At 47.7% G+C, this 71,747-nt stretch overlaps 3 protein-coding genes across 3 annotated transcripts; all 3 read right to left on the bottom strand.

The window, feature by feature from the left end:
- Positions 1-23,564: 23,564 nt before the first annotated feature.
- Positions 23,565-24,411, bottom strand: LOC119922606 (olfactory receptor 14K1-like). The gene is made up of 3 exons (XM_038742336.1): positions 24,242-24,411; positions 23,977-24,067; positions 23,565-23,891 (listed from the first exon to the last, which is right to left on the bottom strand). Exons 1-3 carry the CDS (start codon positions 24,409-24,411, stop codon positions 23,565-23,567), a joined length of 588 nt encoding a protein of 195 aa, XP_038598264.1.
- A 5,826-nt stretch (positions 24,412-30,237) lies between these two features.
- On the bottom strand, positions 30,238-31,158 carry LOC119922593 (olfactory receptor 14A2-like). The gene has a single exon (XM_038742326.1). It carries the CDS (start codon positions 31,156-31,158, stop codon positions 30,238-30,240), a length of 921 nt encoding a protein of 306 aa, XP_038598254.1.
- A 19,344-nt stretch (positions 31,159-50,502) lies between these two features.
- On the bottom strand, positions 50,503-57,350 carry LOC119922605 (olfactory receptor 2G3-like). The gene is made up of 3 exons (XM_038742335.1): positions 56,668-57,350; positions 56,467-56,566; positions 50,503-50,769 (listed from the first exon to the last, which is right to left on the bottom strand). Exons 1-3 carry the CDS (start codon positions 57,348-57,350, stop codon positions 50,503-50,505), a joined length of 1,050 nt encoding a protein of 349 aa, XP_038598263.1.
- Positions 57,351-71,747: the final 14,397 nt, after the last annotated feature.

Genomic DNA, 71,747 nt, shown 5'->3' with positions numbered 1-71,747 from the left:
AGAAACGCTCTGGGAATGTTACTCCCCTCCTCAAAGATCTCCAGTGGCTACCAATCAACCTACGCATCAGGCCCAAACTCCTCACTCTTTTGTCTAATTCACAACCTGTGACATTCAATCCGTCAGTCAATCAGCCAACTGTAGATTTTTTTTACGGCCTTTCTGAAGCATTTACTATGTATCAGGCATGATACTAAATGCTGGAGCAGATACAAGCTAATCAGATTGGACAGAGCCCATGTCCCCCGTAGGGTTCACATCTCAGTCACCATTTTACAGACGAGGGAACTGAAGCATGGAGAATTTAAGCGACCCTGCCCAAGGTCATACAGCAGACAAGTGGTGGAACCGATATCAGAACCCATTTCCATTTAAATCCCAGGCCCACGCTCTACCCACTAGGAAACGTTGATTCTTCTGACTTGTCCTGGTTGCAAATCCGTTGAAGTTCTGTTCATATTAAATATATAACCTGTACACTTGAATCAAGCGTCCATCCACTTTCACGTCTTTCCCTTCTCTCCTTCCTTCTCTACATAATTTATTCTGTGTCTACCTCCCCATTAGATCATAATCTCCTGGAGAGAAGTAACAGTGCAATTTTATCTCTCTTCAACTCTCCTGGGAGCTTACTACAGTGCTTCGCACCCAGTCTGTGGTCAATAAATACCATTGAAAATAATAATAGTAATAATTATGGTCTTTATTAAGCGCTTACTATGTGCCAAGCACTGCTCCAAGTACTGGAATAGATAGAAAGGTATCAGGCTGGACACAGTCCCTGTCCCACATGGGGCTCACAGTCTCAATACCCATTTTACAGATGAGGGAACTGAGGCACAGAGAAGTGGAGTGACTTGCCCAAGGTCACATGGCAGACAAGTAGCAGAACCGGGGTTAGAACCTACGACCTCTGACTATCAAGCCCCTGCTCTGGATGGATGGATTGATGGATGGATGGATGGATGGATGGATGGATGGAAATATGAATGGTTGGAATGATGGATGGATGAAAGGAAGGAAAGATGGATTGATGGGAGAAGATGGATTTCACAAGAAAGATGGAGCTGCAGTCATTCTTTCGTCCTTTCTGCCATACCTCTTCCCATTTTCCAACTTTCATTCCCATCCCCAGAGTCATGCTAAAGACTGTATCACTATATTTTCATAGTCATTACTAATAATGATATCCTTATTGTATTTATTCAGAGGCTGTGTGCCCAAATTGTTCCATTTGCTGGAGTAGAAACAAAAGAATCAGTTCAGGCACAATTCCTGCCCTGCTGGGGCTCAGAGTGCAAGGGGAAGAGATATCCTAGGGATGTTAAGTCACTGCCCCTAGGTCAAGCAAGCCAATAGCAGAGCTGGCAACAGAACTCAAGTCTCAATCAATCAGTCAATCATATTTATTGAGTACTTACTCTGGGCCCAGCATTGTACTATGCACTTGGAAAACTTCAATATAACAGAGTTGGTAGACAGTTTCCCTGCACACAATGAGCTTGCAGTCTAGAGCGATTTTCATTCCTTTAGGCCATGATAATTTTTTTTAGAATATGGCATTTGTTAAACACTTGGTATGTGCCAAGCACTGTTCTAAGCACTGGGGTAGATACAAGATAATCGGGTTGTCCCACGTGGGGTTCACAGTCTTAATCCCCATTTTACAAATGAGGTAACTGAGGCACGGGGTAAGTGACTCGCCCAAGGTCACACAGAAGACAAGTGGCACAGCAGGGATTAGAACCACCCCAAAACTGGATTTACTGTACTAAGTACTTGGTAGACTTCAGTTTAACAGAGTTGCTAAGCATATTCCCTGCCCACAGAGAGTTTTCAGTCTACAGGGACTCCCCTTCCTTTAGGCCATGATGCCTCCCCATTACTGGATTGCCAGTCCTACTTCAGTCTTAGTCACCTCCCTCCTAGACTTTGACAATTTATCAGCGTCCAGATTTTTTCGTGAACTCTGTAGGTCAGCTAAGTATCTGGCTAGGTTAAAGGGCAATTCCTTGGTTAAGTGGTGATGTGAGATTATTTGCACAAGGAAGGGGACGTTTTGTCCCAGAGCAGAGGCTGGGTGAGTGACCCTTTTAGGATCTTGCCCATGGTGGCCTTCATGTCCTGGTTCCTCAGGCTGTAAATGAGGGAGTTCAGGGAGAGGGGAACCACCGTGTAGAACACAGGCAACAGCAGGTCCACGATCAAGGAGGAGTCTGAGGGCGGCTTGATGTAGATAATTACACCCGCAGAGAGGAAAACAGTGATGACGTCGAGGTGGGGCAGGCGGGTAGAGAAGGCTCTGGCCCGACTCTCGGCGGCCGGCATCTTCAGCATGGCGCAGAAGATGCGCACGTAAGAGACGATGATGAGAATGAAGCAGACGACGCCTATCGCTACCCGGGCAGCGACACTCTTGTCGACGGCGTCGTGGTCCTCGGACTAGGTGATCTTCATCAGGGAGGGGATGTCACTGAAAAACCTGCTGGATGACGTTGGACCCACAGAAGGACAGTGAGAAGGTCGAAGCTGAAAACGAGACTCCAAACAAGACCCCACCGAACCATGAGGCGGCCCCCATCTTCCCACAGAACCACAAGAGTTCGTGACGACCTCGTAGCACAGGGGGATGAAGATGGCGGAGTAGCGGTCATAGGACAGCTCCGTGAGGACAAAACATTCTGCAGCTACAAAGATAACCATCAAGAAGACTTGTATGACACAGCCCAGGAAGTAGATGGATCTACGGTCGGTCAGGGAGTTGTGGATGGATTTGGAGACTGTGACGGAGATGTAGCAAAGGTCGAGGATGGACAGGTACCTGAGGAAGAAGTCCATTGGTGTGTGGAGGCGCCAGTCGAGGGCGGTGACAGCAAAAATGAAGTGATTCTCCGTTAGGGCCGCCAAGTAGACCGGGGGAACAGCGTGGTGTGGACCAGCTGCAGCTCTCGGACCTCTGATAAGCCCAGCAGGAGGAATCCCATTACTGCCGTGAGATTGGCCATTTTCTTCCCAGGTATAAGATGTCTTAGCTGTATAGGAGAAGACCGTTTTCAACCATTACCAATGTGTCAAATCATCACACTGCAAGCTTTTTGTAAATACTTTTACTACTAGTCAAACTTTCTTCTAATGGGCAAGATCATGGTGACACATATTTGACTCTTCCAATTGCTTAGTACACTTTTCTGCACAGGGTCAGTGCTCAGTTCATGCCATTGATTGATGGCTTGACTAATCAATGGCTGATTCCCTTTCCAGACTTTAAACCCCTTATGGACAAGGAACTTGTCAACCAACTCTGTTGTACTATACTCTCCCTAGTGCTTAGTATAGTACTCATAGTGAGGGCTCAATAAATACAATTAATTGATAGTGATCAATAAATACCATTGATTGACCGGTTGATTGGTGACACACAGCCAGTTTGAGGTAACCCATTTTTTACTAGACTGTAAATACCATAATAATATGTTCGAGTTACAAGATTTGAATGCTACTTGTGGTATTTGTTTAACATATACTATTTTCCAAGCACTGGAATGGATGAAGTCCAATCAGATCAATCGTCTTAATAAATTCCAATAATAATAATATAATGAGTGCATAACAAATACCGTAATAATAATATTGTAAGTACTTAACAAATACTGTAGTAGTCATATAGTGCCTAGTAATAATTAATAATAATTAGTAATAATTAGTAAGCACTTAACAAATGCCATAATAGTAATATAGTGAGTGCTTAAAAATACCATAATAATAATATAGTAAGTGCTTAACATACTAACAAATAATATAGTGAGTGCTTAACAAATACCATAACAAGAATGTAGTAAGTGCTTAACAAATACCATAATAATAATACAGTGAGTGCTTAACAAATGCCATAATAATAACAATATATTGAGTACTTAACAAGTGCCATAACGATAATATAGTGAGTGCTTAATATGCACCATAATAATAGCAGCGTGAGTGCTAAACAAATGCCATAATAATGTAGTGAGTGCTTAACAAATACAACAGTAATGATGACAATTATAATTATTATAAACCTAGGCGGATAAATCTAAGTGGACCAATCTCTTCCATGAATTTTGCGATTTTTCTGCTTTTAGACGTTGAACAAAATGGCCCACTGGGAACACTAGCCTCTCTGAGCAGGCGGGATCCCCAGCGGGTGGGAGAAGATGAGGATCGTAAATTTTCCAGGAGTTCATAAAACCGCCTCCTCTGTTTCTGCAGCACTTTATTCTAAGAGTATTTGCCACCAGTTCTGGGCTAATATGGGAAGACCATCAGAGATCTAGAGCACTTTCTGGCTATCGTGACTGTGGCGTCTGAGACCCGGGTAATTGTGAGAGGTTAGGAGAGAATCCATCAATCAATGAGTGCTTACTGGGTGCAAGCACTGCACTAAGCGCTTGGGAGAGTACACTGGTATAGAGTGGGTAGATGCATTCGTTGTCCACTGCCTACTTGTTTTGTTTTTGCCTGTCTACTTGTTTTGTTTTGTTGTCTGTCTCCCCTTTCTAGACTGTGAGCACGTTGTTGGGTGGGGATTGTCTTTAGCTGCTGCCGAATTGTTCTTTCCAAGCGCTTAGTACAGTTCTCTGCACACATTAAGCGGTAGACAGGCAGTCTACTGCATCAGCCTCCTCTTACTACATCAGCCTCCTCTCCGATCTCCCATCCTCCTGTCTCTCCCCACTTTAATCAATACTTCACGCCGGTGCCCGGATCGTCTTTGCGCAGAAACGCTCTGGGCATGTTACTCCCGTCCTCAAAAATCTCCAGTGACTACCAATCAACTAAGGCATCAGGCAAAAACTCCTCACCCTCGGCTTCAAGGCTCTCCAGCACCTCGCCCCCTCCTACCTCACCTCCCATTTCTCCTTCTACAGCCCAGCCTGCACCCTCCGCTCCTCTGCCGCTAATCTCCTCACTGTGCCTCGTTCTCGTCTGTCCTGCTGTCGACCCCCGGCCCACATAATAATAATAATAATGGCATTTTATTAAGCGCTTACTATGTGCAAAGCACTTTTCTAAGCGCTGGAGAGGTTACAAGGTGATCAGGTTGTCCCACGGGGGCTCACAGTCTTAATCCCCATTTTACAGATGAGGGAACTGAGGCCCAGAGAAGTGAAGTGACTTGCCCAAAGTCACACAGCTGACAGCCGGGATTTGAACCCGTGACCTCTGACTCCAAAGCCCGAGCTCTTTCCACTGAGCCACACTGCTTCTCTGCACATCATCCCCCTGGCCTGGAATGACCTCCCTCCACACATCCGCCAAGCTAGCTCTCTTCCTCCCTTCAAAGCCCTACTGAGAGCTCACCTTCTCCAGGAGGTCATCCCAGACTGAGCCCCCTCCTTCCTCTCCCCCTCCCCATCTCCCTGCCTTACCTCCTTCCCCTCCTCACAGCACCTGTATATATGTTTGTACATATGTATTACTCTATTTATTTATTTATTTTATTTGTACATGTTTATTCTATTTATTTAATTTTGTTAGTATGTTTTGTTTTGTTCTGTGTCTCCCCCTTCTAGACTGTGAGCCCGCTGTTGGGTAGGGACCATCTCTATATGTTGCCAACTTGTACTTCCCAAGCACTTAGTACAGTGCTCTGCACACAGTAAGTACACAAAAAAATACGATTGAATGAAGGAATGAACGAGTTTACAGTCTAGAATTAGAGGCAGACGTTAGCCAAACAATCAATGGTATTATCCTGCGCTCACTCTGTGCAGAGCACTGAACGAGAGATTGGAAGAGTCCAATATAACAGAGTTGGTGGACATGATCCCTGCCTCAGCAAGTTTACACTGTAGTTGGATAGGCAGACATTAGTCAATGAATCGTGGTATTTATTGAGTGGTTGTGTGAAGACCACTGAATTAAGCAACTGGAAGAGTACGATATAACAGAGTTGGTAATAATAATAATGATAATTATAATAATAGTATTTGTTAAGCGCTATGTGCCAAGCAATGTTCTGTAAATACATGCTCTGTCCGCAATGAGGTGACCATCTAGATCGAGGAACCAAAGCTCTTTCATTTCATTCCAGACCCGATTCTCAAAAGACCTGTGAGGAACGTGAGCCTGATTTCCCTGATATTAATAATTGGGGTATTAAGCTGAGGAAATTAAGAGAAGCCAAGTGACTTGCCCAAGGTAACACAGCAGGCAAGTTGAAAAGCCGAGATTATGCTCTTTCGATTAGACCAAGATCAGGGTACTGTTTTCAGTAGAGGGGATGACTAGGTTGGAGAGAGATGTTTTGGTCTGAAGCAGGGACCGAGAATGGACAGGTTTTCTTTTTGATGATGATGGTATTTGTTAAACGCTTACTATGTGCCAAGCACTGTTCTAAGTGCTAGGATAGATACAAGATAATCAGTTTGTTCCACATGGGGCTCACAGTCTTCATCCCCATTTTACACATGAGAGAACTGAGGCATAGAGAAGTGGAGTGATTTGCCCAAAGTCACACAGTTGATAAATGGTGGAGCTGGGATTAGGACCCATGACCTCTGACTCCCAAGCCCGGGCTTTAGCCACTAAGCCAAGCTGCTTCTACTTGTTAAGTGGTATTTGTTAAGTGCTACCTATAGCATTATCATCACTTCTATATCATTAGTATGGTATAATATTACTATTATTATTCTAATTACTGTTCTATTCTACAGCTCTACATACTGTTCTGTTCCACTGTTCTATTACTACTCTTCTAAGAGCTGGAGTAGATTACAAGTTCATTAGTTTGGATGCAGTCCTTGTACTACATGGGGCTCACAGTCTAAGTGAGGGAGAGAAGAGGAGACCTGAGGCACAGAGAAGTTGAGTGACTCATCCAAGGTCACACGGCAAGCAGTTGGCAGATCCAGAATTAGAACCCAACTCCTCTGGCTTCCAGGCTCATGCTCTTTCCACTAGGCCATGCTGCATCTCCTAGGCTTGCTAGTTTGAGGGTTCCTTGGAGTTGCAGATTCCCTGCCCTGAGAAGTCTTAACCTGCTCTCCATCCTCCCATGGCCTGTGATACGGTGCCTCGTACCATATTTATTTATTTATATTAATGTCTGTCTCCCCGTCTAGACTGTAAGCTCATTGTGGGCAGGAAACATGTCTGCTAATTCTGTTGTATTGTACTCCCTCAAGAATTTAGTACAGTGCTCTGCAAATAGCCCGTAAATATCATCGATCAATTGACTGATTGATTGATTATGAGAAGCAGTGTAGATTAATGGAAAGAGCATGGGCTTCGAAGTCAGAGGTCGTGTGTTCTAATCGCGGTTCTGCCATTTATCAGCTGTGTGACTTTGGGCAAGTCACTTCACTTCTCTGTGCCTACGTTATGGGTATTAAGTGGGTATAAAATGGATATAAAGTGGATATTAAGACTGTGAGCCCCACGTGGGACAACCTGATTACTAGTATCTACTCCAGTGCTTAGAACAGTACTTGGCACATAGTAAGCACTTAACAGATACCATTAGTATTAGTATTATTATTGTATGCAGTGGTACTGAAAACTGGAGGTGCTTGGGTTCAGCTGTAGTTGCAGATTTCCTCGTTATGGTAAAAAATTAAAGGTGCTTGGATTTTTTTCAAACATTTACCTGCCAGGGCAGCATTTTCCAATCCATCAATCAATCAGCAGTATTGATTGAATGTCTTTCATGTGTAGCTGTCACACCCTGGGTAGAGGGAAGCAGAGGAGAAAATGCAAAGGAGGAAAGGGTAGGATTTACTCCCATTTAACAGTTGAGGTAACTGGGGCCCAGAGAAGTGATGTGACTTGCCCAAGGTCACACAGTAGACACACAGCATAACTGGGATTAAAGCCCAGGTCTTCTGACTCCCAGGCCTGTGATCTAACCACTAGAATACACTGTTCGGATAATGTAATATTTTCCCCGCCATCCATGCCACAGGACCCTATTTCCCCACAAGGAAGAAATGGCCAATCGCATGGCGGTGACAGAATTCCTCCTGCTTGGATTCTCGGAGATCCAGGAGCTACAGCTGGTCCAGGCTGCACAGTTCCTCCTGGTCTACCTGGCGACCCTTATGGGAACTCTCCTCATCGTCGCTGTCATTGCCCTCGACCGGCGCCTCCAAAACCTCATGTACTTCTTCCTCAGGAACCTGTCCGTCCTCGACCTCTGCTACGTCTCCATCACCGTCCCCAAATCCATCCACAACACCCTGACCAACCGCAGAGAAATCTTTGACCCAGTTTGCATCTCTCAAATATTCTTAGTAATCACCCTTGGAGCTGTCGAAGTGGCCCTGCTCACGGAGATGTCCTATGACCGCTACACCGACCATCAGCCACCCCCTGCGTTATGAGGTTATCATGGACCGAGGGGCCTATGGGATGATGGCCGCCGCCTCGTGGCTCAGTGGGGGCTAAACGGAGGCATTCACACCACCGTGACTTTCTCCCCTCTCTTCTGTGACACCAACGCCATCCGTCAGTTCTTCTACGACATCCCTTCCCTCACCCGGCTCTCCTGCTCCAGACGGTACAGTGATGAGATCACCGTTCTGGGCCTTAGCGTGTTTCTGTGCCTCGATTGTTTCACCTCCATCATCGTCTCATATGTGCATATCTTCCTGACCGTGTTGAGGATGCCGGCCACTAAAGGGCCGGGCCAAAACCTTCTCCACCTGCCTGCCTCACCTCGTTGTCATCATCTTGTTTCTCCCTACTGCCTTCTTTCCCCATCTAAAGCCTCCGTCAGACTCCTCCTCGACGCTGGACCTTCTGGTGTTCATGCTCTACGCCTTGGTGACCTCCACCCTGAAGCCCCTTATCTACAGCGTGAGGAACAGGGGCATGAAGACCGCCCTGGGGAGGATCATAAGGTGGATATTTTTCAAATAGAATGGAATGCCTCTAGTCTGTTCAAAAGTGGAAGATCAGCATTGGCTCTATCCACCAATCAGTCAGCGGTATTTATTGAGAGCTTACTGCAGGCAGAGCACTCTACTAAATGGAGATCCATTGGCGGACAGAGATATGTTCAATCTGAAGATTTTGGCACCTAGATATTCAATTAATCACATTTATTGAGTGCTTTCATTTTTTGATGATATTAGTTAAGCGCTTACTACGTGTCAGGCTTTGTTCTAAGCACCAGGGCAAATTAAACTCACAGTTCTAATCCCCATTTGACAGATGAGGTAACTGAGGTATGGAGAAGTTAGTGGCTTGACCAAAATCACACAGCAGACAAATTGCAGAGCTGGAATTAGAACGCTTGTCGTCTGCCATATTTATTGAGTGCTTACTTTGTGCCAAGCACTGTACTAAAAAAAACTCCTTCTGCTAGATTAGGGTAGATAGAGGTGGATGGAATGTTTATATCACCTTCAACTATCACCTTCAACTATCATCTCTACGCTGATGACACCCAGATCTACATCTCTGCCCCTGCTCTCTCCCCCTCTCTCCAGGCTCGCATCTCCTTCTGCCTTCAGGACATCTCAATCTGGATGTCTGCCCGCCACCTAAAGCTCAACATGTCGAAGACTGAACTCCTTGTCTTCCCTCCCAAACCTTGCCCTCTCGCTGATTTTCCCATCTCTTTTGACGGCACTACCATCCTTCCCGTCTCACAAGCCCGCAACCTTGGTGTAATCCTCGACTCCGCTCTCTCATTCACCCCTCACATCCAAGCCGTCACCAAAACCTGCCGGTCTCAGCTCCACAACATTACCAAGATCCGCCCTTTCCTCTCCATCCATACCGCTACCCTGCTCATTCAAGCTCTCATCCTATCCCGTCTGGACTACTGCATCAGACTTCTCTCTGATCTCCCATCCTCGTGTCTCTCCCCACTTCAATCCATGCTTCATGCTGCTGCCCGGATTATCTTTGTCCAGAAACGTTCTGGGCATACTACTCCCCTCCTCAAAAATCTCCAGTGGCTACCAATCAATCTGCGCATCAGGCAGAAACCCCTCACCCTGGGCTTCAAGGCTCTCCATCACCTCGCCCCCTCCTACCTCACCTCCCTTCTCTTGTTCTACAGCCCAGCCCGCACCCTCCGCTCCTCCGCCGCTAATCTCCTCACCGTACCTCGTTCTCGCCTGTCCCGCCATCGACCCCCGGTCCACGTCATCCCCCGGGCCTGGAATGCCCTCCCTCTGCCCAACCGCCAAGCTAGCTCTCTTCCTCCCTTCAAGGCCCTACTGAGAGCTCACGTCCTCCAGGAGGCATTCCCAGACTGAGCCCCTTCCTTCCTCTCCCCCTCGTCCCCTTCTCCATCCCCCCATCTTACCTCCTTCCCTTCCCCACAGCACCTGTATATATGTATATATGTTTGTACATATTTGTTACTCTATTTATTTATTTATTTATTTTACTTGTACATATCTATTCTATTTATTTTATTTTGTTACTATGTTTGGTTTTGTTCTCTGTCTCCCCCTTTTAGACTTTGAGCCCACTGTTGAGTAGGGACTTTCTCTATATGTTGCCAATTTGTACTTCCCAAGCGCTTAGTACAGTGCTCTGCACACAGTAAGCGCTCAATAAATACGATTGATGACGATGATGATGATCACCTGTATTGTAATGTCCTCTCCTAAGCGCTTAGTACAGTGCCCTGCACACTGTAAGCCCTTAATAAATACTACTGATTGACTGATAATACAATAATACAATTTGGCCTCGATCTTGTCTATCTCACTGCCAACCCCTTGCCCATATCCTGCCTCTGGCCTAGAACAACTTCCCCCTTCATATCCAAAAGACCACCACCCTCCCCACCTTCAAAGCCTTACTAAAATCCGATCTCCTCCAAGAGGCCTTTCCCGACAAAGCCCTCATTTCTCCTGCTCCTTCTCCCTTCTTTCTCATCTATGCTCTTGGATCTGTTACATTTGGACATTTGGACATCTGTGACTAAAACACAGCCCTCACATTTCACTCCTCTAACGCCAACCACCTCACTGTACTTCAATCTCGCCTATCGCTCCGACGACCTCTCACCCAAGTCCTGCCTCTCCACAGAGGAAGTGCTCAATATTGATGGATTTTCCACCCCACCCTCAACCCCTGAATACTTGCGTACATTTCCATAATTTATTGATTTATATTAACGTCAGTCTCCCCCACTATAAGTTTTAAGTCTGGAAGGGGAGGCAGACACTACTATAAATGAACAAATTTCAGATATGAATATAGGTGTAGCGGGGTGAGAGCGGGTTGAATAAAAGGTGCACACCCAAGTGCAACGCAGAAAGCAGTAGAAGAAGAGAAAATGGGGGCTTAATCGGAGAAGAGCTTCTGAGAAGAAGTGCTCTTAATAAATCTCTAAAAGTGGAGAGAATTACAGTTCAGAGGAGGGTCATATAACTAGTCAGCTTGTCAAAGTCTCGTTCGTTATCAAAATGTCTCTGCATTATAAATTAATTTTGAGCGGTGACTTTGTTTACTGTTGTATTCTATTTCCCCAAGCTCTTACTACAATGCTTTGCATGCACCAAAGACGATTGATTGAATATGTGACCGTGAAAGAACCTCTCGTGGGTGAGGGAGGTAATATTAGTGGGACAAACCGAGCCCTGCTGAACGTCGGGGATACAGTCACCTCTGGACTCCTGCGTCTTCCGGCTAACGAGTCTCTCAGGACGAGCCCGAGGCTGGTCCTCCTGGGGTAACCCCCTCCCCCCATCCCGCCGGGAACAGTGACTGCTGTCTCCTAGGAGCCCAGAGCACTGGTTTTATGCCAGACTCTTTCCCGTCACGGCCACAAACCCTCATGAGGAGACGAGGAGGAGGATGTCAGCGTTCCCAACCCTGTAACGTCCCAATAAGTCAAAGTCAATCGCTCAATCCATCCATAGTAGTTATTGAGCACTTACGGGTGCAGGGCACTGTACTGATGCAATTGAGTTGATAGACAGGATCTGTGTCTACACAGACCTTACAACTGACTGTGTTCAGAGCACTGTACTAAGTGCTTGGGAGTGTCCAGTACAACAAACTGTCAGTCCTCAAGAAGCTTACAGTCTACTGAGAAAAATAGATATTGAAATGAATTACAAATATAATCCACATCAGAGTATAAGAATATGTCCATGTGTGAGAAGCAGCTGAAAAGTAGCGTGGCCTAGGGGGAAGACCGCAGGCCTGGAAGCCAGAGGACACGGGTTCTAATCTCAGCTACACCAGTTATTTGCTTTGTGAACTTGAGCAAGCCACTTCATTTGTCTCTGCCTCAGTGACCTCATCTGTAACATGAGGATTAAGACTGTGACCCTCGTGTAGAACATGGACTGTGTCCAACCTGATTAGCTTGTATCTACCCCAGAATTAATGATAGTGTCAGGACCATAATAGCTGCTTAACAAATACCACCAAAAAAAAAGATAGGTGGTGGAGCTGGGATTAGAACGCAGGTCCTCCGCCTCCCATGCCTGTGCGATTTTCACTTCATTCACTCATTCAATCGTATTTATTGAGCGCTTACTGTGTGCAGAACACAGCACTAAGCGCTTGGAAAGTACAATATGGCAACATATAGAGACGGTCCCTACCCAACAACGGGCTCACAGTCTAGAAGGGGGAGACAGAGAGCAAAACGGAACAAGTAGACAGGTGTCAATGCCATCAAAATAAATAGAATTATATATATATATATATATGATTGATAATTAATATCATTAATAAAATAAATGAAGTAACAAATATGTACAAATTTACACAGGTGCTTTGGGGAGGGGATGGGGTAGGGCACAGGGAGGGAGGGGGGCAATGGGGTGGGGAGGAAGAGGAGGAGAGGAAAAAGATGGGGCTCAGTCTGGGATGGCCTCCTGGAGGAGGTGAGCTCTCAGTAAGGCTTTGAAGGGAGGAAGAGAGCTAGTTTGGCGGATGTGTGGAGGGAGGGCATTCCAGGAGAGAGGTAGGACGTAGGCCAGGGGTCGACGTCGGGACGGGCAAGAATGAAGCACAGTGAGGAGGATAGCGAAAGAGGAGCAGAGTGTGCCGGCTGGGCTGTAGAAGGAGAGAAGGGAGGTGAGGAAGGAGGGGGCGAGGTGTTGGAGAGCCTTGAAGCCGAAAGTGAGGAGTTTTTGCTTGACTTGAAGGTTGATAGGCAACCACTGGAGATTTTTGAGGAGGGGAGTGACATGCCCAGAGCGTTTCTATACGAAGATAATCCGGGCAGCAGAGTGACGTTTAGACTGAAGTAGGGAGAGACAGGAGGATAGGAGATCAGAAAGGAGGAGGATGCAGTAATCCAGTCAGGATAGGATGAGAGATTGAACCAGTAAGGTAGCGGTTTGGACTGAGCGGAAAGGGCGGATCTTGGCGATGTTGTGGAGGCTAGACCGGCAGGTTTTGGTGATGGATTGGATGTGTGGGGTGAAGGAGAGAGCGGAGTCAAGGATGATACCAAGATTGCGGGCTTGTAAAACGGGAAGGATGGTATTGCCGTCCCCAGTGACGGGAAAATAGGGAAAGGACAGAGTTCGGGAGGGAAATTAAGGAGCTCAGTCTTTGACAAGCTGAGTTTTAGATGGCAGGCAGACATCCAGACGGAGATATCCCGAAGGCAGGAGGAGAAAAGAGCCTGAAGGGAGGCAGAGCGAACAGGGATAGAAGTGTAGATTTGGGTGTCAACAGTGTAGAGATGATAGTTGAAGACGTGGGAGAAAATGAGTTCACCAAGGGAGTGAGTATAGATGGAGAAGAGAAGGGGACCAGGAACTGACCCTTAAGGAACTCCTACAGTAAGGGAATGAGAGGGGGAGGAGAAGCCCGTGTAGGAGACTGAGAATTAGCGGCCAGAGAGATAAGAGGAGAACGAGGAGAGGACCGGGTCTGTGAAGCCTAGGTTTGATAGTGGGTTGAGGAGAAGGGGAAAGTCCACAGGGAGGGTCAGGATGCTGCTTCCCAATCACAGACCGGAATGGAAGATATAGAATACAAGTCCAGGTTGTAAAGAAGAGCCAGATAAAAAGCCAGGAAGGCAGAGAAGATGGAACGGGAAGGCTAGGTGTGAGATGAGCGGCCTGACTGAAATGTGGGTGGCAAACCAGTCGCTGTGGTAACAATACTGACCGCCCGAAGAAGAAAAGTCTCTGGTTTGGAAGGCTTAGATTAGTAATAATTATGGTATTTCTTAAGCGCTTACTATGTGCCAAGCACTATTCTCAGAGCTAGGGTAGATACAAGGTAGTCAGGTTGTCCCACATGGGGCTCACAGTCTTTAACCCCACTTTACAGATGAGGTAATTGAGGCACAGAGAAGTTAAATGGCTTGCCCAAGGTCACACAGCATATAGGTGGGGGAGCTGGGATTAGAACCCATGACCTCCGACTCCCAAGCCTGGTCTCTTGCCACTAAGCCATGGTGTTAACCTCTAGCTAAAACTGCTTGAGACCAAGCTGACAGGATCCTAAGAGGAGGTCAAAGGACACTGAAGCAGAGGCTAGACTAGCCTGAAAATTAGCTGCTGTCAGGGATTGAGTCTACCAACTCTGTTCTACTTTACTCTCCCAAGCGCTTAGTACAGTGGTCTCCTCAGAGGAAGCGCTCAATATTGATGGATTTTCCACTCCACCCTCAACCCCTGAACACTTACGTACATTTCCATAATTTATTGATTTATATTAACGTCAGTCTCCCCCACTAGACTGTAAGCTCACTGTGGGCAGGGAATGAATCTACAACCTTGTCCTATGCACTCTTCCAAACTGTTAGAGCTATGCTCTGCACACAGTAAGTGCTTAATAAATGCAAGTGATTGATTGGCTACTAGACTGCCTTTTAGATTATGAATAACAAAATCAATTTTCTATGCCTCCAAAGGCAATTCACAGATTCTCCTTGAAAATGATCAATACCACCATGGTGACGGCTGGGATTCTAGGATGTCCGAGAGCTGCAGCTGGTCCACGCCGCGCCGTTCCTTCTGGTCTACCTGGTGGCCCTGATGGAGAATCTCCTCATCGTCGCCATCACCGCCCTCGACCATCTCCTCCACACTCCCATGTACTTCTTCCTCAAGAACCTGTCTGTCCTCGACCTTGGCCTCATCTCCATCACCATCCCCAAACCCATCCACGACTCCCTGATCAATGACAGAGCCGTCTCTCTATGGGGCTGTGTGGCTGAGGTCTTTATGTGATTTTGTTTGCTTTCTCAGAGTTGCCCCTCCTCATGGCGATGTCCTATGCCCGCTACACCGCCATCTGCCGCCCCCTGTGCTACGAGGTCATCACGGACCGAGGGGCCTGTGGGAAGATGGGGGCCTCCTCCTGGTTCAGCGGGGGCCTGTTCGGGCGATGTTCACAGCCTGGACATCTACCCCAGCACTTGGTATAGTGCCAGGCGTGCTTGTACAGTGCCTGGCACATAGTAAGCACTTAATAAATACAACAATTATTATTGTTATAGGAGGAAGAAGGAAAGTGAATATGTAAGAGTAGGGTTTAAAGAAATAGGGTGCGTGATCTCAGAGATTGAGATGAGACCACCATGGGGGACATGAACTCTGTCCAATCTGATTAGCTTGTGACTACTCCAGCACTTAGTATAGTGCCTGATATATAGTAAGTGCTTCACAAAGGCCATTAGAAAAAGTTACAGTTGGCTGATTGACTGACAGATTGAGTGGCTCAGGTTGTGAATTAGACAGAGGTGAAACCATTCACAGTGGCTAAAGACTGTCGGTGAAAAGAGGACCCTTTGGGACGCTGGGATACAGATTCCGCTGTTTCCACGGGAACCCCGAGGGCCGGCACGATCGCTGATGCTGTAGGGACCGGGCTCTTGTCTCCCAGGAGCCTCAGAAATCACGTGACCAGAGGGTGTTTGGCTTGTCCAGGCCACGAGGTCCTCGACAGGGCCCTCGAGCCATCCTTCAGGGATGCACCTCGGAGCAACTCCTGCTTTATTAACCGGGACAGGGACCGTTGGAGAGCTTCTCAGGGTCTGAGGGTGAGCGGAGGGGGACCGAGAGATCCTCTCTGTTCCTCCTGGCTGAATGAACCCGGGAGTCTGAGGGGAAAGAGGAGACCAGCCCAATCCAACGGGCTCACAGTCTAGAAGGGGATAGACAGGAATCAAAACAATTAAACAGGCAGTTAAATGTGGGGGACAGTTACCGTGATTGCGTCCCTTCTCCCTTGTCACCCTTCCATTTTCTGATTTTCAGAACCACCAAGAGTGATCTTAAAATTCATAGAATCACTGTTATTATCAGTAGTAGTATCAACATTGTCATTATTGAATTTATTAAGGATTTACTTGCAAAAGACTGCCAAGTTCTGGAGGAGAAACAAACTAATCATACTGGACACGTTTCCTGACCCTCAGGGGCTCAGATTGTAAAAGAAATAGACAACACGTATTGTATGCCGATTTTGCAGAGAGACCCAAATAGGTTACGTGGCTGGACCAAAGCCATAGAGCAGACCGGTGGCAGAACCAGGTAGGCTTTTCAAATATCATGACTCCCAGCCACAAGCTCATTCCAGCAAGCCAAGATGCCGCCCAAGCAATCACTTGTCATTCATTCATTTATTCATTCAATCATATGTATTCAGGGCTTATTGTGTGCAGAGCACTGTACTAAGCGCTTGTGGCTCAGTGGAAAGAGCCCGGGCTCTGGAGTCAGAGGTCACGGGATCAAATCCTGCCTCTGCCAATTGCCTGCTGTGTGACCTTGGGCAAGTCACTTAACTTCTCTCTGCTTCAGTTCCTTCTTATGTAAACTGGGGGTTAAGACTGTGAGCCCCCCCCCCGGGATAACCTGATCAATCAATCAATCAATCAATCAATCGTATTTATTGAGCGCTTACTGTGTGCAGATCACTGTACTAAGCGCTTGAGAAGTACAGGTTGGCAACATACAGATACAGTCCCTACCCAACAGTGGGCTCACAGTCTAGAAGGGAGAGACAGAGAACAAAACCAAACATATTAACAAAATAAAATAAATTGAATAGATATGTACAAGCAAAATAAATAAATAAATAGAGTAATAAATATGTACAAACATATATACATATATGCAGGTGCTGTGGGGAAGGGAAGGAGGTAAGATGGGGGTGATGGAGAGGGGGACGAGGGAGGGAGGAGGGAGGGGGCTCTGTCTGGCAAGGCCTCCTGGAGGAGGTGAGCTCTCAGTAGGGCCTTGAAGGGATGAAGAGAGCTTGCTTGGCGGATGTTGGGAGGGAGGGCATTCCAGGCCAGGGGGATGATGTGGGCCGAGGGTCGACGGCGGGACAGGCGAGAACGAGGCACGGTGAGGAGATTAGGGGCAGAGGAGCAGAGGGTGAGGGGTGGGCTGTAGAAGGAGAGACGGGAGGTGAGGTAGGAGGGGACGAGGTGACCACATCCTGGGAGCAATACACTGTCGTAAACTCTCAGGAGAGTTGAAAGGAGATATATGAAAGGAGAGGTTGAGTGCCTAAAAAGTTCCACTTGCTGGAGTAAAAACATAAAATTCATTCATTCATTCATTGTCACATTTATTGAGCGCTTATTGTGTGCAGAGCACTGCAAGAAGTACTTGGAAAGTACAAATCCACAAGATAACGAGATAGTCCCTACCCAACAACGGGTTCACAGTCTAGAACGGGCAGGCAGACAGCAAAACAGAACACGTAGACAGGTGACAATGCCATCAAAATAAATAGAATTATAGATCCCACCTACTCAGCCCTCCCATGCTATTTGGCTGTTCACTCCTCTCCCCAGGCATCTCCGCTCCCTGACACCCCTTAACAGTTCCACCCTGCTCCAGAGCTGCCGTCTATAGGACCCCATCCTCCTCGACCTCCGAGACAAGTTTGCCAAGAGCCCCGGGATTCTGCTTACCATTAACCTCTTTAACCTGATTTGATTGATGTATGGACAATTCATGGTCGCTTCTGCATGTTAATAGTGAATTGCTCTCTGCGATGTCATCGTCTGCTTATTTTATTATTCCCATTGAATGTTAATTGCTAACTTCTCTCAATGATGTCATCACCTGCTTATTTTACTGCCATCGTATGTTAATTGTTAATCGCTGTCTGCGATGTCATCATCTGCTTATTTTTTGCCATCACATAGTAGTTGTTATCTGCTCTCTGTGACATCATCTGCCCATAGTATTATTGCCGTAGCATGTTAATTGTTAACTACCCTCTGTGATGCCATCGCCTAATTATATCATTGCTAATGTGTTATTGCTTCTGCATTTCAATTGTTAACCTCTCGCTGTGCGGTCATTTACTCTGCTGCCCTCACCATTAACTATCTATTCCCTTGCTCCCAACTGCCATTCCCATTCCTCACCTTCCCCTTCCCCTCACCCACCCAGCTTTTTCCCTCCCTTTCCCCCCCGCACCTCTCCCCCTCACCCCCTACCCAGGATCCCTCTATACAAGCACCAACCCTCAACCACTCCCTCCCAGCCCCTTCCCTCCGCTCCTCCCCGCCACCACCTCATCCCAGTTCTCCTTTCCCATCGCCATCCCTCTTCCCACTCTCCCCGCCTAGACCCCCGCCGACACATCCCAATCCAAACCCTCCCCGCCCCTCGCACCCTTCCCCTTCCCTCCCCTCCCTCCACAGCTGCTGCCAAGTGTGGCCTCAGGAACCCCCGCTCCATTATAGGTAAGCTCCCTTTCATCCTGGACCTATTTCTTTCCAGGTCTCCGGAAGACACGGTCTCTTCTGCTGCTCTCTCCAGTGAAGGTCCCTTCTTCTCCCACTCCCCCAGACTCACCGGAAAAGGAGCAGGTGTCGGATTCCTTCTCGCCCCGCAATGTTGCTTTCTCACTATCCCCCCTCTCCCTTCCCTTTCCTTCCCTTCTTTTGAAGCCCACATTATTCGCCTCTACCATCCCCTCCAGATTCTTGTAGCCGTCATCTACAGCGCCCCCCGGCCCCACCTCCAACTTCTTTAACGATTTTGACCCATTCCTCACCTTACGTCTCTCCTTTTCCATGCCCACTCTGATCCTCGGAGACTTCAACAACCACATGGTTATCCCTGGTGACTCCTCTGCCGCCTGCCTTCTATCTCTCCTTGACGCTGCCAAACTCTCGCTCCACCCCTCCTCGCCCACTCACCAACTTGGTCACAGCTGAAATATCTCCACCCTCACCAACTCTGAAATCCCTCTCTCTGATCATAACCTTCTCACCTGCCTTCTCACTCACACTCCTCTCCCCTGTAAATCTATATTACTGCCTCAAAGAGACCTCCGCTCTCTAGACCCCATCTTTCTTTCTGAGCGCCTCACACCCCACCTCGCCTCCCTTTCCTCTCTACACAATCTTGATGATCAGATTACTGCTCTCAACTCTACCCTCTCTACTCAGCTAGAATCGCTCGCTCCCCTTTCCCTTTACCGCTGTCGTACCACTAACCCACAGCCCGGGATCACTGCCACTGACTGCCTCCTTCGCTCTTTTGCGCGAGCTGCAGAACGCTGCTGCCGAAATTCTAAACACCATGCCAACCTCGTACACTTCAAGTTGATCCTTTCCTGCCTTAATTCTTCCCTCTCCTCTACCAGACAAAACTATTTCTCCTTCCTTATTGACACCCATGTGCATCATCCCCGCCAGCTCTTCCGTACATTTAACTCCCTTCTCAGGCCCCCTGTTCCTCCCCCTCCTCCTTCCCTCACCCCAAACTATATCACCTGCTACTTCATTAATACAATTAAATCCATCAGGTCTGAGCTCCACAAAGTCAGTCCTCCCCCTTCTCCAATCCCCCGGCTCTCAACTCTCTCCACTACTCTCCCATCCTTCCCAGTAGTATCCTCAGATGAGATCTCCCTCCTCTCATGTGCTACTCCGGCCACCTGTGCTTCTGACCCCATTCCCTCTCATCTTATGAAATCTCTCGCTCCGTCCCTTCTCCCCTACTTAATTTCCATCTTCAACCGCTCACTCTCCCCTGGTTCCTTCCCCTCTGCCTTCAAACATACCCACGTCTCTCCCATCCTAAAAACCCTCTCTTGACCCCACCTCACCGTCTAGTTATTGCCCTATCTCCCTCCTACCATTGCTTTCCAAACTCCTTGAACGAATCATCTACACAAGCTGCCTCGAATTCCTCAACGCAAAATCTCTCCTCGGTCCCCTCCAATCTGGCTTCCGTCCCCTGTATTCCACAGAAACTGCCCTCTCAATGGTCACCAATGACCTCCTGCTTGCAAAATCCAACGGCCCTTACTCTATCCTAATCCTTCTCGACCTCTCAGCTGCCTTCGACACTGTGGACCACACCCTTCTCCTCAACACACTATCCAACCTTGGCTTCACAGACTCTGTTCTCCCCTGGTTCTCCTCTTATCTCTCCGGCCATTCATTCTCAGTCTCTTTGGCGGGCTCCTCCTCCTCCTCCCATCCCCTTACTGTAGGGGTTCCTCAAGGGTCAGTTCTTGGTCCCCTTCTGTTCTCGATCTACATTCACTCCCTTGGTGACCTCATTCACTTCCACGGCTTCAACTATCATCTCTAAGTTGATGACACCCAAATCTACATCTCTGCCCCTGCTCTCTCTCCCTCCCTCCAGGCTGGTATCTCCTCCTGCCTTTAGGACGTCTCCATCTGGATGTCTGCCCGCCATCTAAAACTCAGCATGTCCAAGACTGAGCTCCTTATCTTCCCTCCCAAACCCTGCCCTCTCTCTGACTTTCCCATCATTGTAAACGGCACTACCATATTTCCCGTCTCGCAAGCCCGCAACCTTGGTGTCATCCTCGACTCAGCTCTCTCGTTCACCCATCACATCCAATCCGTCAGCAAAACCTGCCGGTCTCCGCTCCGGAACATCGCCAAGATCGGCCCTTTCGTCTCCATCCAAACGGCTACCCTGCTTGTTCAATCTCTCATCCTATCCCGACTGGATTACTGCATCAGCCTCCTCTTTGATCTCCCATCTTCCTGTCTCTCCCCACTTCAATCTATAATTCACGCTGCTGCCCGGATCGTCTTTGTGCATAAATGCTCTGGGCATGTTACTCCCCTCCCGGAAAATCTCCAGTGGCTACCAATCAACCTACGCATCAGACAAAAATCCTCACTCTCGGCTTCAAGGCTGTCCATCACCTCGCCCTCTCCTACCTCACCTCCCTTCTTTCCTTCTACAACCCAGCCTGCACCCTCCGCTCCTCTGCCGCTAACCTCCTCACTGTACCTCGTTCTCGCCTGTCCCGCTATCGACCCCAGGCCCACGTCCTCCCCCTGGCCTGGAATGCCCTCCCTATGCACATCCGCCAAGCTAGCTCTCTTCCTCCCTTCAAAGCCCTACTGAGAGTTCACCTCCTCCAAGAGGCCTTCCCAGACTGAGCCCCCTCCTTCCTCTCCCCCTCCTCCCCCACCCCATTCCCCCGCCTTACCCCCTTCCCCTCCCCACAACACCTGTATATATGTATATATGTTTGTATGCATTTATTACTCTATTTATTTTACTTGTACATATTTATTCTATTTGTTTATTTTGTTAATATGTTTTGGTTTGTTGTCTGTCTCCCCCTTTTCGACTGTGAGCCCGCTGTTGGGTAGGCACCCTCTCTATATGTTGCCAACCTGTACTTCCCAAGCGCTTAGTACAGTGCTCTGCACGCAGTATGCGCTCAATAAATACGATTGAATGAATGAATGAATGAATGAATGAATTTATACACATCGTTAATAAAATAGAGTAATAAATATTTAGAAATATACACAAGTGTTGTGGGGAGGGGAAGGGGGTAGGGCAAAGGGCGGGAGATGGGGAAAGGAGGAGGAGGAGAGGATAAGGCGGGCGGCTCAGTTTGAGCAGGACTCCTGGAGGAGATGAGCTCTCAGTAGGGCTTTGAAGGGAGGAAGTTTGGCCGATGTGTGGAGGGAGGCCATTCCAGGCCAGAGTAGGACGTGGGACAGGGGTCAACGGTGGGACAATTGAGAAAGAGGCACAGTGAGGAGGTTAGCAGCAGAGGAGCAGAGTTTGCAGGCTGGGCTGTAGAAGGAGAGAAGGGAGGTGAGGTAGGAGTGGGTGAGGTGATGGAGAGCTTTAAAGCCAATAGTGAGGAGTTTTTGCCCCATGCGAAGGTTAATAGACAACCACTGGAGATTTTTGAACAGGGGAGTGACATGCCCAGAGCGTTTCTATAGAAGGATAATCAGAACAGCAGAGTGAATTATAGACTGAAGCGGGGAGAAGCAGGAGGACGGGGGATTAGAATGGAGGCTGTTTCCATAAGCCAGTCAGGGTAGGATGAGGAATTGTACCAACAAGGTATCTGTTTAGATGGAGAGGAAATGGCGGGTCTTGGCGATATTGTGGAAGTGAGACCGGCAGGTTTTAGTGACAGATTGAATGTGTGGGATGAATGAGACAGCAAAGTCAAGGATGACACCAAGGTTGCGGGGAGGAAGGTAGTGCCGTCCACAGTGATGGGAAAATCAGGAAGAGGACAGGATTTGGGAGGGAAGATAAGGATCTCAATCTTGGACATGTTGAGTGTCAGATGGCGGGTAGACATCCAGTTGCAAATGTCTTGAAGGCAAGAGGAGTTACGAGCATGGAGGGAGGGTGAGGGAACATGGGAAGATATGTAGAATTGAGCGTCATCAGCGTAGAGATGATATTTGAAACCATGGAAGAGAATGAGCTCATCGAGCGAGTACGTATAAATGGAAAAATCAATTCAGACACAATTCCTGTCCCACGGGGGCTCAGAATGTAAGAGGAAGAGAGATCCTAGGGATGTTAAGTCACTGCCCCAGGTCACAGAGCAAGTCAGTAGTATAGCTGGCATCAGAAATCAAGTGTCAATCAATCAATGATATTTATTGAGCACTTACCCTGGGCCCAGCACTGTGCTAAGCTAAGAAAAGTTCAGTATAGCAGAGTTGATAGATACATTCCCTGTCCAAAATGAGCTTACCGTCTAGAGCAATTCCCATTCCTTTAGGCCATGATAAAAACCTTTTTAAAAAATATCGTATTTGTTAAATCACTTGCTATGTGCCAAGTATTGTTCTATGCACTGAGGTAAAGACAAGGTAATCGGGTTCTCCCACCTGAGATCCACAGTCTTAATCCCCATTTTACAGATGGTGTAACTGAGGCATGGAGAAGTTAAATGGCTCGCCCAAGATCACACAGAAGACAAGTGGCAGAGCAGGAATTAGAACCGCCCCCAAACTGGATTTACTGTATTAAGCACCTGGACGATTCAGTTTAACAGAGTTGTTAAGCACATTCCCTGCACACAATGAGCTTACAGTCTAGAGGGACTCCCCTACCTTTAGACCATGATGCCTCCCCAAAACTGGATTGTTATTCGTACTTCAGTCTTAACCACCTCCCTCCCAGACTTTGACAATTTATCAACGTCCAGCATTTTCTGTGAACACTGTAGTGTGCTAAGCATCTGGATAGGTCCAAGAGCAATTCCTTGGTTAAGTGGTGCTGTGGGATTGTTTGCACAGGAAGGAGACATTTTGTCCCAGAGTGGAGGCTGGGTGAGGGACACTTTTAGGATTCTGCCCATGACGGCCTTCATGTCCAGGTTCCTCAGGCTGTAGATGAAGGGGTTCAGGGCGGGGGACACCACCGTGTAGGACACGGACACATCAGGTCCATGATCAAGGAGGAGTCTGAGGGCGGCTTGATGTGGACACATACACCGGCAGAGAGGAAAACGGTGACGATGGCGAGGCGAGGCAGGCAGGTGGAAAAGGCTTTGGCCCAGCTCTCGGCAGCCGTCATCCTCAGCACGGCCGGGAAGATGAGCAAGTACAAGACGATGATGAGAATGAAACAGACGACGTCTAACACTATCCCGGTGGTGCCGTGCATGTCAACGGCAATGTGGTCCTCGTAGCAGGTGATCTTCAGCAGGTAGGGGACGTCACAAAAAAACTGCTGGACGATGTTGGACCCACAGAAGGACAGGGGGAATGTCTAAGACTCCAAGCAGGCCCCCACCGAGCCACGAGATGGCCACCATCTTCCCACAGACCCCTCGACCCATGACGAACTTGTAGCTCAGGGGGAGGCAGATGGCCGCATAGCGGTCGTAGGGTCGTAGGATATGGCTGTGAGGATGAACAGGTCTGAGCTGGCAAAACCAGACTATGGAGAAGACATGGACAACACAGCCCACTAAGGAGATGGATCTCTTGTCGGTCTGGGAGTTATGGATGGAGTTGGGGACGGTGACGGAGATGAGGCAGAGGTCGAGGAAGGACAGGTGCCTGAGGAAGAAGTACATGGGGTTGTGGAGGCGGCGGTCGAGAACGATGATGGCGACAATGAGGAGATTCCTCAGCAGATCCGTCAGATAGACCAGGAGGAATAGCGCGGCATGGACCAGCTGCATCTCCTGGGCCTCTGAGAATTCCAGCTGGAGGAATTCCCTCACCGTGGAGATGTTGGTCATTGATAGGTGATGATGACTCCTTGAATAGGACAAAGATCGTGATGAGGTGAAAAAATCAACAGGCGTTTTGGCGGTGAGCCTATCGGAGTAGCTACTTATGGTATATTGGAAGAGAGTTATCAATCATAAAATGATCTAGAAACTTGATAAAATATTTTATATGACCAAGAGGGAATTCCAAAAGAGGATTGACACCATAATTCTCCAAGTGGGGACAACAAGATGACAAATGTATAAGAGGGGAAAGCAGTCACAGAAATAATAGCAATAATAGCAGTAAAAGTCATAGCAGAAGTTGTAGTATCAATCAGTCAAGCAATTTAGAAATCGCATTTTTGTGCATTTACTGTGTGCAGAGCACTGTACATAATACTTGGGAGAATACAATGTTACAGAGTTGGTAGACAAGTTTCCTCTCCTCAACAATCTTTCAATCTAAAGAGAGATAAAGATGTTAATATAAAATAGATTACAGATATGTACAGAGACTGTAAACCCGTTGTGGGTAAGGGGTGTGTCTGTTATATTGTTATATTGCACTCTCCCAAGCACTTAGTACAGTGCACTACACACAGAGCTTTGCTCTTATCTTAATATTCATTCATTCAATTCATTCAATTGTAGTTACTGAACGCTTAGTGTGTGCAGAGCACTGTACTAAGCTGATTGACTGATAATAATAATAACCGTTTTTATCGAGCCCCAGTGGACACAAAAGGCAAGGATATACTAATCCTACAAGGTACACGGAAGAACACAAATTCATTCTCACACACAAAATTACAGCTAAACATACATGTAATAAAACACATAATATCCTCACATGTATTCCCGCTTACTTACAGACCAGGGTTCTCCCACAGATGGACAGTTGCACAGAGTCAATCGCATTTATCGAGCACTTGCTGTGTGCAGAGCACTGTACTAAGCACTTGGGAGAGTACAATACAAACTGGTTGGTGGACGCATGCACCCATAACCGTATCTAGTCACTCATTCGACTCTTCCCTGACCTCCAAACCTGTTCCTTAGGGAGAGATGGAGAACATTCCCCACTGTTCCCTATCTAGATGTCCCCCTTCCTTATAGCCAGTGATAGAGAAGCAGCGTGGTTCAGTGGAAAGAGCATGGATTTTGGGGGCAGAAATCATGGTTTCAAACCCCGGTTCCGCCAACTGTTAGCCGTGTGACTTTGGGCAAGTCACTGAACTTCTCTGTGCCTCAGTTACCTCATCTGTAAAATGGGGATTAAAACTGTGAGTCCCCCGTGGGACAGCCTGATTACCTTGTAACCTCCCCAGCGCTTAGAACAGTGCTTTGCATATAGTAAGCGCTCAACAAATACCATTATTATTATTATTATTTATTCGCTACCCTGACCTGAGCACGCACACACATGCACGCGCACGCGCACGCACACGCGCACACACACACACACACACACACACACACACAAAGCTGCGGGTTCAGGGAATCCAATTGCAGCTGTCTCTAAAAGAGGAAAATGAACTGCAGGGTGACGTCTGGCTAAACAGGGAAGGGTCTGGCTTGGGACCTCAATTACATACGTTGCCTTGGGCTTGGCAGAGGGCTGGGGGAAATGATTAACCGATGATATTTACTGAGCGCTTACTGTGCGGAGCACTGGACTAAAGCGTTAAGGAGAGGACAATTCAACAGAGTTGGTAGACACATTCCCTGTCCACCGTGAGCTGACAGCCTAGGGTATGAATGGATGATGGGGCGTTGATGAAGAGGCGACGGAGGTGATGATGGATGAAGGAGGGCCGATGGTGCGCCGATGAAGGGATGTCAGCGAGTAGATGGAGGGTGTGTCCTCGAACAAATAGCAGATGAGTGCCTGACCAGGCACAAAGACCATGCGACTGAGACCCTGAGCAGAGGAAGTGATTCCAGTATTAGTGGCTTGTGCTGTGGTACTGTATCAGCCTCCTCTCCGATCTCCCATCCTCTTGTCTCTCCCCAATTCAATCCATACTTCACGCCGCTGTCCGGATTGTCTTTGTCCAGAAACGTTCTGGACATGTTACTCCCCTCCTCAAAAATCTCCAGTGGCTACCAATCAACTTACGCATCAGGCAGAAACTCCTCACCCTCGGCTTCAAGGCTCTCCATCACCTCTCCCCCTCCTGCCTCACTTCCCTTCTCTCCTTCTACAGCCCAGCCCGCACCCTCCGCTCCTCTGCCGCTAATCTCCTCACCGTGCCTCGTTCTCGCCTGTCCCGCCGTCGACCTCCGGTCCACGTCAACCCCCTGGCCTGGAATGCCCTCCCTCCCCACGTCCGCCAGGCTGGCTCTCTTCCTCCCTTCAAGGCCCTACTGAGAGCTCACCTCCTCCAGGAGGCCTTCCCAGACTGAGCTCCCTCCTTCCTCTCCCCCTCCTCCCCATCTCCATCCCCCTCGCCTTACCTCCTTCCCTTCCCCACAGCACCTGAATATATGTGTATATGTTTGTACGTATTTATTACATCTAGCACCGAGGAGGTGTCGGTTTCCTTCTCGCCCCCCAATGTCACTTTCGCACTATCCCTCCTCCCCTTCCCTTTCCTTCCCTTCCTTTGAAATCCATATTATTCGCCTCTACCACCCCCTCCAGATTCTTGTTGCCGTCATCTACCGCTCGCCCCCCGGCCCCACCTCCAACTTCTTTAACGATTTTGACCCATTCCTCACCTTCCTTCTCTGCTTTTACATGCCCACTCTGATCCTCGGAGACTTCAACATCCACATGGATATCCCTGGTTACTCCTCCGCCGCCTGCCTTCTATTTCTCCTTGAGGCTGCCAACCTCTTGCTCCACCCAACTGCGACTACTCACCAACTTGGTCACATCCTCGACCTCATCATCTCCTAACGCTGCACTGTCTCCACCTTCACCAACTCTGAAATCCCTCTCTCTGATCATAACCTTCTCACCCGCCTCCTCACTCACATTCCTTTCCCCTGTAAATCTATATTACTTCCTCACAGAGATCTCCGCTCTCTTGACCCCATCCATATTTCTGAGCGCCTCACACCCCACCTCGACTCCTTTTCCTTTCTACGCAATCTTGATGATCGGATTCCTGTTCTCAACTCTACCCTCTCTAATCGGCTAGACTCACTCGCTCCCGTTTCCCTTCGCCGCTCTCGTACCACTAACCCACAGCCCTGTATCACTGCCACTGTCTGCCTCCTTCGCTCTTATGCTCGAGCTGCTGAACGCTGCTGTCGAAAGCCTAAACACCATGCCAACCTCGTTCACTTCAAGTTTATCCTTTCCTGCCTTAACTCTGCGGTTTCCTCTGCCAGACAAAATGATTGCTCCTCCCTTATTGACACCCGTGCGCATCATCCCCGCCAGCTCTTCCGTACATTTAACTCCCTTCTCAGGCGGCCTGTTCCTCCCCCTCCACCTTCCCTCACCCCCAACTATCTGGACTCCTACTTCATTAATAAAATTAAATCCATTAGGTCTGAGCTCCCCAAAGTCACTCCTCCCCCTTCTCCAACTGCCGGCTCTCAACCCTCTACGCAACCCTCCCATCCTTCCCAGCAGTATCCTCAGATGAGATCTCCTCCCTCCTATCAAGTGCCACTCTGGCAACTTGTGTTTCTGACCCCATTCCCTCTCATCTTATGAAATCTCTCGCTCTGTCCCTTCTCCCCTCCTTAACTTCCATCTTCAACCGCTCACTCTCCACTGGCTCCTTCCCCTCTGCCTTCAAACATGCCCACATCTCTTCCATCCTAAAAACCCTCTTTTGACCCCACCTCACCTTCTAGTTGTCGTCCTATCTCCCTCCTACCATTGCTTTCCAAAGTCCTTGAACAAGTCGTCTACACACGATGCCTCGAATTCCTCAACGCCAACTCTCTACTCGATCCCCTCCAATCTGGCTTCTGTCCCCTACATTCCACGGGTAGTACCCTCTCAGAGGTCACCAATGACCTCCAGTTTGCCGAATCCAACGGCTCCTACTCTATCCTAATCCTCCTCGACCTCTCAGGTGCCTTCGACACTGTGGACCACGACTTTCACCTCAACACGTTATCCAACCTTGGCTTCACAGACTCCGCCCTCTCGTGGTTCTCTTATCTCTCCAGCTGTTCATTCTCAGTCTCTTTTGTGGGCTCCTTCTCCCCCTCCCATCCCCGTACTGTAGGGCTTCCTCAAGGGTCAGTTCTTGGTCCTCTTCTTTTCTCGATCTACACTCACTCCCTTGGTGAACGCATTCGCTCCCACGGCTTCAACTATCATCTTTAAGCTGATGACACCCAAATCTACATCTCTGTCCCTGGACTCTCTCCCTCCCTCCAAGCTCGTATCTCCTCCTGCCTTCAGGACATCTCCATCTGGATGTCTGCCCGCCATCTAAAACTCGGCATGTCTAAGACTGAACTCCTTATCTTCCCTCCCAAACCCTACCCGCTCCCTGATTTTCCCATCACTGTTGACGGCACGACTATCCGTCCCATCTCACAAGCCCGCAACCTTGGTGTCATCCTCGACTCCGCTCTCTCGTTCACCCCTCACATCCAATCCGTCACCAAAACCTGCCGGTCTCACCTCCGCAACATTGCCAAGATCCGCCCATTCCTCTCCATCCAAACCGCTACCCTGCTCGTGTAAGCTCTCATCCTATCCCGTCTGGATTACTGCATCAGCCTCCTCTCCGATCTCCCATCCTCCTGTCTCTCCGCACTTCAATCAATACTTCACGCCGCTACCCGCATGGTCTTTGTGCAGAAATGCTCTGGGCATGTTACTCCCCTCCTCGAAAATCTCCAGTGGCTACCAGTCAACCTACGCATCCAGCAAAAAAGCCTCATTCTCAGCTTCAAGTCTCTCCATCACCTCGCCCCCTCCTACCTGATCTTCTTTCTCTCCTTCTACAGCCCAGCCTGCACGCTCTGCTCTTCTGCCTCTAAACTCCTCACTGTGCTTCGTTCTCGCCTATCCCGCCATCGACACCCGGTCCACGTCCTCCCCCTGGCCTGGAATGCTCTCCCTCTGCAAATCCGCCAAGCTAGCTCGCTTCCTCCCTTCAAAGCCCTACTGAGAGCTCACCTCCTCCAGGAGGCCTTCCCAGACTGAGCCCACTTTTTCCTCTCTCCTCCCCATCCCCACGCCCTACCTCCTTCCCCTCCCCACAGCATCTGTCTATATGTTTGGACAGATTTTGAACTCTATTTTTTCTACTTGTATGTATTTACTATTCTATTTATTTTGTCAATGATGTGCATCTAGCTTTACTTCTATTTATTCTGATGACTTGACACCTGTCCACATGTTTTGTTTTGTTGTCTGTCTCCCCATTCTAGAGTGTGATCCCGTTGTTGGGTAGGGACCGTCTCTATATGTTGCTAACTTGTACTACCCAAGCGCTTAGTACAGTGCTCTGCACACAGTAAGTGCTCAATAAATACGATTGAATGAATGAATGAAAGCCGGTGGCAGAATCGGACAGACCTTCCAAATCTCATGACTTCCAGGCATATGCTCATTCCACTGACATAATGCCGCCCAGACAATTACTTGTCAGCCATTCATTCACTCAATCATATTTACTGAGTGCTAACCGTGTGCGGAGCACTGGACCAAGAGCTTGGAGAGTACAAGTGAGACAATCCGTGCCCAAACCGGGCTTACAGTCACACACATCTTATCAGCCTCTGTCCCAGACATTGACAAGTCCTCAGGCCCCGGAATTTGTCTTTGGACAGCTTTTCATGCGGATACCCCGACGGTCAGAACCCTGATGGGGAAAGGGATAGTCACCAAAAGGAAACAGAAATTTCGTCCCTTAAAGGAGGGAGTTGGAATCACGCTATTAGAACTCTGCCCAGGGCGACCTTCAGATCACGGTTCCTCAGGCTGTAGATGAGGGGGTTCAGGGTGGGGGGCACCACCGTGTAAAACACAGACACCAGCAGGTCCAGGGTCGAGGGGAAGTCTGAAACGGGCTTGAGGTAAGAGATGGCAGCCGTAGAGAGGAAGACGGTGAAGACGCCGAGGTGGGGCAGACAGGTGGAGAAGGCTTTGGCCCGGCCCTCGGTAGCCGGCATCCTCAGCACGGCATGGAAGATGCGCACGTAGGAGACGAAGATGGAGACGAAGCAGACAACACTTAAAGCTACCCCGCCGGTGATGCTCACATTGATAGCAACGTGATCCTTGGAGCAGGAGATCTTCAGCAGGGAGGGGACGTCACAGAAGAACTGCTGAATTATGTTGGACCCACAGAAGCTCAGGGAGAAAGTTGAAGCTGTATACAAGACCCCAAACAGCACTCCGATGAGCCAGGAAGCAGCTGCCATCTTTCCACTTGCCGTGTTGGTCATGATGGAAGCAGGGAAGCGCAGGGGGTGGCAGATGGCGGCATAGCGGTCGTAGGACATCGCCGTGAGGACAACCAGTTCTGAAGTGGCCAAAACGACCACCAGGAAGACCTGGACGACACAGCCCAGGAGAGAGATGGATCTACGATCGGTCAGGGAGATGACGACAGACTTGGGAAGGATGACAGAGATGAGACAGAGGTAGAGGACAGACAGGTGCCTGAGGAAGAAGTACATGGGAGTTTGGAGGCGCCGGTTGAGGGTAGTGATGGCGACAATGAGGAGATTCCACGTCAGGGACGCCAGGTAGACCAAGAGGAACAGCGCAGCGTGGACCAGCTGCAGCTCCCGGATCTCCGAGAATCCCAGCAGGAGGAATTCTTTCACCATGGAGACGTTGTGCATTTTTCAGGGGCAGCATTGACTTTCTGCATGTGATGAGGAAAGAGCCGAAGTTAGAATCCATTGATTGGATGAGTGAAAGAATTGACAGGACACTTGCTGGAGATTCTCTATGTAGAGATGACAGTTATTGAATTCAAAATGATGTCTGAGTTCACTGTGGAGACATTGAACATTTCTGGGAAATGATGTTGACTCCCTGCACAGTAAGAGGGAGGGAAGACTTCAATTTAGAGACACTGATGTTGGGGATGAAGGCATAGGACTAGGTCAATCAGTTCTATTTACTGAGTACCTACAGAGCACCAAGCTTCGAACTGTGTAGAAGCAGGATGCTATTGGGAAGAACACAGGCCTGGGAGTCAGAGGAACTGGTTTCTAATCCCAAATCTACTACTTTCTGGCTGCGTAGCCATGGGAAAGTGACTTAATTTCTCAATGTCTCAGTTTTCTCAATAGAAAAATGAGGGCTCGATACCTGTTTTCCCTCCTACGTAGTCTGTGAATCCCTTGTGGAACATGGACTGGGTTCTACCAGATTGTCTTGAATCTCCCCCAGCACTTAGTACTTTGCTTGACACATAGCAAGCACTTAATAAATATCAAGAAAATTATTTTTGGTTGAGGAGACTGAAACTAAAATGAATAGCAGATAGCAGAGGTCACAGAATATAAAGATATGGACTCGAAGTTTGTGAAAATCTTTCGATGGTTTTAGGGTCAAACAAAAAGTGCCTTTACACATGCATTCATCCACTTCTCGGTTCCTTAGCTACCTTATCTGTAAATTGGGGATTACAACTGCGAAGACCCTATGGGGCATGGACTATGTCCAACCTGATTAGTTTATATCAACCCCAGTGCTTTGTACAGTACCTGGCATATAATAAGTACTTAACGATACCATAAAACAAACAAGAAAAATGAAACCCACGTATACACCAAACTGATTCCATTTGCTCACATATCTGCATTCACACTTGTACACTCAAAAACACAAGCTTACCTCATCATTAATTTAGTCCTTTCCTAAAGCATCTCTCAGCCTACATATCTCCTCCCCTCATCCTCCATTCATGGACAAGTTGTGTCTTCACAAACAACAAAACTCACAATCAGCTTGAACGCTCTCCACCCTATGACTGAACTTCACTCTGTTTCCATTGTTCAACTTGTCTTCTCACCTGTCAAAGAAATTTTCCAGTTGTTACTCAAGATCGACTCTCCCCTTTCCATCCTAGCCTGGAACTCCCTCTCTTGGTCACTCAAAATCAAAGAGAGCACAGTACTTTCCGAATTCTGAGCACTGCTAAAATCCTCCTTTCTTCAACCAGATTCCTCGATTCATTTCCCAGCACTCTAAAACCACTTCACCTAACTCAAGCGCGAATAAACTTAAGTCCATCCTCATTCTCTTCTTGACTCTGAGCTCCTTGTGGGCAGCAAACACATCTACCAGGTCTGCTCAATTGTACTCTCCCAAGCATAGCTTAGTGGGAGTCAGAAGACTTGGGTTCTAATCCTGCCTCTGTCCCTTTACTGCTTTGGGATCGTAGGTATGTCACTTCACTTCTCTGGGCTTCAATTTCCTCATCTGTGAAATGTCATGCAATAATTGCACATTAATCTTTCCAATCATTTTTCCTTCTAGAAGTGGAGGACATGGAATGTGTCTGTTGTGAATGTGTCAGAATGTGTCTTTATAAAGTGGATAAAGGACTTATGCTCTGCCTTCAAACATGTCCACATCTCCCTCGTCCTAAAATGACCCTCTCGACTCCACTACCCCTTTAAGTTCTCACCCTACCTCCCTCCTACCCTTCCTTTCCAAACCCCTAGAGTGAGTCGTCCACACTAGCTGCCTCGAATTACTCAATTCCAACTCTCTCCTGGACCCCCTTAAGTCTCGATTCTGTCCTCTCCATTCCACCGAAACGTCCCTTTCAAAGGTCAATAATGACCTCCTTCTTGACAAATCCAATGGCCTATACTCTATTGTAATCCTTCTCGACTTCTCAGCTGCCTTTGACATTGTCGACCATCCCCTTCTCCTCAACACATTACCCAAACCTGGCTTCACGGACCCCATCCTCTCCTGGTTCTCCTCTTATCTCTCTGGCCGTTCATTCTCGGTCTCCTTCGCGGGATCCTCCCCCTCGCATCCCCTAACTGTAGGGGTTCCTCAGGGGTCAGGTCTTAACTTCCTGTTCTCTAACTACACTCACTCCCTTGGTGAACTCATTCACTCCCACTGCTTCAACTATCATCTCTACGCAGATGACACCCAAATCTACATCTCCCCTTCCCTATTCTCTCTCCCTCCTTCCAGGCTCGTATCTCATCCTGCCTTCAGGTCATCTCCACCTGGATGTCTGTCCCAGTGCTTAGAGCAGTGCTTTGCACATAATAAACGCAGCGCTCAATAAATGCCATCATCATCACCTAAAACCCAACATATCCAAGACTGAGCTCCTTATCTTCCCTCCTAAACCCTATCCTTTCCCTGTCTTTCCCGTCACTATGGACGGCACTACCATCCTTCCCATCTCACAAGCCCACATCCTTGGTGTCATGCTTGACTCCACTCTCTCATTCACCCCACACATCCAATCCGTCACCAAAACCTGCCGTGGTACCTTCACAACATCGCCAAGATTCGCCCTTTCCTCTCCATCCAAACCGCTACCTTGTTGGTACAATTTCTCATCCTACCCTTACTGGATAACTGCATCAGCCTCCTTTCTGATTTTCCATTCCCCTGCCTCTCCTCGCTTCAGTCTCTACTTCATGTTGTTGCCCGGATTAACTTTCTACAGAAACGCTCTGGACATGTCACTCCCCTCATCAAAATCTCCAGTGGTTGCCTATCAACGTTCACATGAAGCAAAAACTCCTCACTATTGTCTTCAAAGCTCTCGATCAACTTTCCACCTCCTACATCACCTCCCTTCTCTCCTTCTACAGCCCAGCCCGCACAGTCCGCTCCTCTATCGCCAACCTCCACATTGGGCCTCGCTCTTGCCTGTCCCACTGTCGACCACTGGCCTACGTCCTTCATCTGGCCTGGAATGCCCTCCCTCCTCACATCTGCCAAACTAGCTCTCTTCGCCTCTTCAAAGCCCTAGTGATAGCTTACCTCCTCCAGGAGGCCATCCGAGACTGAGCCCCCCTTTTGCTCTGCTCCTCCACCCCTCCCCATCGTCCCTACTTCCTCCCTCTTCTCTACTCCCTTCCCCTCCCCGCAGCAGTTGTGCATATTTGTACATATTTATTACTATATTAATTTTATGAACGATGAATACATTTCTATAATTCCATTTATGCATTTTTATGGTATTGACGCCTGTCTACTTGTTTTGTATTGCTGTCTGTCTCCCCCTTCTAGACTGTGAGTCCGTTGTTGGATAGGGACTGTCCCTATCTGTTGCCGGATTGTACATTCCAAACTCTTACTACAGTGCTCTGCACACAGCAAATGCTCAATAAATACGAATGAATGAATGAATGAATGAATGAATGAATAAGTCAGAAGCACTTGGGTTCTAATTCCGGCTCCGCCTCATGTCTGTTGTGTGACAATGGGCAAGTCATTTAACTTCTCTGAGGCTCAGTTACCTCATCTGTAAAATGGGTGTTAAGACTGTGAGCTCCATGTGGAACAAGGACTGATTCCAAGCTCCTAAACTTTGTTCTACCCCAGTGCGTATTTCAGTGCTTGGGCCATCATCATCATCATCATCAATCGTATTTATTGAGCGCTTACTGTGTGCAGAGCACTGTACTAAGCGCTTGGGAAGTACAAGTTGGCAACATATAGAGATAGTCCCTACCCAACAGTGGGATCACAGTCTAAAAGGGGAGCACTATTCTAAGCGCTGGGGAGGTTACAAGGTGATCAGGTTGTCCCACAGGGGGCTCACAGTCTTAATCCCCATTTTACAGCTGAGGGAACTGAGGCCCAGAGAAGTTAAGTGACTTGCCCAAAGTCACACAGCTGACAATGGCAGAGCCGGGATTTGAACCCATGACCTCTTACTCCAAAACCCCTGCTCTTTTCCATTGAGCTATGCTTCTTCTGTGTAAATAGAGCAATGGGGTTTTCATCCCCATTTTACAGATGAGAGAACTGAGGCCCAGAGAAGTTAAGTAACTTGCCCAAAGTCACCCAGCTGACAATTGGCGGAGCCGGGATTTGAACCCATGACCTCTGACTCCAAAGCCCGGGCTATTTCCACTGAGCCACGCTGGGGACATAGTAAGAGCTTAGCAAATACTACCATTATTATTATCACTCTCCAAGTGCTTAGTGCACACAGTAAGCGCTCAATCAAAATGATTCAAGATTAATAGAATGATAGTAAATTAGACTTTGTCATCCTAGACCAGTAGGCTGGACTGCCCATGAGGTCAAGGATTACAACCTTTCCCACTATTTCTCTTTTCCTAACATTTGGGAAGAATTCTTACAAGGAGGAATTGCTGACAGTGTTAGTGGCTGTCCAAAGCTGGTCCCACTCATTTAGCTCTGCCTGTCATTTATCCTCTCCATGGGATTCTGGGACCCACTGAAGGCCAAAGTGATGTCCACAGCGATGACGCTGTGCCAGAGGCCCGTAGCCCGGAGGGTAGTTGGTATGGTAGTGAGGTTTGCGGATGAAGGAGGAGAGGTGTGTGATGGTTGTGGGTTACTTAACTGGGCAAAACCTCCCCTTCTGCTAGCACCCTTGCCCCGCTGGAGGCCACGGCCCTGGCCCGAACCAAAGCCTAGGCCTCAGTCTGGCTCCATCTCTTCCATCCTCATCCTCGACCACCACCCCCATACCACTCATCCCCGGTCACTCTCACCGGGGCAGCGTGGGCCTGGGGGTCGCTGACCTCTGCAGGGCTGAGCTGGTCCCCTCTTCCCCCTCAGACTCGTGGGTTCAATCAGGGCCCTTAGTCCCTCTCCGCTCTCCCTCTATCCCCGAGAAGCTCTCCAGACTGGCCCTCGTCCGTGTAGATAAAGCAGGAGCTGCTCCGAGGGGGATCCCTGGAGGATGGCTTGGGACCCTGCCAAGGGACCTCATGTCCTGCACAAGTCACGCACTCTCTGGTCACGTGGTTCCTGAGGCTCCTGGGAGACAAGGGCCCCATCCCTGCTGCATCAGCGATGTTGCTGGCCCTGAGGGTTCCCGTGGAAACAACGGCATCTGCATCCCAGCTTCCCAACGGTTCCTGTTTATACCGACAGACTTTAAACATTGTGAATGTTTTCACCTTTGTCCAATGCACAACCTGAGACACTCAATCCGTCAGTCAATCAGCCAACTGTATACTTTTTCTTATGGTCTTTGTGAAGTGCTTACTATATATCAGGCACTATACTAAGTGCTGGAGCAGATACAAGCTAATAGTATAGGACAGCGTCCATATCCCCCATGAGGCTGACATCTCAATCCCTATTACACAGATGAGGGAACTGAGGCACGGAGATGTTAAGCGACTCTGCCCAAGGTCACACAGCAGACATGAGGTGGAACCGAGATCAGAACCCATGTCCATTTGAATCCCAGGCCCACGCTGCTTCTTCTGACTTGTCCTATTTGCAAGTCCGTTGAAGCTCTGTTCATATTGACTATATAAACTGTACTCGTGAATCAAGCATTCGTCCACTTTCTCATCTTTCCCTTCTCTCCTTCCTACTCTATGTAATTTATTCTGTGTCTATCTCCCCATTAGATCATAATCTCCTGGAGAGCAGGAACAGGAAATTATGTCTCTTCTCAACTCTTCTGAGAGCTTACTACAGTGCTTTTCACCCAGGATGTGGTCACTAAATACCATTGCTAATAGTAATAGCAATACGTATGGTCTTTTTTAAGCCCTTACTATGTGCCAAGCACTGTTAAGCGCTTACTATGTGCCAAGTGATGAAGTAGATACAAGGTATTCAGGTTGGACACAGTCCCTGTCCCACATGGGGCTCAGTCTCAATCCCCATTTTACAGATGAGGTGACTGAGGCACAGAAAAATTAAGTGACTTGCCCAAGGAAACATGGAACCAGAATTAGAACCCCGACCTCTGACTCCCAGGACCGAGCTCTGGATGGATAGATGGATAGGTGAATGGTTAGAAGTATGGATGGATGGAAGAAAGGAAAGATGGATTGATGAGAGAGGATGGATTTGACAAGATAGATGGAACTGCAGTAATTCTTTCTTCCCTTCTCCCATACCACCTCCCAATTTCCAACTTTCTTTCCCACACCCAGAGTCATGTTAAAGAGCTTATCATGATATGTTCATAGTCATTGCTAATAATGATGTCATTTTGTATTTATTAAGAGGTTGTGTGCCTAAATTGTTCCACTTGCTGGAATAGAAACAATAGAGTCAGTTCACACACAATTCCTGTCCCATAGGAGCTCAGAATGTAAGAGGAAGATAGATTCTAGGGATGCTAAGTCACTGTCTCTAGGTCATAAAGCAAGCCAGGAGCACAGCTGGCATCAGAACCCAAGTCTCAATCAATCAATCAATCATATTCATTGATTAGTTACTCTGGGCGTAGCACTGTGCTAAGCACTTGGAAAAGTTCAATGTAGCAGAGTTGTTAGACATGTTCCCTGCCCCCAAAGAGCTTACATGCTAGAGCGATTCCGATTTCATGATAAAATTAAGAAAAAAATTATGGTTTTTGTTAAGCACTTGCTATGTGCCGAGGACTGTTCTCAGCACTGGGGCAGATACAAGGTAACTGAGTTATCCCACGTGGGGTTCACAGTCTTAATCCCTGTTTTACGGATGCGATAATTGAGGCATGGAGAAGTTAAGTGGATCGCCCAAATTCACATATAAGACAAGTGGCAGAGCAGGGATTAGAACCACCCCGGATAATACCTTTGTCCGGGGATGAACCTCAATCAATCCATTAATCAATCAATGGTATTTATTGAACGCTTACTATATGCAGATAACTGTATTAAACACTTGGGATAATCCACTTCAACAGAGTTGGTAGACACATACCCTGCTCACAAAAACTTGCAATCTAGAAGGAGAACTTCACTTGGTCAACTTGTCCTGCCTCCTGTCTTAATTCTGGACAGAACAGAAAACCTTCCAGGTTGATGATCTCTATGTTATTCTGAAAAATCAGCAGATATTCTGTCCAGTGTTCTCCATGCAGTAAGTGCTCTATACGTTCCATTGATTGATTTGGGTTTATAAAAATCTAGAACGCAGGGGTCGCACAATGACAAAACTGTGTGTTTAAGGACGGTTGGTGTTGTACAATTCACTTTTTCAGACACTACGCACATGCGCACAAGCCGTTTCTTCCTGCAACACAGCACACTGCGTCCAAGCAGGCTAGAAGTGTAGAATGGAAGTTTGCAAATTCTCAGACGGCTTCCTAGCCAAAACAAGTTCTAGCAAATACAAGGATTAAGGCAAAATTGAGTCTACCAACAAGCTCTTACTCTCAGGATTTTTTATGGTATTTGTTAAGGGCGTTCTACGTGCCGGGCACTGTACTAAGCAGTTGGGGGATGCAAGCAAATCGTTTTGGACACAGTCCCTGTCCCACAAGGGGCTCACAGTCTTAATCCCTATTTTACAGATGAGGTAACTGAGGCACAAACAAGTGAAGTGACTTACCCAGTGTCACACACCAGATAAGTGGCAGTACTTCCCTGTTCCCCGTAGCATTTTTCCCCTCCGCACTCCGCCACGAGGGCCCGACATCTCCCATCCTAAGAAGCCCGCTATCGGGCTCCAGTGACCTGCCTCCGGGCCCATGATCATCCCTCGGTTCCCCCTTCCATCCCCTTACTGTGGGGGTTCCCCAAGGTTCAGTGCTTGGTCCCCTTCTTTTCTCGATCTACACGCACTCACTTGGTGACCTTATTCGCTCCCACGGCTTCAACTATCATCTCTACGCTAATGACACCCAGATATACATCTCTACCCCTGCTCTCTCCCCCTCTCTCCAGCCTCGCATCTCCTCCTGCCTTCAGGACATTTCCATCTGGATGTCTGCCTAATCTCCTCACTGTACCTCGTTCTCGCCTGTCCCGCCATCGACCCCCGGCCCACGTCATCCACCGGGCCTGGAATGCCCTCCCTCTGCCCATCCGCCAAGCTAGCTCTCTTCGTCCCTTCAAGGCCCTGCTGAGACCTCACCTCCTCCAGGAGGCCTTCCCAGACTGAGCCCCTTCCTTCCTCTCCCCCTCGTCCCCCTCTCCATCCCATCTTACCTCCTTCCCTTCCCTACAGCACCTGCATATATGTATATATGGTTGCACGTATTTATTGCTCTATTTATTTATTTATTTATTTTACTTGTACATTTCTATCCTATTTATTTTATTTTGTTGGTATGTTTGGTTTTGTTCTCTGTCTCCCCCTTTTAGACTGTGAGCCCACTGTTGGGTAGGGACTGTCTCTATGTGTTGCCAATTTGTGCTTCCCAAGCGCTTAGTACAGTGCTCTGCACATAGTAAGCGCTCAATAAATACGATTGATTGATTGATTGATTGATTCCTCCCTTCAAGTCCCTACTGAGAGCTCACCTCCTCCAGTAGGCCTTCCCAGACTGAGCCCCTTCCTTCCCCTCCCCCTCTTCCCCCTCTCCATCCCCCCATCTTACCTCCTTCCCTTCCCCACAGTACCTGTATATATGTATATATGTTTGTACATATTTATTACTCTATTTATTTATTTATTTATTTTATTTGTACATATCTATTCTATTTATTTTGTTTTGTTAGTATGTTTGGTTTTGTTCTCTGTCTCCCCCTTTTAGACTGTGAGCCCACTGTTGGGTAGGGACTGTCTCTATATGTTGCCAATTTGTACTTCCCAAGCGCTTAGTACAGTGCTCTGCACATAGTAAGCGCTCAATAAATACGATTGATGATGATGATGATGATGCCCGCCACCTAAAACTCAACATGTCCAAGACTGAACTCCTCGTCTTCCCTCCCAAACCCTGTCCTCTCCCTGACATTCCCATCTCTGTTGACGGCACTACCAACCTTCCCGTCTCACAAGCCCGCAACCTTGGTGTCATCCTCGATTCCGCTCTCTCATTCTCCCCTCACATCCAAGCCGTCACCAAAACCTGCCGGACTCAGCTCTGCAGCATTGACAAGATACGCCCTTTCCTCTCCATCCATACCCCTACCCTGCTCGTTCAAGGTCTCATCCTATCCAGTCTGGACTACTGCATAAGCCTTCTCTCTGATCTCCCATCCTCGTGATTCTCCCCACTTCACGGTGCTGCCCGGATTGTCTTTGTCCAGAAACGCTCTGGGCATGTTACTCCCCTCCTCAAAATTCTCCAGTGGCCACCAATCAATCTGCGCATCAGGCAGAAACTCCTCACCCTGGGCTTCAAGGCTCTCCATCACCTCGCCCCCTCCTACCTCACCTCCCTTCTCTCCTTCTACAGCCCACCTCGCACCCTCCACTCCTCTGCCGCTAATCTCCTCACCGTAACTCGTTCTCGCCTCTCCCGCCATCGACCCCCGGCCCACGTCATCCCCCTGGCCTGGAATGCCCTCCCTCTGCCCATCCGCCAAGCTTGCTCTCTTCCTCCCTTCAAGGTCCTACTGAGAGCTCACCTCCTCCAGGAGGTGTTCCCAGACTGAGCCCCTCCCTTCCTCTCCCCCTCGTCCCCCTCTCCATCCCCCCATCTTACCTCCTTCCCTTCCCCACAGCACCTGTACATATGTATATATGTTTGTGCATATTTATTACTCCATTTATTTATTTATTTTACTTGTACATATCTCTTCTATTTATTTCATTTTGTTAGTATGCTTTGGTTTTGTTCTCTGTCTCCCCCTTTTTAGACTGTGAGCCCACTTTTGGGTAGCGACTGTCTCTATATGTTGCCAACTTATACTTCCCAAGCGCTCAGTATAGTGCTCTGCACACAGTAAGCGCTCAATAAATACGATTGATTGATTGATTGACATCTGCATCCCTGCACAAGGACATCGAGACCAGCCCCCAACCCCGCCGCAGGCCCCGCGACCGGTCAGAAGCTCGTGTATCTCCCACATGATCCTCGAGCGTTGATAACTCTGCTGACCATCCAACGGCCTGGACTGAAACCCCTCCCACGATCACTAGACTCACCCTTCGAAGTGAACATCCAGGTAGCCAACCATGGCCATGGGACATTGTGTATACCATGCTTCCCCCCCACTCACAAAAAAGCACCCTCCTTTGGAGAGCCTCCACTCCCTCCTTCCCTGTGTTAGCACCGGATGTTACTGATTTCCCCCACCCTGCTCCCCGGGAAACAATGGCCTTGTTCTCACTGAGTTACTTTTAGCAACTACCTGCATTCTACCTGGACTCTCCTTGCCATTAAACGTTTTTATTTGATTGACCCATGGACAATTCAACCTTCTTCTCTGGTCATCACCCGCTTATTTTATTGTTGCTATTATATGTTAGTTGTTAACTGCTCTTAGTGTTGTAATTTACCTCCCTAACCTCATAATGACCTATCAATTCTACTTCTCCCATCTGCCCTTCCCAGTCCTCACGTTCCCCTTCCTCTCTCCCACCCAGCTCTTTCCCTCCCTTTGCTCCAGCCCCACCCGTCCGCCCCGCCCCCTCTCTAGAATCCCACTGTACCACAGCCAATCCTCATTCTCCTCCCCTTGCTTAGGTCCCCGCCAAAACACTCCCATCCAACCCCTTCCCTCCCCTCCTCCCCGACCCCGTTCCATCCCAGTTCTCCTTTCTCATCGCCACCCCTCATCTCTCTCTTCCCTCCCAGGCCCCCTCCAACTCATTCCCATCCAAACCCTCCCCACCCCCGCACCCTTCCCCCTCTCTCCCCTCCTTCCGCAGCTGCTGCCAAGTGCGGCCTATGGAACCACCCAGTCCATTATAGGTTACCTCCGTTTCATACTTGACCTGTTCCTTTCCCGCTCTCTCCTCCTCCTCGCCCTCACTGAGACCTGGCCTACACCGGAGGACACGGTCTCTCCTCCTGCTCATCCCAGCGGAGGGGTGTCGGCTTCCTTCTCGCACCCGGAATGCCACTTTCGCACTATCCCTCCTCATCCTTCCTCTTCCTTCCCCTCCTATGAAGCCCATATTATTAGTCTCGACCATCCCGTCCAGGCTCTTGCAGCCATAATCTACAGCCCCCTGGTCCCACCTCCAACTTCTTTAGCCATTTTGACCACTTTATCACCTTCCTTCTCTCGTTTTCCATGCCCACTCTGATCCTCGCAGACCTCAACATCCACATGGATGTACCCGGAGACTCTGCTGCTGCCCACCGTCTATCACCCTTTGACTCTGCCAAACTCGCTCCACCCCACGTCGCCCACTCACCAACTTGGTCAAACCTTCAATCAAATCATTTCTTACCGCTGCACTACCTCCACTCACATCAACTCTGAATTCCCTCTCTCTGACCATAACCTTCTCACATGCCTTGTCTCTCACACTCCTCCCCCTGTAAATATATATTACTCCCCAACAGAGACCTCCAGTTTCTCCAGTTTCTCGACCCCATACATCTCTCTCAGCGCATCACACCCCACCTTGCCTCCCTAGCCTCTCTACCCACACTTGATGACTGGATTACTGCTCTCAACTCCACCCTCTCTACTCAATTCAACTCGCTCACTCTCCTTTTCCTTCGTGGCTCTCGCACCACTTACCCACATCCCAGGATCACTGCCACCGTCCGCCTCCTTCGCTCTTATACTCAAGCTGCTGACCAAAGTCTAAACACTAAGTCAACCTTGTTAACTTTAAGCGTATCCTTTCCTGCCTTAACTCTGCCCTCTCCTCTAACAGGCAAAACTGTTTTTCTTCCTATAATGACACCCATACCCATCACCCCCGTCAGCTGTTTAGGACATTTTCTTCCTCCTCAGGCCCCCTGTACCTCCCCCTCCTCCATCCCTAACTGCCATTCATTCATTGATTCATTCATTCAATCTTATTTATTGTGCTCTTACTGTTTGCAGAGCACTGTACTAAGCGCTGGGAAGTACAAGTCCGCAATATATATAGACGGTCCCTACCCAACAACGGGCTCACAGTCTAGAAGGGGGAGACCGACAACAAAACAAAACATGTGGACAGGTATCAAGTCGTCAGAAGAAATTTAAACGAAGCTGGTGCACATCATTAACAAAATAAATAGAATAGTAAATATGTACAAGTAAAATAACTAGAGTAAAAAGTCTGTACAAACATATATACAGGTGCTGTGGGGAGGGGAAGGGGGTAAGAGGGATGGGAAAGTGGAGAGGAAAAAGGGGGCTCAGTCTGGGAAGGCCTGCTGGGGGAGGTGAGCTCTCAGTAGGGCTTAGAAGGGAGGAAGAGAGCTAGGTTGGCGGATTTGAGGAGGGACGGCATTCCAGGCGAGGGGAAGGACGTGGGCCGTGGGTCGACGGCGGGGCAGGCAGGAACGAGGTACAGTGAGGAGGATAGCGGCAGAGAAGCGGAGGGTTCGGGCTGGGCTGTAGGAGAGAAGGGAGGTGGAGTAGGAGGGAGCGAGGGGATGGAGAGCCTTGAAGCCGAGAGTGAGGAGATTTCGCTTGATGCGTAGGTTGACTGGCAGCCATTGGAGACTTTTGAGGAGGGGAGTAACATGACCGTAGTGTTTCTGTACAAAGATGATCCGGGCAGCAGCGTGAAGTATAGACTGAAGTGGATATCCTAAATCCTAATCCTCCTCGACCTCTCAGCTGCCTTCAACACTGTGGACCACCCCCTTCTCCTCAATACACTACCCAGCCTTGGCTTCAGATACTCCGTCCTCTCCTGGTTCTCCTCTTATCTCTCTGGTCGTTCATTCTCAGACTCTTTTGCAGGCTCCTCCTCCCCCTCCTATCCCCTTACTGTGGGGGTTCCCCAAGGTTCAGTTCTTGGTCCCCTTCGGTTCTCGATCTACACTCACTCCCTTGGTGACCTCATTCTCTCCCACGGCTTCAACTATCATCTCAACGCTGATGACACCAGATATACATCTCTGCCCCTGCTCTCTCCCCCTCCCTCGAGGCTCGCATCTCCTCCTGCCTTCAGGACATCTCCATCTGGATGTCTGCCCACCGCCTAAAACTCAACATGTCCAAGACTGAACTCTTTGTCTTCCCTCCCAAACCCTGCCCTCTCCCTGACTTTCCCATCACTGTTGACGGCACTACCATTCTTCCCGTCTCACAAACTCGCAATCTCGGTGTCATCCTCAACTCCGCTCTCTCATTCACCCCTCACATCCAAGCAGTCACCAAAACCTGCTGGTCTCTGCTCCGCAACATTGCCAAGATCCGCCCTTTCCTCTCCATCCATACCGCTACCCTGCTCGTTCAAGCTCTCATCCTATCCCGTCTGGATACTGCATCAGCCTTCTCTCTGATCTCCCATCCTCGTGCCTCTCCCCAGTTCAATCCATACTTCATGCTGCTGCCCGGATTGTCTTTGTCCAGAAACGCTCTGGGCATGTTAGTCCCCTCCTCAAAAGTCTCCAGTGGCTACCAATCAATCTGCGCATCAGGCAAACTCCTCACCCTCGGCTTCAAGGTTCTCCATCACCTCGCCCCCTCATACCTCACCTCCCTTCTCTCCTTCTACAGCCGAGCATGCACCCTCCGCTCCTCTGTCGCTAATTCCCTCACCGTACTTCGTTCTCGCCTGTCCCGCCGTCGACCTCCGGTCCACGTCAACCCTCTGGCCTGGAATGCCCTCCCTCCCCACGTCCACAAGGCTGGCTCTCTTCCTCCCTTCAAGGCCCTACTGAGAGCTCACCTCCTCCAGTAGGCCTTCCCAGACTGAGCCCCTTCCTTCCTCTCCCCCTCTTCCCCCTCTCCATCCCCCCATCTTACCTCCTTCCCTTCCCCACAGCACCAGTATATATGTATATATGTTTGTACATATTTATTACTCCATTTATTTTACTTGTACATATCTATTCTATTTATTTTATTTTGTTAATATGTTTGGTTTTGTTCTCTGTCTCCACCTTCTAGACTGTAAGCCCACTTTTGGGTAGGGACTGTCTGCATATGTTGTCAACTTGTACTTCCCAAGCGCTTAGTACAGTGTTCTGCACACAGTAAGCGCTCAATAAATGCGATTGATTGATTGATTGATTGGAAAGAGACAGGAAGATGGGAGATCAGAGAGGAGGCTGATAGAGCAATCCAGTCGGGATAGGATGAGGGATTGAACCATCAAGGAAGCAGTTTGAATGGAGAGGAAAGGGACCATCTTGGCAATGTTGCAGAGGTGGGCCCAGCAGGTTTTGGTGATGGATTGGATGTGAGGAGTGAACGAGAGAGAGGAGTCGATGATGACACGAACGTTGCGGGCATGTGACACAGAAAGGATGGTAGTGTCGTCTACAGTGATGGGAAACTCTGGAAGAGGACAGAGTTTGGGAGGGAAGATAAGGAGTTCAGTCTTGGACATATTGCATTTTAGATGGCGGGCAGGCATCTAGATGGAGATGTCCTGAAGGCAGGAGGACACCCGAGACTGAAGGGAGGGAGAGAGAGCAGGGGCAGATAGATAGAGAACAGAAGGGGACCAAGAACTGATCCCTGAGGAACCCCTACAGTAAGGGGATCAGAGGGGGAGGAGGAGCCCGAAAAGAGACTGAGAATGAATGGCCGTAGAGATAAGAGGAGAACCAGGAGAGGAAGGAGTCTGTGAAGCCAAGGTGGGATAGCGTTTTGAGGAGAAGGGGGTGGTCCACAGTGTCAAAGGCAGCTGAGAGGTCGAGAATGATTAGGATAGAGTAGTAGAGTAGGAGCCGTTGGATCTGTCAAGAAGGAGGTGATTGGTGACCTTTGAGAGTGTAATTTCAGTGGAATGTAGGGGGCAGATGCCAGATTGAAGGGGGTCAAGAAGAGAGTTGGCGTTGAGGAATTCGAGGCGAATAATGTGGGCTTCAAAGGAGGGGAAGGAAAGGGAAGGGGGAGGAGGGAAAGTGTGAAAGCGACATTGGGGAGTTAGAAGGAAATGTTAGAAGAGGCCTCCACTGGAGAGAGCAGCAGAAGAGACCGTGTCTTCTGGAGAGAGCCATGTTTCAGTTAGGAAGAGGAGGAATAGAGAGCTGGAAAGGAATAGGTCCAGGATGAAAAGGATCTTACCTATAACGGAGCGGGGGTTCCAAAGGCCACACTTGGCAGCAGCTGTGGAGGGAGGGAGCCCGCCCTCCCACCCTCAGCCGCCGACGGCGTTGTGCGCGGCCCTCCGTCCTGCGAGTGGGCGGGCTCGCGCCCATGGGCCAACCCTCCTCAGGGCGTTGACGAGAGCGGGCGGTGAAGGCTCATGGGGGCCGGGACCGTGGCCCGGCGGCAGTGTGGCTCGGTGGAAAGAGCCCGGTCTGCGGAGTTAGAAGTCGTGGGTTCCAATCCTGGCTCTTCCTCTTGTCTGACATGTGACTTTGGGCAAGCCACTTCTCTAGGCCTCAGTGACCTCATCTGGAAAATGGGGATGCAGACTGTGAGCCCCAACCTGGTGACGTTGCATTTCCCCCAGCGGTTAGAACAGTGCTTGGCATATAGAACTGACCTTACCCGCAACGGACCCGAGTCCTGCACGCCCTTCAAGATCCGGGAGGAAGCAGGCCTGGGGGCCGCATCACTGGGGAAAAGACGACCGAGGAGGGCCCGGGCCAAAGAGAAGCAGCGTGGCTCAGTGGCTACAGCATGGGCTTTGGACTCAGTGGTCAGGGGTTCAAATTCCAGCTCTGCCAACTGTCAGCTGTGTGACTTTGGGAAAGTCACTTCATTTCTCTGGGCCTCAGTTCCCTCATCTGTAAAATGGGGATTGACTGTGAGCCCACTGTGGGACAACCTGATCACCTTGTATCCTCCCCAGCGCTTAGAACAGTGCTTTGCACTTAATAAGCGCCTAGTAAGTGCCATCATCATCATCGTCATCATCATCAAAGCTTATTTCCCTCACGAACTCAACCGAGGGACCCATCCGAGGTCAAAACTGGCCGCTGTTCCCGCTTCTTCACAGACAACAGTACCTGAATATATGTATATATGTTTGTATGTATTTATTACTCTATTTATTTATTTATTTTATTTTTACATATTTATTCTATTTATTTTATTTTGTTAATATGTTTTGTTTTTTTCTCTGTTTCCCTCTTCTAGACTGTGAGCCCACTGTTGGGTAGGGACCGGCTCTATATGTTGCCAACTTGTACTTCCCAAGCACTTAGTACAGTGCTCTGCACACAGTAAGCGCTCAATAAATACTACTGAATGAATGAATGAATGAATGAGGGGGGAGGGACAACCTTTGGGTGCGAGGGGTGGGGAATTTTTGGATTGGGATGAGTTGGTGGGGGCCTGGGCGTGAAGAGGGAGAAGTGGGGTGGCGATGAGAAAGGAGAACTGGGATGGGGTGGGCGCGGGGAGGAGCTGAGAGAGGGGGCTGGAAGGGAGGAGTTGAGGTTTGGCGCTCATACAGAGGGATTCTGGGGAGGGGGAGGGGAGGGGGAGGGGCGAAAGGGAGTGAAAGAGCTGGGTGGGAGGGGAAGGGGAGGTGAGGAATGGGAAGGGCAATTGGGAGCAGGGGGATTGATAGCTCATGGTGAGGTTAGCAATGTAAATGACAGCACAGCGGGAAGTTAACAATTAACATGCAGTAGCAATAAAGCGGTAGCAATAATGCAGTAGCAATAATGCAGTAGCAATAATAAAATAAGTAGGTGATGACATCACAGAGAGTAGTTAACAATTAACATGCTATGGCAATAATAAAATATGCAGATGATATCAGAGAGCAGATAACAATTAATATGTGATGGCAAAAAATAAGCAGATGATGGCATTACAGAAAGCAGTTAACAATTAACATACAATGGCAGTAAAATAAGCAGGTGATGTACCGACGATCTCGCCACCTGCTTCATTAGGAAAATTAACACCATCAGGTCTGAACTCCCCAAAGTCACGCCCCCCTTTCTCCATCCCCCCCCCCACTCTCAACCCTCTCCTCTACTTTTCCATCCTTTCCAGCAGTATCTTCAAAGGTGATCTCCTCCCTCCTCTTCAGTGCCATCACTTCACCTCTGCTTCGGACCCCATTCCCTCTCATCTTATAAAACCCCTAACCCATTACCCTTCTCCCCTCCTTAACGTCAGCCTTCTACTGCTCACTCTCCAACGGCTATTTCCCCTCTGCCTTCAAACATGCCCACGTCTCCCCATCCTAAAAAAAATCTATTGTCCCCACTTCCCCTCTAGTTATTGTCCTGTCTCCCTCCTACCCTTCCTTTCCAACCTCCTAGAGCGAGTCGTCCACACTTGCTGCCTCGAATTCCTCAACTTCGTCTCTCTTCTGGACCCCTTCCAATCTGGCTTCCGTTCCCTCCACTCCATCGAAACTGCCCTCTCAAAGGTCGCCAGTGACGTCCTTCTTGACAAATCCAATGGCTCATACTCTATCCCAATCCTCCTCGACCTCTTAGCTGCTTTTGATACTGTCGACCATCCCCTTCTCCTCAACACGTTATCCAACCTTGGTTTCACGGAATCATTTTATTTTCCGCTAATGAATTCCTATCTGTATTCTCATTCCTCCCAAGCTCACCATCTCACTGTGCCTCGTTCCCAACTCCCGCCACTCAGACCCCTACTTCGCCACCTTTCTCCTGTTTGGAATTCCCTCTCCCTTCTTATAATAATAATAGTAATAGCATTTGTTAAGCGCTTACTATGTACAAGCACCGTTCTAAGCGCCGGGGTGGATACAAGGTGACTAGGTTGTCCCACGCGGGGCTCAAAGTCTTAATCCCCATTTTACAAATGAGGTAACTGAGGCACAGGAAAGTTGAGTGATGTGCCCAAAGTCACACAGCTGACAAGCCACAGAGCCGAGATTAGAACTCACGACCTCTGAACCCCAAGCCTTTGCTCTTTCCACTGATCCACACTGCTTATCCACCAGACCACAGGGCTTCCCATCTTCAAATCTCCTTCCGGAAACTCTATTAAATCAACGGGACCTTTCCTGATTATTTTTTTCATAATGGTACGTGGTGTTTACTATTTTCCAGGGAGCATTCTAAGCAATGAAGTACATACAAACTAGGCAGGTTGGAAACAGGCCCTACCCCGCATAAGACTTCCATTATTAATCCCCATTTTACAGATGAGGTAGTTGAGGCAAGAAGTGAAATGACTTGCCCAAGGTCACCAGACAGATAAGTGGTGGAAGCGGAATTAGAAACTAGGTCCTCTAACTCCCAGGTCCATGCTCTATCAACTGGGCTATGCTGATTCCCTGTGCTTCCTTTTCTTAGGGTGTTTAATTGTCTCAGTCTGGTACTGTGTAAAAAAGCCCCCCTCCCCATCCTTAGTTTAATAATAATACTAATACTAATACTACTACTAATAATAATGATAATAATAATTGTGGTATTTGATAAGTGTTTATTATGTGTCAGGCTCTGTACTAAGCGCTGGAGTGGATACAAGCAAATTGGGTCAGACACGTTCCTGTCCCACATGGGGCTCACAGTCTTAATCCCCGTTTTGCAGATGAGGTAATTCAGGACTAGAGAAGTTAAGTGACTTCCCCAAGGTCACACAACAGACAGGTGGTGGAGCCTGGATTAGAATCTAGGTCCTTCCGTACTTTATCCACTTGGCGACACTGCTTCTCTTGTCTTGCTGCTACTGGGATCAAGATACCTGAGCTCTTTACCCAAGTAGGACTTAATTGGAGTGCAGGCAGCTTCCTTGGGAATCTATAGAAAATCTATTTTGGAACCAGGTGATTCCTTTTTCCAGATTGCACTCATCCTCTGCTCGTTCTGCATAATCAAAAACGGGCAGACGACCGGAAAGGTGAACCCTAACACCATTTGGCAGTTCACCAGAAGAGGTGATTTTTCTTTCATGTTGAGTATTACACTCAGCATAATGGACTTCCCCCCATAGAGGAGGATGCCGCTGGTGTTTGTACACGATGAACACCAAGTAGCCGCTGGCCGCTCTCATGAGCCCCACGAAGATCAAGTCGCAGAGGGAGAACACGATGGTGATGAGTGAGATGGCTTTCACGCTGACACTGACCTTTATGCAATATTTGAGGTCCAGCACGAGTTTAACACTGCTGCTGTTCCTTGGGCCTGTCATGTGCATTGACATACTTAAATCTACGAGCAGAATGAGACCTCAGAACAGGAGGCAGGAGAGGACGACACCCCTGGGTAACCTGGCTTTAATCCGGGACAACCGGGGTTCCCAGGGCTGATGGTGATGGGCTCAAAGATACTCAGAAGGCAGGTGGTGTAGATGGGCAGCCCCCGGACAACTCGAGGACTATACATGAGGAATTTACATCCGACGTCACTCAGGAAATTTCTCCATCCCAAGGCTGACAGGGTCTCCGGAATTCCGAGGGTGAGGAATCATGGTGTTGGCCAAGGTCAGGTGGCTGAAAATCAGACCCAAGTAGCTGAACTTGGGGTTGATGGACACCATACGGATATAAAACACCAGGAGGAGTACATTCACCAAGGTCCTGATGGTGATCTGAAACAGCACTGCAGTCCCGAAGGACATGGAAATGCCATCCATTCTCTTTCGTTTTTCCTCAAACCCAGAAGAGGCCTCCTATAAAGAAATTTGGGATGAAGGAGAGACAAGGTGAGACAGGAAATCTACAAATGAATCTGATCTGTAATTCATTTATTTATATTGATATCTGTTTCCTCCTCCAGTTTGTGAGACTGTTGTGAGCAGAAAGCGTGTCTATCAACTTTGTTATTGTGTATTCCCCCAAGAGTTCAGTACAGGGCTCTGCACACAGTAAGCACTCAATAAATACAATTGATGGATTGATTCACTGACTGTGGTGCGATTTCGCTGTGCTCTGTCCCTTGGAAGATGTGGAGGATGAAAATGACCACTGGCCAGTGACATTGGATCTACCACAACTCCCTGACTGTGTTCAATCCCTCAGGCTAATATCTAGACCGTCGCCTAATGACTGTGGTAAGTTTTAAGCACTTACCATAAGCCAAGCACTTCTCTAAGCCCTGGGGTAGGTCCATATTAATCAGGTGGGGCACGGTCCCTGTCCCATTTGGAGCTCACAGTCTACGTAGGAAGGAAGATTCAATCCACATTTTGCTATTGAGGTAACTGAGGCACAGACACGTTAGGTGACCTGTCCAAGTTCACAGAACAATGTGGCCTAGTGGAAAGTGCATGGATACGTGAGTCAGAGGACTTGGGTTCCAATCCAGGCTGCTGTATGACCTTTGTCAAGCCACTTCACTTCTCTGTGCCTCAGTTCCCTCATCTGTAAAATGGGAACTAAGACTGTGAGCCCCAAGTGGAACATTTTGTCCAACCTAATTATCTTTTATCTAGCCCAGCGTTTAGAACAGTGCCTGGAGCTTAACAAGTACCATAAAACCCCCAACCTTTTAAAAAAATTAAGGGCAGGGGGAACTGGGCTAGCACCTCTTTCCAGATGACTCCCCAAACTTTCCATCCAGCCATGTGTTTTTTAAATGACATTTATTAAGCGCTTACTATGTGCAAAGCACTGTTCTAAGCGCTGGAGAGGTTACAATGTAATCAGGTTGTCCCACGGAGGGATCATAGTCTTCATGGCCATTTTACATATGAGGTAACTGAGGCACAGAGAAGTTAAGTAACTTGCCCAAAGCTGACAGAGGCGAGATTCGAACCCATGACCTCTGACTCCAAAGCCCGGGCTCTTTCCACTGAGCCTCGCTGCTTCTCATCCTGGATGTGTTCTCATCCAACCTACAGTTCCCCAACTCCTCTTGTCTTCAGGTAATCCCCACTTGGGGGGGAGGCACCTCTCTCTTTACCAATCCTCCCAGCCAGGCACCACCTTGCTGACATCAGCGTGGGGAAGCAGCGTGGCTCAGTCGTAAGAGGACGGGCTTTGGAGTAAGAGGTCAGGGGTTCAAATCCTGGCTCCGCCAATTGTCAGCTTTGTGACTTTGGGCAAGTCACTTCACTTCTCTGTGCCTCAGTTACCTCATCTGTAAAATGGGGATTAAGACTGTGAGCCCCCTGTGGGACAACCTGATCACCTTGTAACCTCCCCAGCGCTTAGAACAGTGCTTTGTAAATACTAAGCGCTTAATAAATGCCATCATCATTATTATCAGTGAATCACCATTTTGCTGACATCTGGTAGACTTTCTGAAGCCACTCTGCCACTCGTCTGCTGAGTGACCTTAGAAAGTCACTTCACCTCCCTGTGCCTTAGTTCCCTCATTTGCAAAATGGGCTTTCAATACCTGTTTTCCCTCCTACTTAGATACAAGGTAATCGGATTTTCCCTCGTGGGGCTCACAGTCTTAATCCCCATTTTACAGATGAGGTAACTGAGGCACAGAGAAGGAAAGTGGTGAGCCCAAGGTCAAACAGCAGACAAGTGGCAGAGTTGAGATTAGAACCCACATCCTCTGACTCCCAAGCCCGTAGTTTTTCCACTAAGCCGCGCTGCTTCTCATGAAATTCATTCATTCAATCGTATTTATTGAGCACTTACTGTGCGCAGAGCACTGTACTAAGCGCTTAGAAAGTACAATCCGGCAACAAATAGAGACAATCCCTTCCCAACAACGAGCTCACATCAACAGATTGCCAGGAAGCCTTGATGAACTTTGGACAAGTCACTTCACTTCTCCGTCCCTCAGTTACATCATCTCTAAAATGTGAATGAAAACGGTGAGCCTATATCGCACATGGACTGTGTCCAACTGAACCATCTTATATTTATCACAACACTTAGTACCATGCCTGACACATAGTAAGCGCTTACAAATACCATTAAACATATATATCACATTAAAAGTTCTTTTTCCACTCTAAACCATCAGGGCGTTATTGAGCAGGAAACAGATGCTGAGATGTCTTCTCCGTGTTGTGGTGGCTTTTTGAGTTCCGACAAGAGATGAAAATTCCGATACTGTGTGAAGATACGTAGTCTTGCATTTCTGCAGGCTTCAGAGGGAATCGGGAAGGGAGAGGATTTCTTCATGGGCTAGAAAAGCAGCAATCCATCGGCTAATTAATTGTATTTATTGAGTGCTTACTACACTCAACTAAGCACTTGGAAGAGCACAGTACGACAGAGTTGATAGACATGTTTCCTTCCCACAAACAAGAGCCTAGTGGAATGAATATAGGCGTGAGAGTCAGAATCAGGCAGTCGAATTTATTGAGTGCTTACTGTGTGCAGAGTACTGTACTAAGCGCTTGGGAGAGTAACAGCAAAAAGACACATTCCCGCCGGACCTGGGTCCTAATTCTGGCTCCACCACTTGTCTGCTGGGTGGTCTTGGGGAAGTTAGTTAACTTCTCTATGCCTCCGTTTCCTCAATTGTAGAACAGGGACTCAATATCCTTAGACTGTGAGCTCCCTGTTGGGGGTGGGGAGGGGGGAAGGACGGTGTTTGACCTGATTACCGTATATCTACCCCAACGCTCAGCACAGTGTAAGTGCATAACAAACACATTTATTATCTTCACTGAAATCAAAACTCTTCTTGTCCTACTCTGTTGCTTACCGATCTTCATGACCCAGCAGCAACATGGCATAGTGGATAAAGCACATTCCTGGGAGTCAGAAGGTCATGGGTTCTAATCCCTGCTCTGCTGCTTGTGTGCTGTGTGACCTTGGGCAAGTCACGTCACTTCTCTGTGCCTCTGTTACCTCATTTGTAAAGTGGGGATTAAGACTGTGAGCCCCACATGGGACAGGGACTTAGTCGAACCCGATTTGCTCATATCCACCCCAGAATTTAGTAAAGTGCCCGGCACATAGTAATTGCTTAAGAAATACCATTATTATTATTATTATTGTGACCCATAAATATTAACCTTTTGTTGACCTCCAATATTCCACCCCTTGCCAATGGGTCATACGTATCCGGGGGACAGAGGCAGGATTTTTAAAATATTATTTATTAGGTACTTACCATGTGTCAAACACTCTTCTTAGAGCTTGACTAGATACGAGTCAATTAGGTTGGACACAATCTCTATCTCACATTTGGCTCACAGTCTAAATAGGAGGGAGAACGGAAGAAATGAAGCACAGAGAAGTGAAGTGATTTGCCCAAGGTCACACAACAGACAGGTGGCAGAGCTGGGATGAGCTGGGTTGTCTGTCTCCTAGGCCTGGGCTCTTTCCACTAGGCCACGCTACTTCTTATGGTAAAACCTCACAGAAGGCAATGACTATCAAATTGACAAAAGAGTCAAAGCATTTCTAGCCACTCAGATATTTATTTCAGAAGAACACATTGAGTTAGGGCTGAGAACAAAATTTCAATTGCTTTCAATTTTCAGGATTGAGAACAGATAGAGTAAATGTGCAAATGAGCTGCTATCTCTCCGTTACTGAAACTTTAGTCCATTAATCAAATTACCTGTAAATGAGGCACATAAAATAATGGAGCAAGTTGGCCCTATGAACAATATTATAATTATCATCATCATTAATAATAAGAATAGTAATGTTTACTATTTACCAGCGCTTAGAACAGTGTTTGACACATAGTAAGTGCTTAACAAATACTATTAAAAAATATCTGGGACTTACTATGTGCTAAGCACTGGGATAGATACAAGGTCATGAAATTGGAAACAGTTCCTGGATCACATAGGGTTCACAAAATCTATCTTAACCCCATCTTACAAGTAAAGAAACTGGGGTTCAGTAAGGGAAATTAACTTGCCTAAGATCACACAGTAGACCAGAGACTTGAACAAGGGTCTCCTGAATCTTATGGCCACTAGGCAAAACTATCAATCAATCAGTGAATCAACGGCATTTATTGAGCGTTTACTGTGTGCAGAGCACTGTAATAATTACTGCCCTGAAATAAAAATAATAATAATGAATACTTACGGTGTTTGTTAAGCACTTACTGTGTTCCAAGCACTGTTCTAAGAGCTGGGGTAGATACAAGGTAATCAGATTTTCCCTCGTGGGGCTCACAGTCTTAATCCCCATTTTACAGATGAGGTAACTGAGGCATAGAGAAGGGAAGTGGTTTGTCGAAGGTCACACAGCAGACAAGTGGTGGAGTAATTATTATTGGGCGCAGAGCACTATACTAAACACTTGGGGAAAGTACAATACAACAGAGATGGTAGACACGTTCCTTGCCTACATAGAGCTAAGAATCTTCAGGGGATGATGAGCATAAAAATAGACTGCAGAAAGGGAAAATAATAGAGGATTAAGAATATTTAGAGTACGTACTGAGGGGCTGGGATCAGTATCAATCAATCACTTAATCATATTATTAATAATAATCATAATCATATTAATCATAATCATATTAATGGGCACTTTCTGTGTGTAAAGCATTGTATTAAGCACTTGAGAGAGTACAACAAAACAGGATTGTAGATATGCCCACTGCCTACAAATGAGCTCACAGCCCAGAGGGGGAAACAGACATCAATCAATCTATCAGTGGGATTTATTAAGCGCTTACTGTCTGTAGAGCATTGTACTAAGAGCTTGGGAGAGTACAATAAAACAGAGTTGGTAGACATATTCCTTGCCCACACCGAGCGTACAGTCCAAAGGGGGAGACAGACATTAATCTATCCATCAATGGTATGTACTGAATGATTACTGTGTGCAAAGCACATTACTAGGCATTTGGTAGTATACAATATAACAGACAATTTTCCTGCCCACAAGGAGCTTGCAGTCTAGACGGGGAAGCAGACAATAATCATAGTGAAGGTGGAAAAGTTTATTAACACATATTCTGTAGCATAGAGTGTCTCATCAATGGATACATACATCTCTGAGTGTAATTCAGGATTTGAAGCTTAAAATTCCTCGGATGTGTGCCCCCTTGGGTATCTTTGAGAAGCAGCTTGGCCTAGTGGAGAGAACATGGGCCTGGGAGTCAGAGGACCTGGGTATTAGTCCTGACTCTGCCACTTACTGGCAGTGTGACCTTAGGCAACTCACTTAACTTCTCTGCACCTCATTTCCCTTGATACCTGTTCTTCCTCCTACTTAGACTGTGAGCCTCATGTGGGATCTGGTTATTTGGTACCTAACCCAGCGCTTAGTTCAGTGCTAGTTATGTGGTAAGCACTTAACAAATACCACAATTACTCTCATTATCTGATTTTTTCCTGATATTTAATTTCCTTCAGTGGAGATTTGTCTGTTTTAGCTGTTACTTTTCCCGCCCTTAAGAACTCTAGAACAATTTGATTCAATATGCTAGCCTTTTACTGAACTATGGTTTTTTTTTTCAGAATCCTCCTCACCATTCCCTTCACATCCTTGTTCCTCAGGGTATAGATGAGCGGGTTGAGTGTGGGGGTAGCCACAGTGAAGAAGACGGTCAGAAACTTATCCAGAGTCCCAGAGAAGGAGATGCTGGGCCAGATGTAGACCACCGTGATGGACCGTAGAAGAGAGTGATCACCATGAGGTGGAACCCGCAGGTGCCCTGGGCCTTCTTCCAGACCCAGGGCGACTAGATCCTCAGCATTGCCCGGGTGTTGGACCCATAGGAGACTGTGATCAGGTTGAAGGGTAGGAGAGTCAGGGCCAAAGTGTCCACGAAGAGCTGGATCTCATTGGCCCGAACGTCCACACATGCCAACTTGAGCATGGTAAGCATCTCACAGAGGAAGTGGGAAAGCCGCTGGTGTACATAGCGGGGCAGGTGGTATATGACGGTGACCTGAATAGCGGTGTCCCCCACCCGACCCAGCCAGGCTAAGCCCACCAGGGCCCAGCAGAGTCGCGGGTGCATGATAGTGGTGTAGTGAAGGGGTCTGCAGATGGCAGCGTGATGGTCCAAAGTCATGATGACCAAAGGTATGCACTCCGTCGAACCCGGAGCCGGGGACATGTAGAGCTGGACCGCACAATGGACCAGGGTGGTGGTCTTGGAGTGCCCCCGGATGTTCCACAGCAGCTGGGGGACGATGCTGGTGGTAAAGCAGAGGTACATGTGGGAGAGTTGAGACAGGAAGACGTACATGGGCGTATGGAGACGGAGATCCAGTCGGGTCACCAAAATAATGGCCATCTTGCCAACCAGAGTTAGGAGGTCGAAGATTAAGACAACCATGAAGAGGATCTTCTCTAACTGAGGCTGAGCAGAGAAACCCACCAAGACAAAGGCCTCTCCAGAAGTGTCATTCGGCATCATTTTCGTCCTTGTAGGGAAAGCGAGGGAGGCAGTGAGAGAGAACGGATGAGAGAAAGAGGGTGGGGGAAGAAAAGAAGGAGGAGAGAAAAAAATGAGAGTGAGGGAGAGAAAAAAGAGTGAGGCAGTGTCCCGAGGTGACCCTGGGATACCGGCCATCTCAAAGTCAAATAATATCTCGTGAACTCCTGAGCCTGCAGGCGGAACTCAGAAGTGAGGGTGGGATACCGCCCCCACAACCAAAACTGCTAGATTGACAGCCCAAGCTGGGAATACAGAAGGTGTCCCTCGCCCCCGTGCCAATTAAATTAGGTATGGAGGAGGGGGAGAGGGCAGAGATTGGATAGACTGAGGCCGGAAGCTGGAGTGGCCTAGGGGCACAGGAGATAAATACCTGTCGCCTCTGACCTTCGTGGACAGAACACCAATACACACAGCAGCAGGAGGGGCAGCCGCTGCAGCAGCAGCAGCCCACGTGTCTCTCTCTGCCCAGACGGCCAGATGCCTGCTCTGCAACCGGAACCAACACACTGAGGCAAGGGTCACGGGACGGGTGGGTGTCTCATGGGTGGGACCCAGGTGCCCCGCTGCTGATGGGAATCATGAGTGGATTCCTCCCATGTAGGGAGAGCACATGGTGAGAGCTAGCCGCCCATCACTTACGCGGGTAATGTAATGAATTCTTCCCATGTGGGAAAGTAAGTGGATTCTTCCCGAGTGGGAAGTGCGCATGGGTGAGAGTTAGCCATCTCACCCACGCGCGATTAACGTATGATTGTGTTCCTCCCGTGTAGGGAAGCTCTAATATTGCTAATTGATTATATCTCTCCCGAAAGGGAAGTTCAATCCATTGCACCTAACAATTATATAAATTCAATTCATCTCGCGGAATAAACTTTATATAAAACTCAGGCTTTCCGTCCCCGGTCTCTCTCGCTCCCTCTCTCGCCTCGCCGATCACAGAACGAACCTGTCCCCGGACGACGGGTGACAGGGAGGCAGGGAGAGAGAGAGGATTATGGAGAAAGGGAGTGGGAACGAGAAAAAGGAGGGAAAAATGAGAGAGTGGGAGTGACGGAGAGTGCAAGGGAGAGAAAAAGTGAGAGGGAAAGAGAGAGGAAAAGGAGTGAATGAGAGAAAGTGTGAGGAGAGAAAAACAAGAGAAAAAGTGAGGGAAAGAGATCGTAAGGGCGAGAAAAGGCAAGACAGGGAGAGAGAGGGAAAAGATCATGAGGGGGAGAAAAAACGAAAGAGCAAGGGAGAGTGAAAGGGAGAGAAAAAGAAAGAGGGAGGAAACCAAGGAAGTGGAAGAAAGCGGAGCAAGAGCAGATTGAGAGGAAGAGAAAAATAAGAGCGAGAGTGAAGGGAAAAAGCATAAAGGAGAGAAAAGCAAGACAGAGAGTGAGGGAAAGCAAGTGAGAGGGAGAAAAAGTACTAGGGAGAGTGAGAGGGCGAGAAAAGCAAGAGGGAGTGAGAGAGAACAAAAGAGAGAGAAAAAGTGGGAGAGAGAAAGGGGTAAGAATGAGAAGGAGAGAAAAAGCGGAACCGAGTGAGAGGGAGAAACATGTGAGAGAGCAAGAGAGAGAAAAACAAGATAAGGAGAGAGCAAGAGAAAAAGAGGGAGAGGGAAAGAAAAATTGGGAGTGGAGGAAAGAGAGGGAGAGGGAGAAAAAAGTACAAGAAAGAGTGAGAAGGAGAGAAAAATGAGACGGAGAGAGTGATAGAGGGAAAAATGGAAAGAGGATGAGAGAGCAAATGAGAGCGAGCATGAGAAAAAGAGAGGGAAGGAGAAAAACGTATGAAGGAGTTAAAGGGAAAGAAAAACAGGAGAGAGCAAGTGAGAAACAGACCAGGGAAAAAGCAAGTTAGTAGTAGTTGTAATAATAATAACAACAATAATAACGGTATTTGTTGAATGCTTACTATGTGCCAAGCACTGTTCTAAGCGCTATGGTAGATACAAGATAATCAGGTTGTCCCACATGGGGCTAACAGTCTTGATCCCCGTTTTACAGATGAAGTAACTGAGGCACAGAGAACTTAAGTGGCTTACTCAAGGTGACCCAGCAATAGCAATGATCGAGCACCCCGTGCAGTTTCAGTGATATTCTGATGTAGTAGGAATGGTATTTATTTCACTCTTACTATGTGCAAAGCACTATACTAAGGTCTGGGAGTGAAATAGATTGTGTACAAGGAGTTCCAATTCTAAGATAATAATGATAATACCAGTAATAATGGGACTTGTTAAGAACTTGCTATGTGCCAAGCGCTGTTCTAAGAATTGGGGTAAATACAAGGTAATTAGGTGAGGCTCACGTTTTAATCCCCATTTTACAGACGAGGTAACCGAGGCACAGCGAAGTTCAGTGACTTGCCCAAAATCACACAGCTGACAAATGGAGGAGCTGGGATTAGAACCCGTGACCTCTGACTCCCAAGCCCAGGATCTTTCCACTGAGCAAAGCTATGGTGCTGGGTCCCCTTCTGAACACTTCGGCTCCAGAGAAAGATGGAAGGATGTGGAGACAGACGAGAAAAGGGGAGGAAATTTGAACCTTTGAAGAAACGTAAAGTTCTTGGAATACCCTACTCTGGACTGGAAAATCTTTCAAGGGCTCTTCTCAGCCCAGAAAGGGAAGCGTTTTCATTCTGCCTCCTCTTGGGCCAGGATAAGAGTCAGTAGCTGACATTGAAGCAGGAGGGATTGAGGGTAGATTCCTAGAAGGAATTTTTGGTCTTGCAACACTGAAAAGGGACAAGTAGGATGTGGACTCTGCATCCCAACAGGTTCTAACTGAAATAGAGAGAAACTCGATTTTTCATCTATTTTTTTATCGTGCTCCCTTTCTGGGTCTCCTTCTCATCCTCCTCTGTACCCTTACACTTTCTCTGGGGACCAATGTGTCTATCAAGTCTGTTATATTGGACTCTCCCAAGCACTTAATACAGTGCTCTCTACACAGTAAGTGCTCAGTGGATTAGCTGTAGCTCGTTCATTCATTCATTCATTCATTCAATCGTATTTATTGAGCACTTACAGTGTACAGAGCACTGGACTAAGCACATGGAAAATGCAATTCAGCAACAGATGGAGAAAATCCCTACTCAACAATGGGCCCACAGTCTAGAAGGGGGGAGACAGCGAACAAAACAAAACAAGTAGACAGCACTGGTTAAGTGCTTTCCCTATGCCAAGCACTGTACTAAACGCTGAGCTGGACAAAAGATAATCAGGTCCCAAATGAAGCTTACAATCTAAGTAGGAGGCACATGTATTGAATCCCCATTTTTCAGATGAGAAAACGGAGGCATAGAGAAGTGGAGTGATTTGCCCTAGAGTTACATAGTAGACGGCAGACGAGTGGCTGAGCTAGGATTAGAAGGGAGGTCCTTCTGACTCCAAGGCCTTGGCCCTATCCGCAGGCCCATACTACGTCTCGCCCCTCAGCTCTTCCTTAGAGCCTTCCACTCCTCAGGTCCCCGGGGTCGATGGGAAACTCTTGGCTCCCTTGACTCTCTCCCAAGCCACTGCTGGACTCACATTTAGGAGTGGGCCATCTGTGACTGGAACAGGGGTAGTAATTGTGGGCTAGTGATGGCCAAGGCTTTCTCTCTGATTTCTTCAGCATCTGGGAGTTTGCAGACAGGATGGTGTTTTGAGGCAGGGCCATTCACCCCTCACATCCAAGCCGTCACCAAAACCTGCCGGTCTCAGCTCCGCAACATTGCCAAGATCCGCCCTTTCCTCTCCATCCAAACCGCTACCCTGCTCATTCAAGCTCTCATCCTATCCCGTCTGGACTACTGCTCTAGCCTTCTCTCTGATCTCCCATCCTCGTGTCTCTCTCCACTTCAATCCATACTTCATGCTGCTGCCCGGATTATCTTTGTCCAGAAACGCTCTGGACATATTACTCCCCTCCTCAAAAACCTCCAATGGCTACCGATCAATCTGCGCATCAAGCAGAAACTCCTAACCCTGGGCTTCAAGGCTGTCCATCACCTCGCCCCCTCCTACCTCACCTCCCTTCTCTCCTTCTACTGCCCATCCCGCACCCCCCGCTCCTCCACTGCTAATCTCCTCACTGTACCTCGCTCTCACCTGTCCCGCCATCAACCCCCGGCCCATGTCATCCCCCGGGCCTGGAATGCCCTCCCTCTGCCCATCCGCCAAGCTAGCTCTCTTCCTCCCTTCAAGGCCCTGCTGAGAGCTCACCTCCTCCAGGAGGCCTTCCCAGACTGAGCCCCTTCTTTTCTCTCCCCCTCGTCCCCCTCTCCATCCCCCCGTCTTACCTCCTTCCCTTCCCCACAGCACCTGTATATATGGATATATGGTTGTACATATTTATTACTCTATTTATTTATTTATTTATTTATTTTACTTGTACATTTCTATCCTACTTATTTTATTTTGTTGGTATGTTTGGTTCTGTTCTCTGTCTCCCCCTTTTAGACTGTGAGCCCACTGTAGGGTAGGGACTGTCTCTATGTGATGCCAATTTGTACTTCCCAAGCGCTTAGTACAGTGCTCTGCACATAGTAAGCGCTCAATAAATACGATTGATTGATTGATTGATTGAGTAATCCCCATAGGACAGACAAGACTGTAAACTCCTCGAGGGTAGGGATCCTCCCCTATACTGCACTTTCCCCTGCTCTGTGCAGAAGGAGTTCTCAATAAATACTCTGGATTACTCCTTGCTTCTCTGCCGCTAATCTCCTCACCGTGCCTCGTTCTCGCCTATCCCGCTGTCGACCCCCGGCCCACGCCCACGTCATCCCCCCGGCCTGGAATGCCCTCCCTCCCCACATCCGCCAAGCTAGCTCTCTTCCTGCCTTCAAGGCCCTACTGAGAGGTCACCTCCTCCAGGAGACCTTCCCAGACTTAGCCCCCTACTTCCTGTACCCCTCCTCCCCCTACACATCCCCCCTGCCTTACCTCCTTCCCTTCCCCACAGCACCTGTATATATGTATATATGTTTGTACGTATTTATTTATTTATTTTACTTCTACATATTGTATTTATTTTGTTAATATGTTTGGTTTCGTTTTCTGTCTCCCCCTTCTAGGCTGTGAGCCCACTGTTGGGTAGGGACCGTCTCTATATGTTGCCAACTTGTACTTCCCAAGCGCTTAGTACAATGCTCTGCACACAGTAAGCGCTCAATAAATACGATTGAATGAATGAATGGATTAGTAGCACATATACTTAATTTCCATTTTCCTAAATACCATAGAGGCTATAGATTGGCCGGGGGATTATGGGGTTTTTTGTTTCATCCCTAATCACCAGTTCTACTGTGAAGAAAAGGCAAAGGGATTCCTACTCTGGTCTGGAGAAATGATTCCAGTGGGTGGGAATCAATGTTGGAGGTTCCATCCTCAGCCTCGCGAGCGAGAAGGTGAGAAGGAAGCTGAGCTAGAAACAGCTGAGCTGGGAGGCAAAGAAAGTATTTTTCCCCAGCCACTTTTTCCAAATCTCTCCAGGAGCGGGTGGCGATGGGAAGATGATCAGGGTAGGGCCGACGTCCAAGGAAATTTAATTCCCTCCATCACTTCTGCTCCCCAGGACAAGCTTCATGTGTCCCTATTTCTCAGAGCCATCCTGTCACTCCCAGCACCCTCCTCAAAGCTGTCTTCATGTCCTGGTACTTCAGGCTGCAGATGAGGGGGTTCAGGGCGTGGGACACCATGGTGTAGAACACGGATGACAGCAGGTGCAGCGTGGAGAAGGAGTCTGAGGGCGGCTTCAAGTGGGCGACAGTTCTCGTGGAGATGAATACAATCACCACGGCGAGGTGAGGCAGGCAGATGGAGAAGGATTTGGCCAGGCCCTCGGCGGCCGGCATCCTCAGCATGGGCCGGAAGATGCACACATATGAGACGATGATGGAGACGAGACATGAGACGTTCAGAACGGCGGAGAAGACTGTGACCCCAATTTCCTGGAGGTTCCCACTGGGGCCTGAAAGTTCTATCATTTGGAGAGTGTCACAGACGTAATGAAAGATCATGTTGGACCCACCGAAACCGATGGAGAAGGTGGCGACAATGTGCGTGGTGGAAATCACAGTGCTACCCAGCCAAGAGGCAGCGGCCATCTTCCCACAGGCCCCTCGGTCCATGATGACCTCACAGTGCAGGGGGCGGCAGATGTCGGCATAGCGGTCGTAGTACATCACCTTGAGCAGGGCCACTTCTACACCCGCAAAGGTGATTACTAAAAACACTTAAGAGATGCAACCCGGAACAGAGATTTCTCTGCGGTCAGTCAGGGAGTTGTGGATGGATTTGGGGACGGTGACGGAGATGAGGCAGAGGTTGCGGACAGACAGGTTCCTGAGGAAGAGGTACATGAGGGTGCGGAGGCGCCGGTCGAGGGTGGCGACGGTGACGATGAGGAGATTCTCCATCAGGGCCACCAGGTAGACCAGGAGGAACAGCGCGGCCTGGAGCAGCTGCAGTTCCCGGATCTCTGAGAATCCAAGCAGGAGGAATACTGTCACTGCCATGCCATTGGCCATTTCCTTCCCAGAGATAAACTGTCTTAACTGTGTAGGAGAAGACCATTATTAACCATTGCAAATGTGTCAAATCATCACACAGTATGCTCTTCGTAAATACTTTTACTACTATTCCTACTTTCGTCTGATGGGCAAGATCATGGTGACACATATTTAACTCTCCCAAGTGCTTACTACAGTTCTCTGCACATGGTCAGCGCTCAATACATGTCATTGATTGATGGCTTGATTAATCAATGGCTGCTTCCCCTTCAAGAGTATAAATTCCTTGTGGACAAGAAACATGTCAACCAACTCTGTTGAACTAGTTCTTAGTACTCCCTAGTGCTTAGTACAGTGCTCTGCCCGTAGTAAGGGCTCAATAAATATGATTGATTGATAGCGCTCAATCAATACCATTGACTAATTGATGACACAACAGCCAGTGAGGTTACACATTTTCTATTAGACTGTAAATACCATATTAATAATAATATTTTAGATTCACCAGATTTGAATAATACTTGTGGTATTTGTTGAGCACATACTATGTTCCAAGAACTGGAATGGATAAAGTCTAATCAGATCAGACACAGTTCCTGTCGCACACGGAGCTCATAGTTCAAGAAGAAGGAAAACAGATATTTTAATGCCCATTTTACAGATGAGGAAACTGAGTCATAGAGAATTTAAGTGATTTGTCCAAGATCACACAGCAGGCAAGTGACTCCCAGCCCTTTGCTCTTTCAACTAGTATACACCCTTTATCCCCACATCAATGTCGATCAACCTGTGGTATATATTGAGCGCTCACTTTGTGCTGTACTAAGCACTTGGGAGAGTACAACAGAGTTGATAGACACATCTCCTGACCACACTGAGCTTGTCTTCCCTCCTAATTGAACTGTGAGCCCTAAATGGGACCGGAAGTGGGTCCAAACAGATTAACTTGTATCCAACCCAGTGCTTAGAACAGTGTTTGGCACATGGGGAGCACTTAATTAATAATGAATAAATAAAAGTAAATTGACGAGCATACAATCTAGAGACACATGGAAACTGTCTGGACCCTTTCAGGAAAAATATATATTTTATGGTAAAAGTTAAAAATAATAATGATGGTATTTGTTAAGAGCTTACTATGTGCCAAGCACAGTTCTAAGTGCTGGGGGACATATAAAGTAATCAGGTTGTCCCACGTGGAGCTCACAATCTTAATCCCCATTTTACAGATGAGACAAATGAGGCACAAAGAAGTTAAGTAACTTGCCCCATCACACAGCTGACAAGTGGCAGAACCAGGATTAGAACCCATGACATCTGACTCCCAAGCCCGTGCTCCTTCCACTGAGCCAAGCTGCTTCTCACTTACTATGCACTTACTATGTGCCAGTCACAATACTAAGCGCTGGGGTTGATTCAAGCTAGTCAAGTTGGACACAGTCCCTGTCCTACATGGGGCTCACAGTCTTAATCCCCATTTTAGAGTTGATGTAACTGAGGGACAGAGAAGCCAAGCGCCCTGTCCAAGGAGCAAAGCACGACCCCAGGTTCGCCTGGCTCCCAGGCCCAATAGGCCACACTGCTTCTCCACCGTCGCCGCTGAACCCCACATCCAGCACTTTCCCTGACAACCTGACAGGGTTGTCCCCCTCTCCATCCCCCCATGTCTTACCTCCTTCCTTTCCCCACAGCACCTGTATATATGTATATATGTTTGTACGTATTTATTACTCTATTTATTTATTTATTTTACTTGTACATATCTATTCTATTTATTTTATTTTGTTAATATGTTTGGTTTTTTGCTCTGTCTCCCCCTTCTAGACTGTGAGCCCACTGTTGGGTAGCGGCTGCCTCTATATGTTGCCAACTTGTATTTCCCAAGCGCTATGTACAGTGCTCTGCTCACAGTAAGCGCTCAATAAATACGATTGATTGATTGATTGATTGATTGATTAACTGATAGAATAGCACATAGAGTTCTCATGTACCGGTCATCAACTGAGATGGAGGGCTTGAGTCGACCAATCTCGTCCGACTCCTGTTGCCCGAACGTTGGAATCACAAGAGCAAATCTCTGATTTTCACCTCCTCTTTGTTGGATGAGAGGCCTGAATTAGCTGAGCCGTGGAGGTGTGGTTTGTTTTATCTCTCTCTGTTTGGGTGGTGTTGTGGGGCATCGTTTTATCACCGTGTCCCTCCTGCCACCACTTTTACTAGTTGGGATTCTAGTCTAAGGAGAGCCAAGGTGCTCAGAGACAGAGTGAAACCATCTGAGACATTGCATTTCCTGCCACGCCTTTGCTAATCTCCTGGCACACTTGCAGTTTTATGGTTTGTTTGTTTTTATGGCATTTGTTAAGCACTTACTATGTGTCAAACGCTAATCTAAGCGCTGTTTGGACAATCCGCTTAAACCAGTGGTCCAGCAGTTCAGGTTCAGGTGCATAGTAGAAGTCGTAATAGTATTTACTAAGTGCTTTCTATGCGTCAAATCCTATTATAAGCGCTGCTTGGACAATCCACTTAACCAGTGGTCCAGGAATCCATGTTCAGGTATGTAGTAGAAGTCATAATTTCATTCATTAAGTGCTTACTGTGTGCAAAGTGCTAAGTGCAGTGCGCTGCAAATAATAAGAGCTCGATTAATATGACTGAATGAATAATAATTGATAGGAGAAAGTACACAGGTGGGGCATTAAACACGCCCTTTTCCCTCATACAGATTACGATCTAAAAGTGGACAGGAATCATATCTACCAACCCCGTTGTATCGAATGCACCCAATCACATAGTACAGTGCTCTACTTCATCACGACCATCATCATCCAAACCTACTTTGTGAAAGCACTGTACTAAGCACTTAATTGCTTAATAGATACCATCAAGTAATTGATAGTTGTCTTTCGTTCAGGAAGATTCCGCATTGATAATAAGAATATATAAGTGCTTAACAAATACCATAACTATATAAAAGTGCTTAACAAATGCCATAATAATAATATAGTGAGTGTTTAATAAGTACCATAAGAATAATATAGTTAGTGCTTAACAATTGCCATAATAATAATAAGGTGCTTAACAGTTGCCATAATGATGATAAAGTGTTTAACAAATGCATAATAATGTAGAAAGTGCTTAACGAATACCTCAATAATAACAACATAGTAAGTTCTTAATAAAAGACATAATAATAATATAGTGAGTGCTTAACAAATACCATAATAATAATATAGCAAGTGCTTAACAAATGTCATAATAATAATATAGTGAGTGCTTAAGAATTCCCATAATAATAATGTAGTCAGGGATTAACAAATCCCATAAGATAGTGAGTGCTTAACAAATACCATAATAGTAATAATAATATAGTAAGTGCTTAACAAATTCCATAATAATAATATAGTAAGTGCTTAACAAATGCCATTAGTGAGTGCTTAATATATTCCATAATAATAGCAGAGTGAGTGCTAAACAAATATGATAATCTAGTGAGAGCTTAACAAATACAGCAGCAATGATGATAATATTAATAATAATTATAAATATAGGCGGATAAATCTAGGTGGACCAATTTCTCCCTTGAGTTTTGCTATTTTTCTGCTTCTAGAGGTTGAACATAACGGCCCACTGGGAATACTAGCCTCTCTGAGCAGGCGGGATCCCCAGGGAATTGGAGATGATGAGAGTCGCATGTTTTTCAGGAGTTCATAAAAAAGGCTCCTCTGTTCAGCACGTTGTTCTGAGAGTAATTGTCACGGGTTCTGGGCTCAGATGGGAAGACCATCAGAGATCTAGAGCACTTTCTGGCGATCATGAGTGCAGTGTCTGAGACCCGGGTAATTGTGAGAGCTAAGGAGAGAATCCATCAATCAATGGGTGCTTGATGGGTGCAGAGCACTGCACTAAGCTCTTGGAAGAGTGCACTATTACAGAGTGGGTAGACACGTTCGTTGCCCACTTCCTGCCTACATGTTTTGTTTTGTTATCTGTCTATCCCTTCTAGACTCTGAACCTTTTGTTGGTGAGTATTGTCTCTATTTGTTGCACAATTGTACTTTCCAAGACCTTAGTAAAATGCTCTGCACACAGTAAGCGCGCAATAAATACTTTTGAGTGAATGAATGAACGAGCTTACAATCTAGAATTAACGGTAGACGTTAGTCAAACAATCAGTGCTATTATCCGGTGCTAACTATGTGCAGAGCACTGAATGAGTGATTGGAAGAGTCCAGTATAACAGAATTGGTGGACATGATCCCTGTCCCAGTGAGCTTATACTTTACGTGGGGAGGCAGACATTAGTCAGTCAATCAGTGGCATTTATTGAGCGCTTGTGTGAAGAACACATTTAATCACTGGAAGAGTACGATATAACAGAGTCGGTAATAATAATAATAATGGTATTTGTTAAGCGCTTACTATGTGCCAAGCACTGTTCTGTAGACACATTCCCTGTCCACAACAAGCTGACCGTCTAGGGTGAGCAAGCCAAGTTCTGTCATTTCATTCCTGACCTGATCCTAAGAAGACCCGTGAGGAAGGTGAGCTTGATTTTCCTGATATTAGAAATTAGGGTATTAAGCTGAGGAAATTGAGAGACGTGAAGTGGCTCTTGCAAGGTCACACAGTAGGCAAGCGGAAGAAGCGGGATTATGCTCTTTCTATTAGACCAAGCTCAGGGTACTGTTTACAGGACAGAGGATGACCAGGCTGGGGGTTCTCTCTCCCTCCCTTCAGGCTCGTATCTCCTCCTGACTTCAAGACATTTCCACCTGGATGTACACCTGCCACCTAAAGCTCAACATGTCTATGACTGAGCTTCTTATCTTCCCTCCCAAGCCCTGTCCTCTCCCTGACTGTCACATCACTATGGATGGCACTACCACTACCGGGAGTCTCACGGCCCGCAACCTTGGTGTCATCCTAGACTCTGCTCTCTCATTCACCCCATACATTCAATTCATTTCCAAAACCTGCCGGTCTCACCTTCACAAAATCGCCAAGATCTGCCTTTTCCTCTCCATCCAAACTGCTACCTTGTTGGTTAAATCTCTCATCCTATTCCGACTGGATTACTGCCTCGACCTCCTTTCTGATCTCCCATCCTCCTGCCTTTCCTCGCTTCAGTCTATTCTTCACTCTGCTGCACGGATTATCTTTGTACAGAAACGCTCTGGGCATATTACTCCCCTCCTCAAAAATCTCCATTGGTTGCCTATCAACCTTCGCATGAAGCAGAAGCTCCTTACTATAGGCTTCAAAGCTCTCCATCACCTCGCCAGTTCTTACTTTACCTCCCTTCTCTCCTTCTATAACACGGCCTGTACACTCCGCTCCTCTGCCATTAACCTCCTCGGTGGGCCTCGTTCTCGCCTGTCCTGCCGTCGACCCCTGGCTCATGTCCTGCCTCTGGCCTGGAATACCCCCCTCCAGACATCTGCCAAAATAGCTCTCTTCCTCTCTTCAAAACCTTACTGAGAGCTCACCTCCTCCAGGAAGCCTTCGTTGACTGAGCTCCTCCTTTTCCTCTCCTCCTCCTACTGCCCTCACCATCGCTCCCCCATGCCCTACCCCCTTCTCCTTCCCACAGCACTTGTGAATATTTGTACATATTTATTAATCTATTGATTTTATTAATGATGTGTATATAGATATTATTACATTTATTCTAATGGTATCGACACCTTTCTACTTGTTTTGTTTTGTTGTCTATCTCCCTCTTCTAGACTCTGAGCCCTTTCTTGGGTAGGGACTGTATGTCTTGCCGATGTGTACTTCTCCCTTAGTACTGAGCTCTGCACACAGTAAGGGCTCAATAAATACGATTGAATGAATGAATGTTCTGGTCTGAAGCAGGGACCGAGAATGCAGAGGCTTTTTTTAAAATGATGATCGTATCTGTAAGTGCTTACTATATTCCAAGCACTGTTAATCAGGTTATCCCACGTGGAACTCACCGTCTTCATCTCTATTTTAAAGTCAAGGGAACTGAGGCACAGAGAAGTGAAGTGATTTGCCCAAAGTCACACAGTTGACAAGTGATTGAGCCAGGATTAGAATCCATGAACTCTGACTTCCAAGCCCGGGCTCTATCCATTAAACAATGCTGCTTCTATTTGTTAAGTTCTATTTGTTTAGTGCCTACTGTATCATTATCATAATTACTATATCCTTACTATGGTATAATATTACTATTATTATTCTAATTACTGTTCTATTGTTCTGTTGTACATTCTGTACTGTCCCACTGTTCTATTATTACCCTCCTAAGAGTGGAGTAGATTACAAGTTCATTAAATCCTGTCCTGCATGGGGCTTGCAGTCTACGTAAGGGAGAGAAGAGGAGAATTGAGGCAAAGAGAAGTCAAATGACTTGTCCAAGGTCACACAGCAAGCAGTTGGAAGAACCAGGACTCGAATCCAGCTCCTCTGACTTCCAGGCCCATGCTCTTTCCACTAGGCCACACTGCATCTCCCAGGCTTGTAGTTTGAGGGTCCCTTGGAGACTGCAGGAACCCTGCCCTAAGAAGCTCTCCATCAGCTTGGCTTCAAAGCTCTCCATCCTCTTGCCCCTTCCTACCTCACCTCCCTTCTCTCCTTCTCCAGCCCAGCCCACACACTCTGCTCCTCTGACGCCGCTAACCTCCTCACGGTTTCTCATTCTCGCCTGTCCTGCCGTCGACTCCTGTCCCACGTCCTACCTCAGGCCTAGAATGCCCCCTCTCCTCACATCCACCAAACCAGCTCTCTTCTCCTCTTTAAAGCCATAGTGAGAGCTCAACTCCTCCAGGAGGCCTTCCCTGACTGAGCCCCCCTTTTATTCTACTCCACCTCCCCTCCCTCCGACCTCCCTCTGCTCCACCCCCTCAGTAAATATGATTGAATGAATGAATGAATGAAGTTTTAACCTGCCCTCCATCCTGCCGTGGCCTGTGATATGGTGCCTTATACCGTATTTATTTATTTATATTAATGTCTGTCTCCCCCTCTAGACTGTAAGCTCATTGTGGGCAGGGACCATTTCCGCCAATTCTGTTGTATCATAATCTCCCAAACATTTAGTACATTGCTCTAAAAATAGCCAATAAAAGCATCGATCGATTGACTAATTGATTGTGAGAAGCAGCGTGGTTTAGTGGAAAGAGTGTGGGCTTGGGAGTCAGAGGTCGTGGGTTCTAATCCCGATTCTTCCACTTATCAGCTGTGTGACTTTGGACAAGTCGCTTAACTTCTCTGTGCCTCAGTTACCTCACCTGTAAAATGGGGATTATGACTGTAAGCCTCAAGTGGGACAACGTGATTACTTGTATCTACCCCAGTGATTAGAACAGGGCTTGGCACATAGTAAGAGCTTAACAAACACCATTATTATTCTTATTATTATTATCGTATGTAGTGGTACCGAAAACTGGAGGAGCTTGGGTTCAGCTGTAGTTGCAGCTTTCCTCGTTTTGGAGAAAAATTAAAGTTTCTGGGATTTTTCTCAAATATTTCCCTTCCAGGATAGCATTTCTCAATAGTTAATCCATCAATCAATCAATAGTATTAATTGAATATCATTTGTAGCCGCCACGCCCTAGGTAGAGGGGAGAAGAGGAGAAAATATAAAGGAGGAAAGAATAGGATTTAATCCTCATTTTACAGTTGAGGCAACTGGGGCCCAGAGAAGTGAAACGACTAGCCCAAGGTCACACAGAAGACACATGGCACAACCGGGATTAGAGCCCAGGTCTTCTGACTCCCAGGCTCGTGCTCTATCCAGTAGACCACTCTGCTTTGATAACTTAATATTTTCACCTCCATCTAACTCGCAGGCCCCTATTTCCTCAAAAGGAAGAAATGACCAACTTCACGGCAGTGAGGGAATTCCTTCTGCTGGGATTCTCG

Source organism: Tachyglossus aculeatus, unplaced genomic scaffold (assembly GCF_015852505.1).
Source record: "Tachyglossus aculeatus isolate mTacAcu1 unplaced genomic scaffold, mTacAcu1.pri scaffold_114_arrow_ctg1, whole genome shotgun sequence".
Lineage (NCBI taxonomy): Eukaryota > Metazoa > Chordata > Mammalia > Monotremata > Tachyglossidae > Tachyglossus > Tachyglossus aculeatus.
The sequence above is the reverse complement of the archived record's forward strand: the minus strand, read 5'-3'. Positions and strand labels throughout refer to the sequence as shown.

What these genes read in the sequence shown, in the direction of transcription:
- LOC119922593 (XM_038742326.1), bottom strand. Translation starts at nt 31,158, where the DNA reads ATGCACAACGTCTCCATGGTGAAAGAATTCCTCCTGCTGGGATTCTCG.
- LOC119922605 (XM_038742335.1), bottom strand. Translation starts at nt 57,350, where the DNA reads ATGATGCCGAATGACACTTCTGGAGAGGCCTTTGTCTTGGTGGGTTTC. An exon ending in CGGGCAATGCTGAGGATCTA is followed by an intron (nt 56,567 to 56,667) that starts GTCGCCCTGGGT and finishes CATCTGGCCCAG; the next exon opens with CATCTCCTTCTCTGGGACTC. An exon ending in ATACCCTGAGGAACAAGGAT is followed by an intron (nt 50,770 to 56,466) that starts GTGAAGGGAATG and finishes ATTTCTTTATAG; the next exon opens with GAGGCCTCTTCTGGGTTTGA.
- LOC119922606 (XM_038742336.1), bottom strand. Translation starts at nt 24,411, where the DNA reads ATGACCAACATCTCCACGGTGAGGGAATTCCTCCAGCTGGAATTCTCA. An exon ending in CGCCGCCTCCACAACCCCAT is followed by an intron (nt 24,068 to 24,241) that starts GTACTTCTTCCT and finishes TCATCCTCACAG; the next exon opens with CCATATCCTACGACCCTACG. An exon ending in GAGGGGTCTGTGGGAAGATG is followed by an intron (nt 23,892 to 23,976) that starts GTGGCCATCTCG and finishes ATCGTCCAGCAG; the next exon opens with TTTTTTTGTGACGTCCCCTA.